The sequence below is a fragment of the Helianthus annuus genome, chromosome 11 (assembly GCF_002127325.2).
Source record: "Helianthus annuus cultivar XRQ/B chromosome 11, HanXRQr2.0-SUNRISE, whole genome shotgun sequence".
NCBI lineage: Eukaryota > Viridiplantae > Streptophyta > Magnoliopsida > Asterales > Asteraceae > Helianthus > Helianthus annuus.
In genome coordinates this window covers 172829654-172901742 of record NC_035443.2, presented here as the reverse complement: position 1 = coordinate 172901742, position 72089 = coordinate 172829654, and the positions used below count along the sequence as shown (strand labels likewise).

The following is a 72089-nucleotide window of genomic DNA, read 5'->3' as shown; positions in this document are numbered from 1 at the left end:
TCATGTAATTATGCGATTTACATACTTGTCGACTAGTTGATGTGTCGGAAATTGTTTGATTGAATAAAGAAGTCGTTGAAATTGATTTTGTAAAAGAAAATGATACGCTTGAAAGCGTGGCCACCTCCAGTTACAGAGGAAACTCTGGCGAAATTTTTCTAAAAACCTAACACTTAGAATTATTTTCACTACAAGTGTTAGAATTATTTTTGACATGTTTTCAAAATATATTTCGCCACGACTTTGTTTACAAATATTCGGAGGTGGGATTTTCACAAAAATTAAACGCGATTAAAATATATTTGGTAAGTATATATTTTCACAACATTGTTTATGATTATTTTGTGAAAATACACAAATATTATTTTTAGAGTAAAAATAATATTTACGAACGTTAACGGATCCAAAATAATACGAACGCCTCTACGATAACTATATGAGTTACACCGGTAATTACTATTACCACTTGAACGCTAAACCGTAACTTACACATTATACGGAAATATTTATGAACGCGTATTTTATCGACGTATTATTTTTGGGGAAAATTGTGTGAAATGAAAATATAATATTTTTGAGAAAAATATTTATATTTTGGAATTAGAAATAAATATATATTAAGTGAGACTTAATAATATATTTCGAGCACACATGTATTAAATCCCCCATCCTTGGGAAGGAGATTAACTACCAAGTATATACGAAAAGTAAACCCGAAATAGTTGTCTAACTATTTCCCAAAAACTTAAACTATAAAGCTAAGGCACGACCGTCCGTCTAATAGAGTTAGCACATGTAGGTCGCTGCACAACTGCCTGATTTGGAGTACTTGGTAGAGACGCACCGACTGTGAGTTCATGTCCCCCTTTTCTCTTAACTGTTTTCAGTTTTCTAAACTGCGGGGGTGAAATACATGTTACTATGACTACGAATATTTCTTACATGGTATGGTCAGCTACAGAAGGAACTGTTAGGTTATGTGATTGGGTAGGCGAAATCTTAAGAACATTAGTCCTCGTAGTACGATCGAGGGATAGAAGTGATAGGCCTATTTGAGCATAACAAACCCCACCCATGAGCCCTAAGGTTGGACCATGTGGTGACCATGTCTTAACACCACCCATGCGCCCGCAGGTTGGACCATGTGGTGATCTTGTCTTAACACCACCCATGCGCCCGCAGGTTGGACCATGTGGTGACCTTGTCGTAACACCACCCATGCGCCCGCAGGTTGGACCATGTGGTGACCTTGTCCTATCCCCTCCCATGCGCCCGCAGGTTGGACCATGTGGTTACACATTAACTGATATGTTTCCTTATTTGCTTTCATACCAGAGTTTACAAAATATTCACACTTACAATGGTTATAAAGGTTTATTCGCGCGCACATACTAAACACATGAACTCGCTCAACATTATTGTTGATTTTTCAACTTACATGTATTTCAGGGAATTAAAGGATCTGGCACGGTATGGCACGTTTTCCCGCTGCACTAGTTTCCAAGGTCATCCGGGGTTTAGGGAATGTGACTCTTTCCTGGACAAGTCACAGTCCTTAAACTGTGTTTATGTTTTGTTTGTTTGTTGAACAAGATTATGGTTGTTAGGGTGTATTCCCGTTAAAACAATGGTATTGTATTTGGTTTTCAAAACTTAATGGATGATCTTGCATGTTTTTAATTCATATAGCTTTGTTATGATTAAGCTATGGTATTAAGAAGTCACACCAAATTAACCACGCTTCCGCAAAGCCAGGGTGTGACAGTTATGGGCATAATGGAAGGTATCCTACTGATATCACAACCTCTTTAGAGCATATTGACTTAGGAAACCTGTGTAGGACTCTTACGGTTACCCGTTACGCTATTTACGCGTTCGGTTCGGTTTATGTGACTAGCTTACATAAATTAGCCGAGATGGGTCAAACCTTGTCGTTTTTATCTCAAAATCCAGAATGTGAATGGATTACCCGTATTAAACAAGTCTTCAAACTTGTCGGGTCTAAATCACATTTTATTCCGGTCTTCGCTTAAACAGTATCTTTCGTTAAAACTAACCGGTCTAAGCCTAAGCTTAATCAAAGACCCGTTAGGATTCTAATAGGTTATTATAAACCTTCGTTCCAGAATAGGAGACCTGGTAAAAGCTACTTGCATTAGCTGTTTGTGAATTATACTTGCAAAGGTAAATACTTTTAACTTATTTCCCTATACGGGCTTGGAGTACGGTATATAGAATACCGCTTGGTCGGGCATTTGACCTTAATCGATTAGTGGTTAAGTATTGTCAAGATGACCCATTAAAAATTTGATTTGTTTGCTTAAAGCCTTTGGGGGGTTAATGACCATGCCCCGGATATCCCTGGCATCATCTTACGAGGTGGCCACGACCTAAGCACGGGGTGTAGGCGTACACCTGACAGCTGCATATGAAAAATGGTATCTCACTTAAGAATTAACCTTGTGGGCAGTGTCTATTAGTCTTTAACCCGGTCTACGGAACGGGCTACTGAACGCAAAGAAACATGTAATTCGTTTACAAGCATTATATTAAAATAATTATCCCAAGTTATAAAAGTTTGTTCCATGTGCATTCAAATCAATTTTATTAAACCCTTTACAAAAGTGTCGGTTGAATGTATTTACCAGTGTAAACTGACGTATTTTCCCAAAGAGGTTAACTGCAGGTACTAAACGAACTAGGCTAGTTTTCTCCTAGCGTCCACAATAAGTCTCGCAAGCTTGGACGTCAACCTGTTGAACAATATTTCCTATTTATTTTTGGATCCCCTGTGGATTATTTTCAACTACTTGTGATACATGATATTACAATAACATTCCGTTGAAATATTACAATAACATTCCGTTGAAATATATATCTATCTTTTGCTTCCGCTGTGCATTTAAATATTGTGTTGTTTGACTATATTGTTGCCAACTACGTCACTGTAATCCCCCACCGGGCCCACCGGTGAAACGTGTGGAAATCGGGGTGTGACAAATTTATATGTTGCATTTTGTGCACATCACACCCCAACGAAGCTCCACTACCTTACTTAGCTCCATTGCGAGTGGAGCTCTTGCATTTCAAGCGATCCGCACACATCATACTGAGCAACAACTTCTTAGGGTTTGTGAATATAAACCTTTGGGGTGTTTTATTTTTCTCATATACCACCACAAAAGCTTCTAGTGTGGCATTTGAGCCGCTGGAACTTGCTTTCATGGACTAGGGACGTAAGGGTGAAGATCGGAATCCATTACTGGTTGATTTTAGTAACGGATTTGCTTGTTTTTTAGGTTTAGATCTTGTATGACTTTGAAAAAATCTTGAACTTTGATAGATCATATTGTATTTTGTTCATGTTTGCCATGCTTAGCTAGATTTTATGAGATTGCGTATATATGTGATGACTATTGAATGATTTCCACTCACTTTTAGGAATTGTTGATTGTTTGGATAAATTTTATGTAAAGATTATATTTTTATTGATTTGTGTTACAAGTTGGTGCCATTATTATGTTTGATATGTCTTTCCTATTACACGTGTGATCTTGATTTGATTACCTAGTGTTTTTTAGCTTGAAATTACATGTTTTCACCATTTTGCTTTGTGTTGATGGTTTTATGAGTTTACTTGTTGACTTAAGAATTAGGGTGTTGCATGTTAGACTATATCTTGGTTCAATGTCTTCTTTGAGACTTATGAGTTTACTTGTTGACTTAAGAATTAGTGTGTTGCATGCTAGACTATATCTTGGTACATTGTCTTCCTTGAGACCAAGAGGTGAAAGGTTGTGGGTTTATTTTGGTTATTTAGGTTTTGACTAAAAAATTGCATAATAGGGAATTACTTTCCCAATTACCACTTGATCCTTGTATTTCCGAGCACTTACGAATTGAATAGGATTCCTCCTTTTTACGATTAGGTATCTTGTAACTACTGAGACTGATAAGATAGCTAGTTATGTGGACATAGACTTTACTTAGTATGGTGAGACCGATAAAAGATTCATACCTTATTTTGGTGTGCTTTACAGGATCCTTAGGGTTATTTTCGTAATTCTAGTAAGACCAAAAGAGATTTGTGATGCCTTTATGATTCCCGAGCTAGTCTTACCTATAGATTCGGTAGCCTTTTAACTACCCATTTTCCGAAAGCATTTAATTTCTTCAATAGGAATCCTTGTCTATGCAATCGCCTTCTCTATTACGATTTTCTCTCTATACACAACAATTTCATGGTTATTCTTTCCTTTTTTATCGTCTTGCTTTCCTTATTTATTTGTTTACCACGTTCACTAGTTGTTTGCTGAAAGTTCCTTGCTTTACATGGATTAGGACTCGATAGAGGATTAGTATTGAGGATTGCCTATAATGTCCACTGATTGATATCCGGTCTTACCTACTTGATCCGTTTTTAGGCTCAAAACATCGTATTTTATATTATACGTTGAAAAGATCCGCCAAGAAGCTTGTTTTTTTTCCTAAAAAGGCTCAAAATGTTTGTTAAAAACTCAATATATGACCCCAAATGAACTCCGATTAAACTTATCCTAGCAACGTTAGAAAGAGCTCGTTGAACCATAAGCCCTGCATCTAATTTTGAGTCTATGAAAACTAAATAATTGTTATTAATTTTGAGTTTATAATACTATTTAAGACACAAGAATAAATGTGATTTATTCTTATGGTGCGCCCTCCTAGAAAAATAAGTATTTCACGAGGTGGAATGCATTTGTCATTTTGTCTATCTTCTCATAAAAGTAAACATTTCTCCATATATACCAATGGCAGAAAGGCAATACATATAATATCTTAAATCCAACAACATAATAATAATACTCACTTGTGAAATGTCACACTTACACATTATGTATAAACACATTTTCTAAAGTCGATGAAACACAAGAATTTCACTATTCATTTGTTACAACATCTATATCATATTGTACTAGTCTTTATAGCATAATCGTGGTTGTTAATGCAGCATAACACTCGTCAACACATAGAGAACCACATACACTAAAGGGGGACCACCAAATTAACGATAATGTGATTAGTAGAACATAGGGAACAAAGCAACAACCGCGTTGCCTTCTTATAGTCTGCAACAAATCACATGAATCTGAGACCGGTATTCCGGCGAATCCAAATGCAAGCCCTGTGGTCCATTAGATTAACTACGCTCTCAACATAGTTCGACTTTTGTTTTGTCCATCTAGATAACATTGTGCACTTATTATTATCAGCTAGATACAAAAATAACATTGGGTAGTTGGGTTCGGAAATCGTATGGCGGTAACATTGAGCAAAAGATTTGAAGAAACCCCTATAAGAAAAGAACATGTTCCCTAATGCTTGGAAATCGTATGAAGGCAATTGTGGGCAAAAGACTTGGAGGAAAATCCTAAAAGAAAAGAGTATGTTCCACAATGCTTGCATAGATCGTGGTTTAGATTTATGATTATAGGCGATACAACAAGAAGAAGAAGTGATGACGATAGTTGATAATCGATTTTCTTGAATATAATCATCACTTAGGGTTTCAAATGATTTCATTTAAAAAAATGTATTTGATAATCACAAGTTTTTAATTCATATAGTATTTAGTCCTTCAATTTTTTATATTTTATTTTTTAAATGATACATGTATTTTAATATGCTAATGTTAAGATTTACAATCACTGTGTTGACAAATTAGGTGATATTTGGGATAACAAATTGAGAGAAACAAGATAATTAAAAAGGTAGAAAAAGAACCAAATTTTCAAATTTGATACTATAGGCTTGTTGCCATTCCCTTTATTCACATGAAAGCAATGTTTTCAAAACTGGACCGGACATTAAGTCGGTCGTTTTACTAGTTCAGTAGTCGCATCGGTTTTAGCGGATTTAAGAACCAGATGAAGTCATAATTAATTTAGAAATTCATATTTAAATCATACATATACATGTGTGTATGATTTATCAAGTTTGGTTTTTATACATATACATGTATGTACATGTATAATACAAGTATTGTAATATACGTGTATATATAACTTAATAATAAATATAAGTAATCTTATTTAAGTGCCATATATATATATATGTGTGTGTGTGTGTATGTGTGCAAATTAGTAATAGTATTATATAGTTAGCAAGAGTACATGTTACTTTCATCCAAACCTTGTAGACCAAATTTTAGGATAGTTGGTAAGCTCATGTTACTGGTTCAAGTGGTTAAACCGATTCCCGGTTCATCTCGTCTTGATTAAGAACTGTGAGGTTGTTAGGACATTGGTTGAGTTGCCAAAAATGCACCTATAACATACCGTTTTAATCGGTCGGTCTGGACCAAGTTTAAATACACTATGTGAAAGAGTTATTCATGATAAAGGAGTTGATATCTGAGATTACCGATTCCCAAGCCTCCTTTTTAATATTTTCAGTGTTGGTTTGGTGGTGATTAAAATGTTAGTATTATTGGTCTTGGAATTAATTTGTTTCTTATTTGTAGTGGTTTTGGTGTTTATACATGACAAACATTTGTGGAAACGAGGACGAAGTTTTAAGGGGGTCTTAGAATCTTCGAGTTTTGTATGTGGTTTACCCACAATGGTAAGAAGTCCCCATACTAACCAAGTTAAACGGTCCATAAGTGAATGCCTTATTCTTCTTTGTCTTAGCATACTCCAAAGACAATTGTTGAGTCATCTATCTAAAAAATTTATGGTAATTTACCAACTTAGTTAACAATTTATGGTGATCTACCAATTAAATGTAATTTATTTGTAAGTTTTCAATATTGAAAATGTTATACCTTGTCATACTTAGAAAATGTATCTGGTTTTGGAGTACGGCCCGTTAATACAATGTGTATATGTGAACATGTAATATGTTCGTATTAGTTTGTTTAATAACTATATTATAAAACAAATAAAACTAAAAAGATAAATATTATGTAGCCAAAATTAACTTTATGATATCTTCACCATTAGAAGAAATTGATAGTACCTTTAAAATCTTAAAATTCATAGCCCCGTCAGTTCAGCTTGCCAAAAAATTGCATTTCCAGCAAACTAATTTATTGAAAACATTGTACTTAAAAAAACATACACAGTCTCTTACAGGCCTGACCAGACTTTCCAGGTGATTGTTGGTGGAGCCCTTCACCGACGGACAAGTTTGCAGAAAATTAGTAGTCATTTTAGTTGGCTGTTAAGCACCTTGTTCTTCTTTAGTGGCAACGCAAGATCAATAAAACTAGAAATATCGATGATAGTATGTTATCATGTTCATCTTGCTGCCAACCCGCTTGATTCTATATGCTAGGTGTTTGATGAAGATGTTGGGATTGGTCTTCTCATAATTAAAACTCAATGGAAAGCAACAATGAATGTTCCAATTGTGTGTGGGGGTGTCACTCATTAAATAAAACCATACACGCTTGCAAATGCATCAACAAAGAGAAACAAGTTCATCTCAAATAGATGTAGGTACATATGTGTAATTTGTTGTATTTGAAAATGTAGTATAATCGATTTGTAAGAAACCAGATGTATGTGTTTTTATTACCTTTGAACTTACACCCCCTAATTTATATAATATATGTATGTATTTGTTTGTGTATTTATGTGAATGATATGTGTATGTATTTGAACGATATTTGTATATGTATGAAATGTATGTGAATGATGTGTATATGTATGACATGTGTGTATGCGAATGATATGTGTATATGTGTGTATACATGTGTATAGATGTGTTTATGTATGTAAGTGTATGCCACTGAGGCTTTGGCCTAGTGCTAGAGGGAATCCCTCTAGGTATTTAAATAGGAAGATGTCATGGGTTCAATAACTGGGGAGTGTAATATATGTATGTATATATGTGTGTATGTCTATGATATGCGGTTTATTTTCGATGGCTCTATTCGTTGACAATACTAGGGTTTATAATCTAACCAAAACTTCATATTTTTGTTTTCCATTTTATTTAACTGCTTGATTTTTTTTGAAAGGTGTGAATTATTCGCGAATGTCGGGAGGTCTAGCATACGTTGTCTTAACCGGGTCCGCGCTAGAGAGCCCCCTCGCACAATAGATCCCCAATTTAAACCCCTTAATGAGAAACCCCTATCACCCAGACTCGAACTTGAGACCTAGAGGGGAAAACTCACCCGGGTCTACCATAGGTGGAACTTAAATACCCCTCGTGGCCACCACTAAAGCACTAGTAATGGTTAACTGCTTGATTTAATCATTAACTTTTTGAACAACAAACTTGTAAAGGGCAAAAAAATATACCACTAGGTCATGAGTTTATCCAATTAACTAATTGTATTTTTTTACTAGAATATGAACGATACATGCTAATCCAATGTGAATAGTAGGAAAACATGAGTAATTATTGAAAATATGTGTGGTACGTTGTGCAATTTAAAAAAAAAAAAATCTCTTCCCACTAGTGAAGCTCATAAACTTTACTTTGGTAATTAAAGGCACAAAGAGGTAAAAGAACCTCACAACGTTGATTGTAATTTGTAAGCTTGATTCCATGGGAGACTTTGATGGTGTGCGGGGAGGACCTCTGCACAAGGCTCGCGATTTCGAGGGGCATGTGATTTAAAAAAAAAATCCGATACGTATATGTTATGTTTTCTAAATAGTAAACACATTCCACTTCCAATATAGACCCATTTATAAATCATTTTTTATGGTTTAGAATTTAGCCCACTTGGAATTAGGTTTATTGAACCCAATACTAATTTGATTTTTTTTTTTAAATAATAACAAATCATAACGGAAGGGCACATTTTTACAAGCTCGAACAAGGTATGTGAATTCTCAGAGACGCCTCTGCTTGATTCACATACTTGGGATCAATAAACCACATATTAATGCATGGTATATAATGCTTAAAGGACGAAGTATGTTTAGAATTTAGATGCTTTAGCGTCACGCACACTAGGTTAAAGTTGGCTCTTGTTGTACGCTGTATTTACTTTAAAAAAAATTAAAGTCAGTGTAGTTATGCTACGGATAAGCAGATGTGCAAACAAACCCTGAAGCAACTATGAGAAATTATTCTTAAATAACGCTTTTAACGGCATACGTTTTGGATCTAAACCATATGTGGTCTCTTATCAATAGCTAATGGTTTACAGACCAAACATTTTAAAGAAAATACCTCATGAGCCATGAGGAAAGGAAAGAGTGATCGAACCTCGAGATGAGATTGAAATTTTACTTTCATTTGTATAAATTTGTTTGCATATACACAAACTTAACAGGTTTTCACAAACTACGTTATGGTTTAAATTTATACCCTACTTTGAAAAAAAATATATATATAAATATGTGTTATCAAAATGTGGATGTCCATTATAGTTGGATCTAACGTACGTTGTTTAAGAAACATGTCAGAGAATGGATGCAACATATCATGTGCCGAAAATCAAGTTTCTCCACAACAATCAGTCTTGTTTCATACAAAGCAATATCCAATTCAACCAGAGTCTCATCATGAAAGTTAGGGAAGTTATAAGGGTGAAGGGAGTGGTTATCTATTTGGAATATGTAAACTCCTTATTCACTAATCAGACAGTGTCACGTCATTTCACTTAAATTGTTTACCTAATGCTCAAAAACGTTGGTGGTGGTTTACCTAATGGGGTTTAGGTAAACTATTTATATAAAAAAGAAGGAAAAATGTGTGATTGGTTGAGAAGGAATGAACCCCACCACACACTCATCCCCCCCCCCTTCCCTCCCTCTCCCCGACTCGGTAAAGCTTCACCCCCCCCCCCCCCCTGATGGAGGGTGTGAAACCCGAGTGTTAACGTGCGTATTTTGTGTGAATTATTGTAGTTTAAATGATAATGTACTTTGAATATGTTAACTACGGGTATTTGTAATTTCACAGGTTAAACGCGTAAAACGACAAAGTTAGAGAGGTTAGTGATGAAAAGAGGCAACGCATCTGGACTTGTTTGGAAAGAGTTATGAATTTTGGTTTTAAAAACCTTAAAGGCAAAAAGCACCAAGGACTTTTGAGAGGCACAAAAGACAAATGGAAGCAACATTACGTGATCATAGTGGCTGCTAACATTGGTGGGTTTTTGTAATTCAACAACATCATCATTACATAATATAAAAACCTACGAATATAAAGAAAAAAAAAGGAGCATCACGTGAGATTGGAGGAAAACTCAACAAGATCATCAACTCACGTGACAAGAGAGACTTTGATGGGCTGATATCTTGAAAGGCACGAGAGGGACAAAATGCAAAACAACAATTGCACGTGGATTTCTTTTTGGGCCGCTTTTGGGAGCAACAACACATATGGTAGCTGGCTTCTTTGAGCAGAACATGTGGGCTTGTGAACTATTTTTGACGGTAGGTTAGGGGGCCCACGAATTTGGAGGTAAAGAAAAAAGACATGCATGTGCAGATCATTGGGCCATTCTAAAGATAATCATCATCATATCAAGTGTTTGGAGATTTTGGAAGGGGTGCACATAGGATTGTTCAAGAACAACAAAGTATCAACATCACAAATGAAACATCACGTGGCTTTAATTGGCAGAATCATTAATTGGCAGCCAACACAAAACATCATTAATATGCATGTGGACTTCCTAATTGGGCCGAATAGGGGGTGGACTTTTGGGCCGAGATATTGGACTTTAGTTGTGAGAGAGGAGACGAATTTGAAGACAAGGGGGCCCACGATTTGAAGATAGCAGCATACACGCATACAAATTAGCGGCCGACATATGTAGAAAGGGTCTATTTGGATGCATTAATTGAGGTCAACAACATTATCAAAAACAGTTATCATCACATCACGTGCAACTTGAATTATGTGGGCCGAAATCATCATTAATTAAAAGAGGAGACTTTTGCATTTACATTGGGCCGCACATGGGCTGACAATATGGCGTGAATATTGAGAGGAAAAAGGATATCAATAAAACATCATCTTCGACGGCAGTAAAAAAAGAAGAAAAAGGCAGTAGACGGCAGACTCTGGAGGTTGGATCGGTTCGGGATGACAACCGATGCTGTGAAGACAATCATGAGCGGCTAGTCGTTTTATGGTTTCCTCCGGATGGAGGGTTTGTAAGTTGGATAATTTTATGTGTTTGTGACAATCGTATAAGTCGGTGATCTAAGCATTCGATGCTTTTCACCTTTGATTTGATTAATCAATTGTAACCGGTTGCATTTTATTTAACTTTAATCTCTGATCATTCAGTTCCCGAGAGTTCTAGTAATTGGGATATATTTGCTATGGGATTAGGGTTGGTAATTGTAACTGATAATTATTTGATAACCTCCCCTTATGTATTGACCGGAGTACTTAGTCGTTGATTATCACAATTGATGAATTAGGTTTAAACACTTATGTCTATGTGAGTGTTTCGATTAAACACATAATTGAATCTACCTATAAAACCTGAAATCTGGAGGAACCATTGTTCTTTCTATTGATTTAAATCTCACTTTTAGTTCGTAAGTTTTAGATAACCAATCAAATCCAAAAACTGAGTTTTATTTTTTCAATAGTAGTTAATAAATACTGAGCATTATACACTTTCCACAATCCTCCTCTGGTTCGATATCCGACTTACCCTATATACTGGTTTAGTTGGTTTTTGCATGTCCTTAACGACAGACATCAAAATGGCGCCGTTGCCGGGGAGGCGTGCGCAAAGTGCTTAGTGTTAAGTTCTAGTTTAGTTAAATATACAAAAATCCAAAAAAATAGTGTCTTTTTAGTTTGTTTTGTTTTGTTCGGATTTACGCGAGGTTTTCTTGTTTTTGTTTGTGCAGGTGATCTAGGAAGTGTATGCATCATACTCGGAATTCCGGGAAGTCATCACCATTAGTGTTCGACCCAGAAATCGAGAAAACAGTAAAGCATACAAAACGAGTACTACATCGTGAGAACAAGATTCTACAATCACCTATACCAACATCTAAAGCAATGGAGAACTTAGCAACACCGGAGAAACAACCCGCAACTTCACAACCACAACAATTCTCGCCAACACCTACCCAACCTTCACCAAACACTACCATACCACCACCACATTCTACACAGCCTACTTCTACATCTCCAGTACCATCATTCTCAACCTTTTTCCCAAACTTTGATAACAATCAACCAACTTCCACCCAAACAACATCTCTTCAACACCCAATTACAACCTAGACTGTCAATTTACAGCAGTCGTCTCCTTACGTTAGAATCATTCCTGATGACACTCCATTACCGAGTCAAACTCAAGCACCTAATGCAACATCAATTCCGCCAGCCGTTCGACCAGTTATTTCACAGCAAAGTCAGCCAATGCCAAATCTTCATCGATCAACCATCTATGATCAAGGAAATAACTCAGGTGATTTTGATGATGGCTATGAGGAATATGATAACTACATGGGTCAAAACGAGAGACAAGTGGTTAACACGGGTAGCTATGAGAGGCAAACAGTCGGATTGGGTGCGGCCGAGATAGTCAATCAAGGGAACGTAGGGTATCAACAATATGTGCAACCAATGCCTATACAACAGATGCCACAACAATATCATCAACCTGACCCACTCAATCAGCAGCCTGCTCCGAGAAGGCCGGTAGTGGACATTCCATTACCACCGCCGGCACCTCAGATGCAGGGTCAGGCAAGACCGCTGCCACGAAATTTACACCGACCGGTGATTTTACCGGAAGGAATTCCACGTCGAAATAATCAAGGTCCAGTTCGAGGTATAGAGAGCCACTTCAGGCCTGCTATAGTTAACAACCCATCACCGGTTGTGATCCCGCAATTACAAGGAGGGCGGTCATTCGAAGTACGAACGCAATCAATATCCAGCCTGCCTAAGTTTCATGGTCACGCACATGAAGAACCATATTTACACATTGCTGCATATGATGCACGTTGCAACACAATCAGCAGCCAAGGTTTCTCAGTTGATGATGTGAAATTGGTACTTTTCCAATTCACACTTGAAGACAAAGCACAGCAATGGTTTCATTCGCTACCGTCAGCTTCGATCTTCACATGGGGCGAAATGCAGCAACAATTCTTAGACGAATTTTATACTCATCTGCGTACTAACAATGCAAGGAAGGATATTCGAGGGTTTCGACAACAGCCCGGTGAGTTATTTCACGAAGCGTTCAATCGTTTCAAAATGATGCTCAAGAATTGTCCACATCATGAGATATATTTGTGGGAGCTTATCAATACATTCCACGAAGGTCTAACAGATGAAGATGCCAGGGATGTAAATTCAATATCCAATGGTACTTTTGGAATGAATTACGAAGAGGATGATTGGGAATATTTGGAAAGAACCGCAAGGGCGTCAAAGCGCAAGGCTCAATCTTCTAGAAGTACACGACAATCGGTAGTGAGAGCGGTGGACAATCCATCAGATTTTAGTGGACAATACCCGTTGTGCGGTCATTGTGGGGATATAGGGCACATCGCTGATCAGTGCCCTAATATAATTGGCAAGCAGGATGATGTGAATATGCTGCAAAGTAGTGGGAACAGGTATTCGGGTTCCCAAGGCAACAATCAGTATTACCAGCCCCGAAATCAAAATAACTATCAGAGGGAAAATAACGTCGGTTATCAAAGGAACTACCAACAAGGTAATGGTCAGGTGAATAATGATATGATGGAGATGTTGAAAGCAATTCAGCTTGACTTACAAAATCAAAGGCTTGAATTGAAAAATCTTGCTCAAAAGGAGGAGATGCGAGATAAAGCCGTTCAATCATTAACCATACAAATGGCCCAACTTGCAACCGATGTGAAGGAGCTGAAGCAGCAACAAGGGAAGCTGCCAAGTGATACTCAACCAAACCCCAAGAATCCACGGAGCACATTGATCAGTGGGGTAAATCCAGTTCCTAATAATACTTGTTATGATAATGGTTTGTCTGCTTCGAATGTGATTGCAGGTCTAAATGAAGCGGTTGTGGAAGAAAGTGGAATCGATTTGGGGGAGCCGGTTGTCTCCATCAGAGTTGGGAAGTTCAAAATCCACAAGGCATTGCTGGACTATGGAGCAGGAGTGAGCGTGTTACCTGGTAGCTTGTATGACCAGTATGACTTCGGTCCGCTACAAGCGTGTGATAGCATGGCCATGTTCGCAGATGCAAGTTTGAAACGACCACGGGGGGTTGTGAAGAATGTGGTCATCCAACTTGGCGATTTTTACTACCCGGTTGATTTTATGGTAGTCGATTATGCACCATCGCTTACATACGAGCAGCCGCAGGTAGTTTTGGGTCGCCCATTCCTATATACCACGAATGCCCAAATTGATTGTCGAAGCGGAATGGTCACCATGAGCTATAAGAATCGTAAGTTGTACTTTAATGTGTTTTTAAAAACTATTTCTTACGATCCTGTTAATGATGCTTGTCACACAGTTGCTACTAATGAACATGATTCAAGTGTGACAAAGGATAGGTTAGAGGCGAGTGGATATCGGGTGAAGAAGTCAAGTGTGAGAAGGCCATTTGGCGGAGGAAAACCACCTGATGGTGGGTCTGGATGGGGTAATGAAACTGTAGTTAACCCCAATCGAAGTGAAACGGTGACCCTCCCTAAAAAATGGATGGATATGTACGGAGAGACATGCGAGGGAAAACGTGCAGCTGAACCACCCTGAGTACATCAGGTACGGTCTGGCTGAAGACCTAAAACTTAGCGCTCTCGGGAGGCAGCCCGAGGATGTAGAGTATTGTATTTCGTTTTGGTTCGTTTGGTGTGTTATGTTTTGACAGGTTTCTACGCATTTATCTTCGCGGAGGCAATGATTCAAGTGTGGGGATGTTTTGCAACATCCCCGATGAGACATCATAAAATCCTATATTGAATGCGTATTTTCCGGTCTTGATCGCAGCAGTTACACCGCTACAGACACTCACTTGTTTCTGATCAGGTGCATGTGTTTCTCTATCCTGTTTTGGTTTGTTTTTGTTTTTGTTTTTGGTGGGTGTTAAAACTTTAGTGTGTTTAGTTATTTGTTTTAAGAGTTAGCCGTTTGGTTTGTTTGGTTGGATTTCCGGGTACATTTTAAAAGCACCATACATTGGGGACAATGTATCCCAAGTGTGGGGATGTGGGAGCCCAGGAAGGGATTTGTGAATAAAGCTTTGAAACGATTGAAAGTGGTTGAAATCGATGAAAATGAAAAAATTGAAAATTTTGAGAATTTTGAAAATTTTTCATCGCCTTAAACAAGCTAATTGGATACGAAAACCTGAAGTTTCAACCACTAATAGGCTTCTTATCGGTAGTAGACTAGATTAGTCCCTTGTCATGGTTGTCCCTTTAAGTTTCATGAGAGTAGGTTTGACAAGTGTTTTTATAGAAAATGAGTGAAAAGAGATGTCTATCTAGGGGTAACATGTTTTAATTGCATATGCTACATGTCGTCAACCTTTTTACCTTTTCTTGGTGAGATCTTGAGCCTGTAGACGGATATGATACATTATATGATGAATTCGTTTGTTGAGTGCAGGCTACGTGTTATTTTGTGTTAGAACTTGTATGATTCGATGCATGCTGAGACTGTGGATTTGACATATGCACATAGATGATAAAGGCATTAGGATTTCCTGTTACACCTTTTGTGTTTGTGCTTCTTTTGCGTTATTCGCCAATTTCCCTTAGTAGCCCTGTTGAGCCTAACTACCTTTCGTTTGTTCCCCCATTATCTATTGTGAAAAACCGACCGTGATTATTTTGCTATGAAAAAGAAAAATATGAAAAAAAATGAGAAAAAAGAACAAAAGAACAAAAATATAAGTGTTGTGAATATCGTCTATGTTCTTGGGTAGAAACCAACCCAATAGTATAAGTTGTGTTTGAATAAAGTATCACGGTTTGGTTATTGTTTGTGAGCCAATTAGAAAGGAAAAGGAACCTAAAAATATTCTCCTACCTTTACCTCAAGCCCAAAACCCGGAAGTCCTTTTGATATGTGCTATGTTAGACAATACGGTGGAGGTGTGATTGTCATACAAGCCTATGATGACAAGATTTCATGTTGGCTTATTGAGTGTTTATATACTAGCACATTATACGCTAGTCCAGATATTAACCCGAGAGGAGAGTATATTGTGAGGGGTGTGTAGCATGTGTTAATTGTAAACATGTTAGTTTTAGATAGACAAGTCTTGAGTTTTGAAATTGCATCATTTACTTGTCAGACTGTCAATCTCGATTGTGTCAGTCTATGGGATAGGTATGACTTGGGACTGAATAGGTTGAACCGGTTAAGGGAGTTTAGAGGTGTTGTTGCTATGGTGACTAGTTCTAGTTGGTTTGCTTGGGGACAATCAAGGATAAGTGTGGGGATGTGATGGAGGGTGTGAAACCCGAGTGTTAACGTGCGTATTTTGTGTGAATTATTGTAGTTTAAATGATAATGTACTTTGAATATGTTAACTACGGGTATTTGTAATTTCACAGGTTAAACGCGTAAAACGACAAAGTTAGAGAGGTTAGTGATGAAAAGAGGCAACGCATCTGGACTTGTTTGGAAAGAGTTATGAATTTTGGTTTTAAAAACCTTAAAGGCAAAAAGCACCAAGGACTTTTGAGAGGCACAAAAGACAAATGGAAGCAACATTACGTGATCATAGTGGCTGCTAACATTGGTGGGTTTTTGTAATTCAACAACATCATCATTACATAATATAAAAACCTACGAATATAAAGAAAAAAAAAGGAGCATCACGTGAGATTGGAGGAAAACTCAACAAGATCATCAACTCACGTGACAAGAGAGACTTTGATGGGCTGATATCTTGAAAGGCACGAGAGGGACAAAATGCAAAACAACAATTGCACGTGGATTTCTTTTTGGGCCGCTTTTGGGAGCAACAACACATATGGTAGCTGGCTTCTTTGAGCAGAACATGTGGGCTTGTGAACTATTTTTGACGGTAGGTTAGGGGGCCCACGAATTTGGAGGTAAAGAAAAAAGACATGCATGTGCAGATCATTGGGCCATTCTAAAGATAATCATCATCATATCAAGTGTTTGGAGATTTTGGAAGGGGTGCACATAGGATTGTTCAAGAACAACAAAGTATCAACATCACAAATGAAACATCACGTGGCTTTAATTGGCAGAATCATTAATTGGCAGCCAACACAAAACATCATTAATATGCATGTGGACTTCCTAATTGGGCCGAATAGGGGGTGGACTTTTGGGCCGAGATATTGGACTTTAGTTGTGAGAGAGGAGACGAATTTGAAGACAAGGGGGCCCACGATTTGAAGATAGCAGCATACACGCATACAAATTAGCGGCCGACATATGTAGAAAGGGTCTATTTGGATGCATTAATTGAGGTCAACAACATTATCAAAAACAGTTATCATCACATCACGTGCAACTTGAATTATGTGGGCCGAAATCATCATTAATTAAAAGAGGAGACTTTTGCATTTACATTGGGCCGCACATGGGCTGACAATATGGCGTGAATATTGAGAGGAAAAAGGATATCAATAAAACATCATCTTCGACGGCAGTAAAAAAAGAAGAAAAAGGCAGTAGACGGCAGACTCTGGAGGTTGGATCGGTTCGGGATGACAACCGATGCTGTGAAGACAATCATGAGCGGCTAGTCGTTTTATGGTTTCCTCCGGATGGAGGGTTTGTAAGTTGGATAATTTTATGTGTTTGTGACAATCGTATAAGTCGGTGATCTAAGCATTCGATGCTTTTCACCTTTGATTTGATTAATCAATTGTAACCGGTTGCATTTTATTTAACTTTAATCTCTGATCATTCAGTTCCCGAGAGTTCTAGTAATTGGGATATATTTGCTATGGGATTAGGGTTGGTAATTGTAACTGATAATTATTTGATAACCTCCCCTTATGTATTGACCGGAGTACTTAGTCGTTGATTATCACAATTGATGAATTAGGTTTAAACACTTATGTCTATGTGAGTGTTTCGATTAAACACATAATTGAATCTACCTATAAAACCTGAAATCTGGAGGAACCATTGTTCTTTCTATTGATTTAAATCTCACTTTTAGTTCGTAAGTTTTAGATAACCAATCAAATCCAAAAACTGAGTTTTATTTTTTCAATAGTAGTTAATAAATACTGAGCATTATACACTTTCCACAATCCTCCTCTGGTTCGATATCCGACTTACCCTATATACTGGTTTAGTTGGTTTTTCCATGTCCTTAACGACAGACATCACCCCCCCCCCAGTCGGTAAAGTTGGCTCGGTAACTCCGCTCACCCTAAAGTATTGATTAATGTATAAAATCTACTCAGTAAATCTCACCAATAGAAAAACTAAAGTAGAGTCTCAGGAGGATAAGATATAGACAGGCTTACATGTACCCCGTAGGAATATAGATGCTGCTTCCAGTGAGACCCCCGACTCGATAGTAGTTTTGCATCAAGCCTTGGACATAAGGCACATAACACTTAGCAATAAAACAAAGGCCAATTAGTGCATGTACTCCCTTGTCTTTTGGCCATCAACGTCACCACATGATGCATGCTTAATCATCCCCCCCCCCCTCTCTCTAACGTTATTTTCAGTAAAATAACGTTAAAATTAGTGCAGTTTCACTTTTGCCCCCCGAGCATCCACACATATATATATTATATGCGCATACCTCAAGCGGGACGTAATAAAACATAAGTACAAGTACATTACATTATAAAAACATACATAAAGAGACATGTAGATATATGAACATTATATCGTCGGATATTTAACAAATAGGCTTACATAATTTTTATTTTGAAAACAAAATAACTAGATATAGACATATCTCTTACGATTTCGTTTACGCATACGTATACACCTGATTCTTTTGGCCCTACTTATCGATTTAAGATTTTTTTTATAACAAGTAACGTCTTATATTTGATTACCTTTATGTTAATACTGACAAATAGTAGTTTACTCTAAAATAAATGGGCCTTTTTTGTGACGTTATATTTCTTAAGTTGGGAGTCTTGGATGATCGTAATTTTGTGACGTTATATTTCTTAAGTTGCCGCCCATACATAAAATAAAAGGATATCTTATTGTTTTGGTGTTTGGGTTATGTTTGTCAATTGGGCCTCTTTCATTTATATTATACTTAATTTGGGTTAACTCTATCATTTAAACCTAATTATTATACAAGTTTAGTGTTGTAAAAGGTTTGCGTTTATAAAAGTTTGGAGTTTTAATAAATTAAAGTATCCTATTTTTTTAGGGGTATCTCCGTATTTATTCAGGGATATTCTTTATATAAAACCGAAAAATAAAATAAAAATTACACTAAGAATACGAGGTTAAGCCGTAGCCGGTGATACCTCTCCATATACTATACCTCCGCCACTGATTCACACAGTGGCGGAGCCAGAAATTTTTTCTTATGGTGTCATTTTGTATGGATACCCCGGTTTATGGTAACCCGGAGTCGAACTTTTTGGATCGGTTCAGATTTAGTCAGGTCAAATCACATAATAAAAGCAAATATCACAGTAAAAGTACAATGTCATTGAATAAAAACACATAATAAAATTACAAAGTCATTTGGAATATATAAAAAATGCATTTAATAGTTGCTCTGCACGTATTTTCATGTTTTGAAAACGATTCATAATGTTTTCAATGGCAACTTGCAAAAAGTACCTCTTTTTCATTATAACAAACAAGTGCACGCATCATTCTAATGATCATCAAACATCATGTTAGGTTGAACATTGAAACAAAACCAATTAGATATGTGGCTATAATGCTTACTGGATTAGAAAAAATAAAAATTAAGCATTAACCTTTAATGATTTAAAGTATACTAATTAAATTCAAGTAACTAGGCTTAATTTTTGAAATATAAATTTGTTTATTATGTAATTCTTTTAGAAGAAAACAATACAATGGTGTCGTTTGTAAAAGGACAATGGTGTCGCTCGAATTTTTCCTATTATACGTTGTATTTGTTACACAAAATTCAATGGTGTCGGACGACACCGTTGTTCAAAGTGTGGCTCCGCCACTGGATTCACAAGCATTGTTATTTCAATGCAAGTCTCCTACAGATCATCAATAATAACGTTAGAGAATTAGACAAGGCCTACTAAGTAATCCAACGGTCAAAATTGAAGGTTGTAAATGATAAATCGACCCGATTATCAGATTCAAGGTGGTTGTAGAACTGAGCAATGTCAACCTCCACGATCTTCCGTTGATTTAAATATTTGATCAAACCCTCCAATGCTCCCTCAGTGAATTCATTGATTCATCAGATAGATATTTAAACACATGAAATGAAAGAATAGTTTAAATATGAAATTTCAGATCAAAAAACAGCCAAAGTTGGCGCCTGTAGCTCAGTGGATAGAGCGTCTGTTTCCTAAGCAGAAGGTCGTAGGTTCGACCCCTACCTGGCGCGCTTTATGGTAAAATCAAATGTTGAGATATCTTTTTTTTAATAGCTACAGGCCTGTAGCTAGTACTTTTATGAGCAGGTTAAACCGAACTAGCATCAACTCGTGTTGAACTTTGCACCAAGCACAAGCGATTAACCACCAGGATGTTCCTTTTGCTCAACGCCTCGAAAGTGGGAAGGCGATTCATTTTCCATAGGTTGAAATTTTCTACCTTGCATCTCCAGGCACATTTAGCTAAAAAAGATTGGTTTATGATTTTCAACTTTGTTAAACTGAGGCCGTCCTTTTGTTTTGGTAGAGCTACTCTATCCTATGCCACCCAATGTGTTTTTCTAACTTCATTTGTCCCCAATTGCTGATTTTATTCATGTTGGCCCCGACTTTTAGACCAAGATATGTGAATGGAACACTACCAACTTTACATCCCAGAACCGAGGCCATAGACCCTACCTCGAATAAGTCTACCCCACATACATACAAATTAGAATTGTGTATGCTGATTTTAAGACCCGAGCACAAATGAAAATGGAAGCACTTTAGAAGTTTTGCCACCTTTAGAGGTGTAAACAAACCCACAAGCAACTATGAGAAATTACTCTTAAATAAAGCTTCTAACGTTCTCGACATACGTTTTGGATCTAAACCATATGTGATCTCTTATCAAAAGCTAACAGTTTACAAATCAAACATTTTAAAGAAAATACCTCATGAGGAAAGGAAATACCTAACGGGTTTTCATGAACGACGTTATGGTTTAAATTTACACCCTACTTTGAAAAAAAAAATATAAATTTTTGTTATGACCATGTGGATGTCCATTATGGTTGGATCTTGTTAAAGATACATGTCACAGAATGGATGCAACATTTCATGTGCTAGAAATCAAGTTTCTCAACAATAACACTCACACTTTCATCTAAAGCAATATCCACTTCAACAAGAGCATCATCAATTCATCATGAAAGTGGAAGAAAATCCCATAACTATAAATAAAGTATTGATCAATGTATAACTAGATACAATGTTAAAACACAAGTACAACTAAGTACCTTGTACTATAATACATAAAGAGGCATTTATTTAACAAACAGTCTTATTATTATTATTATTATTATCATCATTTTTAAACTTTGAAGAAAAAATAACTAGAGATGATATCATTTACGATGTTGTTTATGCACCTCTACACGTATACTCCTCATTCTTTTGGCTCTACTTTTCAATTTAAGATTCGTTTTATAACAACTAACGTCTTATATTTCATTATCTCTATGTCAATACTGACAAAGGGTGGTCATCTAACTCTCTAAGTCATTTGTTGTAAATTATAACGCTAATTTTGATTCATTTACAAGCATTGCTTTTTCAATGTAAGGCTCTTTCGTATCACCATTAATATAAATATTAGAGAATTAAAGGAAGCCTACGTAATCCAGTGATCAAAATCATGGGCTATAAATGAAATGTCGACTCGATTAGAAGATTCAAGGTGGATGTAGCACTGAACTACACCGATGTTGAACCCCGTAATGTAAACCGCAATGATTTTTCGCCGATTTGATCCAAATCCCCCAATTTTGCCCCAATGAGTTCACACACTCATTTGAATCTAAAAACAAGAAAGACTACTTTATTTATGAGCTTATCAAATATCAGACAAACAAAGCGCCTGTAGCTCAGTGGATAGAGCGTCTGTTTCCTAAGCAGAAAGTCGTAGGTTCGACCCCTACCTGGCGCGTTTTATAAATTTTATTTACATTTTGTTTGTTATAGCTATATTTATCAACAAGCAAGTTGAACCTTAGCTCTGTTTTGAGTTTATAAGTCATAATAAAACAAATATAGCTTGAGATTTGGTTTGTTATAGCTATATTTATCAACAAGCAAGTTGAACCTTAGCTCTGTTTTGAGTTTATAAGTCATAATAAAACAAATATAGCTTGAGATTTGGTAGGATTTTTTTTTGTGTTCGTTCATTTATTAAACAATAAAACACGAACAAGAAAATTTTGTTCGTTTAGTTAAACGAACTAAAATGACTAGAGGTCACGTTCGTTCATTTTTTGTCCGTGAACATTCGGTAAAGTGTTTGTTTATGTTCGATAGTTTAATAATGTTTTTAGTTTTTAAAAGACTTAATCGGTGTCGGTGTAAATATATTCTGTTGATGAACGTTTGTTTGTGTTCGTTTGTTTCCATATGTGTTCATGAACATTAGTTTGTGCCCATTTGTGTTTATCAACGTTCGTTGCCTAAAATTAAGAAATATTCATAAACGAACACGAACAAGTTCATTTTCTTAACAAACGAACACGAACATAAAATCTCGTTCAGTAACTGTTCATAAACACATATTTCTCAACAAACGAATACGAACAAGATCTTGTTCGTATTTGTTCGGTTTGTTTGCAAATATTCTTTGAACCTAAGCTCGTACTTGCATCATAATAACTTGTCAAATTTATAAACTAAGATCAAACTTAGAATTTTAAACAAAAAAGATTCCTTCTTATTGAGTTTTCGGGCTTGCTTCTACAAAATAAAGAAAGTACTAATGCCAAATTTTGGACCATCAAGTTTATTACATTATAGACTTGAAGTTGTTTCTACGCACCGGTTAGAGTTTCTTGTTGAACTAGTGCCGGAGTGGTTAAAAAACTTGATTTATATCGAGTTGAACTCAAGCTTGTAAGAATAAAAGATTGCTTAAAGAAAAAGTTGAGCCGAACTAACGTTACTCAATCTTGAGTTCATAAATTACAAGAATAGGAGTCTAACGGGGTAGGCTAGGAGTATCTCATCCGAGTCAAAAGTTGACATTAAATTTAAGCCAGTTTTTTTTTTTTTTTTAATCTAAAGCTTGTACCGTCATAAAAAAACATAAGTTTAGCTTAGGGGCTGTTTCTTTAGCTTTTAATAAGACTTTTAATGGTTTAGACATCTTACTGGTTCAACACTTAATGGTTCAGACTGTTTGTTTCGCGAGCAGATGTCTGAATGGTTAAGATCTCTAATCTGAATTGGTCAGACATTTGCCTCTGAACGATCAAGCATCATACTGGCTCTTAATAGTTCAGATATCTTATTGGTTTAACACTTAAAGTTTGCCAAACAACCACTTAGTATCTTGACTGAGCTTTGTTTATATCTTAATCTTATTATTATGGCTTTTGACCAACGTTATATTTTTAGGTATTTGACTGAGCTTTGTTTATAATCTTATTATTATGGCTTCTGACCAACGATATATTTTAGGGTGAGGGGGGCACCCTCGGTGACCCCATGCGGGGACTAAGTTCGCCGAAAAGGGGTGGTGCCGCCATCAAGGCGGGAGGCCAAATCGGGGAGCCGGCACCGAAGAGGGGAGGAGAGAGAAGGTGGGCCCCTCATTCAATCAACCAATGAAATTTTTTTTTTAATAAAAAAACAAGTCACCTAAGAGGGGAGTGCCGCCATCAAATTGAGAGTGCCCCGCTCACTCTTAGAAAATGAGAAAAATGCTAAGTAAGGCTATAAACTGACTTTTATTGGCGTACTAATTATGACCTACACTAATTAATAAATAATAAATAATATTATTTTGGATAATGACACCTTGATTAGGCTGCGTAGATGAATGAAATGGTCGTCTGTAAAATTCATGATCATGTGTTCTCGTTTCGTTTGAAAATGACGTTTTATCTAGAATGTTTATATTAATTTACTATTTCGTTATTTATGGTTTCTTTAATTTATATAACGTTTTATCTATTCTAGAACTAGGTTAGAACCTCGTGTATTACACGGGTTTAATAAATATAATTTTATATATCAAATAAAAACAATATATTTTTAAAAACCTCATTTATTACATGTATTGAGTAAATATAGTTTTATATATTAAATAATAAAAAATTATATCTTTAAGAACCTCGTGTATTGTGCGGGTTGAATAAAAGTACTTTTATATACCAAACAATAAAAAAATTATATTTAAAAAACCCCCTGTGTATTCACGGGTGGAAGAAATATAATTTTATAAACTAATTTGGCAGTTTGGGCGGTTTGAGGATTAGAGCCTTAAGTTCGGAAGTTTGTTTTGAGGAATCAGATCAAATAACATGCATACGCCAACAGTTGAACACAAGAGAGTTGGGACGATTTGGTCCTCAAAAGGAGTCGGACCGATAATTATTAAGTGGCAATTGGGCTAGGAAATTAAGTTTTTTTTTTCTAACTCAATATACATGCACATGCATACGTAGAGGATGAGATGAAAGGAATTATTATCATAAATATTATTATTATTTTGGAATTCGTATGAATTCTTATTAGATTTGATTAAATATGATTGATAATAAAAATTTGTATTAGATTAGATTTTAGATTTGATTAAATATTATTAATAATAAAAATTTGTATTAATTTAGATTAAATATTATTATTATTAGTATTATTAATAATTTTAATCAATTAAATGAGAGAATGATAAGTGTCTCAAAACAGGTTTCTTTTATTATATAGTATAGATTTAATGAATTTTGGGTTTTTTTTTTAATTTTCATATTACCTAACCAATTCGGTTTTTCCCTCTCATATAAACCGGTTTCTAATCCCAATCAGTTTGAGCCAATCCAATTTCTTTGATTGATTCTATCCGAAGCAGTTTAAGTCCGATCCAGTTTGATCCAAAATACAGTATCACCACCTCTAATTCAAAGCTTTAAGTTTATACGATATATTGAAAAGCTTAAAGTTAATATAATATATTAAAAAAATTTTAGAATTCGTATGAATTCTTATTAGATTTGATTAAATATTATTGATAATAAAGATTAGATTTTAGATTTGATTAAATATTATTAATAATAAAAATTTGTATTAATTTAGATTAAATATTATTATTATTAGTATTATTAATAATTTTAATTAATTAAATGAGAGAATGACAAGTGTCTCAAAAGAGGTTTCTTTTATTATATAGTATAGATGTTTACATTATCTTATTTTTAATCAAGTAATCCAGTTTTTGCTTTATAGAGGACCACCCTTTGTTAGAATGTTTACCATTTCATTATTTATGGCTTCTTTTATTTTATAAAAATAACTATAAAACCCGTAATTATATATGGGTTCTTTTATATATCTATATCTATATCTATATATTTAAAAATTTAGTTATATGAACTTTTTTACAACCTTCATTATGAGCCTCTTAAATACATTTTTTAAGGTTCATTAATTTAGTTATATCAACTTTTTTACAACCTTCATTTTTTAAGGTTCATTAATGATACTATATTTAGGTTAGCCACACAACTCTAAAATATGTATTTAAATCAAATTAAAAGAATTAAACTTTTTATAAATCATGTGGTATCCAAAGCCATATAAATGAACCATCACATTCATAATTAATAGTGTACAAGTGGTAGGTTATAAAACATTTCCCAAAGATACTTGCAAAATTAAGTAATTACAATTTATAGTGCTTATGGTACAACACTTAATTACCTTAGTCAGGGGGCATAATTGTCCTTCTCATTATCGTCTTTAAGGGCCATAAGTCCAAGTAATTCAAATAATTCACATAATAGTAGTTCATTAATAATTCAATTAATAAAGAATGATTTATCTAATCCAAGTAATAAAGACAGTGACATCAACCATCGTAACCGAACCTTCAAACAATACTTCATTATCCAAATAATAAAGACAGTGACATCAATCATCTTCTTCATCGTAACCGAACCATTTCATCTTTTAAACATCTTCCAATAAATCGAATCATATAACATTAATGGTAATCGATACTTAAAGGGTTGATTAATGGCTTCAGCTGATAAATCGGTATAAAATGCCACTCCGTAACAAACACGGGAACCTTTTCACACTCATACCCGCTCACGAGTTCGCTTCTTGACTCGCATGTTTTTCATCAGAATCTAATCGGACTTCGGAAGTTACGACTGAATTCAAACAGTCCATTCTTTTTTCTAAAGCAGGTACCATTTTTTTCCCTTAGATCGTTCCATGTTCAATTTTTAGTGCTTTTGATTTATACTATATTATAAAGCATTTCATAAGGATAACGGTAAAATTTAAGTAATTGCAAGTTTTTATGCTTATAGTACAATACTAATGAGGTTAATTTTTTTGGTAAAATGGTCATTTAACGTGAATACTATTTTAATTTTTTACAATTTATTATAAATTTAAGTTAACATAAATGAGTTAATTAAAATAATAGAATTAAAAGAGTTAATTGAATTAAGACGCCAGAGAGTCACACCTTTGAACTTCATTCCTCTTCATCTTCCTCCATGGTTTACGAAGCCAATTAAACCAAAATTGATTACAATCATCCTACATATAAAAACCAATTCAAGAAACTCTAACTACAAGCTAGGATACCAAAAGTCGCTTTAAAATTAATTAAATTGCATTGTTTTATTGTGCCTTTTTGAATATCCATGTTATTTAATATCATTCATTAGGATATGATTAATTTGTAGACAGTTGAACGGTCTTTGGTTATGCTATAAGATTGCCGGCTTTGTTATGTTTGTAGGTTCATAGTTTCCTTTCCTCATCTATTGCCATGGCCAGCCCCCTTAGTTTGCAAACGTCCGACGGTGGTACAAGCAGTCATATGTTCCTTAGTGAACTCCGTGAAGGGTGCACCGAACCTATCATGATAATGGTTTGTAGAAAATGGGACGTGACGCGTGTTAACGACAAGTACATGAGCACCGACTATATTGTCACTGACATAAAGGTAGGTTTTTACGCTCCGCTATCCCACATTCTTGCGCTTTTCTACTTTTGATTCTGAAACAAAAATCTACGCCTTTATTTACGCAGGGAGGTGTGATGCATTGCACCGCAAGGAATAACATTGCCCACTATTTCTTTGACAAACTCAAAGAGGGCGGTGTATATTTGGTCAACGGTTTCGCCGTGTAATGGTGCATATTTATTTTTGGATAACCGTCTACATAAATGTTTCGTGCTTTTCCTTCGCAGGCTTGCTTATGCAGATTCGGATTCAGAAGAAATAGTTGACAGTGACCCACATGAAAGGTATACCGTCTGCATTTAGTGTTAGTAATGAAAACCCGTACTACTTTTCGATGCATATATACGTAAACATAGTATACCATTTTTAATTGTTTTCTTTAAGTTATTTCACTGCGGTCAGTTGGCTGGTGATGGGATTGGGGATGACGGTGGCATGCGTTAGCTAAAGTTTGGTCTATGTGTTATCCAATAAGATAGGAAGGCGTGCGAGAGTTTATGCGTTTTTCCTTTTTCTGTTTCATGTTTTTTTTCTTGGAAGACATCTTTTTTCACTTCTCTTTGGCCGGCAAGTTTTGCCAAGGAAACAACTTATGGTCCATGGTTTAATAAAGTTTAAGCACGCCCCTCTGTAGGCGTATTGTCTTACATGTTATGCACCGGCCGTGTCAGACGTCTTACCACGAACAAACATAGTCATTATGCATGCCGTGCATCGCACGGGCTTTCTCCCTAGTAAAAATAACAATAAAACCCGTATTTAAGTTATCATAATATTTGTGCAAACTTACTTTTCGGATTTATATAAGATAGTTATTATTAAAAGTTATATCTATAAGGTATACCTTTTGGCCCACAATCGTTATTCGATTTGGTGAAAATTTCACAATTCACATTCTCCTCCTTCCAAAATATCCATCCATAACACAATACATATTCTAAGATATGGATAAGTTTATATATTCCTTTTTTAAGGTTGGTATATTTCATATTATATTTCATAATATGAAATATTCTTTTTTTTCCATTACTTTATAACATTTATACTTTTTTTAAGTTTTAAGAGTTTAGAATGTAAGAGGGATATAGTGTTCAAATTGGAAGGTTACTGAAATTACCAAATAGCATTTAGTCTAAGGCTTGGTAGTGTGGCCTCACGCCATGTAGGCGACACACAAGGGGGACTTTATCATTAACTTGCACGGTGTAGAATAACGTCATATATAAAGCCCATTTTAACTATATTAAAAAAGAAAAAAAAAACTCAAATCTAACTAGTTCAAGCAGTGGGCCCCATCTCCTTCTTCATTTTTACGCCCGCTATAGCTTTGGCAGAAGCCAAAGATAACACCCTCTTTGACGTAGGCGGGGTAGTGTAGGGGCGTCATAGGACGCCAAAATGGTTGAGGTGACAAAAGACGTGAAACCACATCACCCAGCCTAAGGCCATCCGTAGTCATAAAGCCCCTTTGTGGGCGTTATGCGACACGTGTCGTGCCACGTCACACAGAGGCTTTATGGGGCGTTATATCATTAGAGCCCGTAGTCATAAAGCCCCTACCCATCATTACCTAATTATTAATTTTCAATTTTATTAATTAATTATAAAAACTCTATACTCTTTTTTGATTGGCCAAAGGTTGTAACCAAACAAATATACCGCCGCGATATTTATAGCGCCACCCACCAAAAAAAACCCCATAACGCCGCCCGTAGTGGTGTTCGGGGCGTTATGGGGGCGTTATGAGAGAAAATGGCGCCATATAAAGCCCCACTAGTCCACTACACACTACCTAATGGTATATTAGATGTATTACTGTTACATTACATATGATGTCCTCTCCCCTACAAGAGAGTTGAGAGTTTGAGTAGAAATTAAAAGTATATTACATACGTGTGAGTTCTTGTTATATAAAAAAAAACAAGGTTTTCAAAATTAGACCAAGAAAACATATACTTATTCAGATGAAAATATTTATATCCCATTTTATAAAATATAAAAAAATGACTACTAGACAAATAATAAAAGCTAAACAAATATGAAGAAACAAAGAGAAATATAAATCTAGGGTTCAAATTGTTCTACCTGAACCCCCAAAAATTCCTAATTTCCCTCCCTTTGCACAACAATTCCCTCAAGAACCCCCACTTTCCCCTCTTTATTGTTACCTACTTTCGTCCCAAAATTTCACATCAAATCTTCATTTCAATTCATCCTCATTAACGAGCTGACAATTCCTTGTTTTCGACGGTAAATTTCATCCACCTAACATCGATTTTGATTGATATTATCAAACACTTTGTTATCGAACGTGTTCATATTGATTTGTAATTGTAATTAGATGCTTTTGTGATTGATGTGTTCATATTGATTTGTATAATTGTATTTGTAATTAGCTGCTCGTGAATGATGCGTTCGTATTGATTTGTATTTGTAATTAGATACTTGTGTGAATGATGTGTTCATTTTAATGTGTAATTGTAGTTAGATATTTGCAAATGACGTGTTCATATTAATTTTTGTTATCGAAGTAACCTAATTCAGATATTTGCGAATATGTAGGTTCATTTTGATTTGTATTTGTATTTGTAATTAGATACTTGTGAGTAATGTGTTCATATTGACAGTGGCGTAGCCATACATTGAACAACGGTGTCGTCCGACACCATTGAATTTTGTGTAACAAATACAACGTATATTAGGAAAAATTCGAGTGACACCATTGTTTTTTACAAACGACACCACTGGTTTGTTTTCTTCTAAAACAATTACATAATAAACAAATTTATATTTCAAAAATTAAGCCCAGTTACTTGAATTTAATTAGTATACTTTAAATCATTAAAGGTCCATGCTTAATTTTTATTTTTTCTAATCCAGTAAGCATTATAGTCCCATGTCTAATTGGTTTTGTTTCAATTGTTTAACCTAACAAGCTGTTTGAGGATCATTTGAATGATGCGTGCACTTGTTTATTATAATGAAAAGGAGTTTTTCTTTTCAAGTTGCCATAAAAAACATTATGAATCGTTTTCAAAACATGAAAATGCGTACAAAACAACTATTAAATGCATTTTATTATATATTTCAAATGACTTTGTAATTTTATTATGTGTTTTAATTCAATGACATTGTACCGTTACTGTGATATTTGCTTTTATTATGTGATTTGACCCGACTAGATCGGAACCGATCCAAAAAAGTTCGACTCCGGGTTACTATAAACCGGGGTATCCATAAAAAATGACACTATAAGAAAAAATTTCTGGCTCCGCCACTGCATATTGATTTGTATTTGTAATTAGATACTTGTGAATGATGTGTTCATATTAATTTGTTATTGTAATTAGATACTTGTGAATGATGTGTAACGTGTTCATGTTGATTTGTATTTGTAATTAGATATTTGCGAATGACGTGTTCATATTGATTTGAAATTGTAATTGTAACTGTAAAGTGGTAATCGTAATCTGTGCTGAGTAATCATTGAGGATACCGCTTTATTGCAGGGTCCTTTTGGTGTTTTGTTTAGTGGAGGGCTGATGATATTTACGGGGGATTAATCCGAGGGGAAAATTAGGTTATAGAAGCTGGTTTTGCATATGTTATTGTTATTGTTTTGACTGGATTTCATGTACGGTGGTGGAAATATGGAGTCGGAAAGCACGAGTATGGTCAAATGTTGTGATTGCGGTTGTAGCAATCATGATCCTGGAAACGGATCTTATTCCGGCACTACATGGTTACGATCCGTGAAACGAAAAGTCGACGGGTCTGAAGAAGATGGTGATAAGTTCGTCATACCTGGTCTTGTAATCCCGTCTGTAGCGCGTGTGGAGATTGAAAACGAGTGTAATGCGTTGCGTGAAATGGTTAGCAACCAACAACTCACGATTCAAGATCTTATTTCCGATTTAGAAGAAGAAAGGTACGCGTCATCGTCTGCCGCAAACGAAGCCATGTCGATGATCTTGAAGTTACAGCGTGAAAAGGCTGAAGTTCAAATGGAAGCGCGGCAGTTTAAACGGTTTTCCGAAGAGAAAATGGCGCATGATCAACAAGAGTTGATGGCGTTAGAGGATTTGTTGTACCGACGGGAGCAATCGATACAATCGTTGACTTGTGAAGTGCAAGCGTATAAACACCGAATGATTAGTTACGGGCTCACTGAATCAGAAGCAGACGGTGAGCAAAATTTCATGACCCGTGAGAATAGTATTGCTAAAAATTTAGAAAGCCAATTCGATTTCGCGTCGTACGACTACCCTCCGTTGAAATGCAACAACTTGAACGAAAATCGTGCGTACCCGGATAACGATAACGAAACAGTTGATATAGAAAAGTACGCGTTTGGTGAAACTCCACATTCTTTAAAAGATATAGAAGAAAGAATTAACGAGTTGGAAAGTCAAAGAAGTCCTGGTCAAAGTCAACCGGTTTTTGAAAAGGTTATCGTTGGTTATTCACCGATGAAGAAACACTCGAGGCGATCTTCTAGTGATAGCGGTGGCTCGTATTTCGCAAACGTGAAAGAAGAATTGGTACCGGATTTGAATCCGGTTCTAAACGATTTTCCGAGTTTTAAAAAAGTGGAACCCGTAACAGAATTTGGAGATGAAAATTATGAAATGAGTGATAGGATTTATACAATCGACTCTATACATAATGTGAACGATTATCAAAAGGCTAATATTGGTACTTATGATGATTTTATGAGCAGTCCTAAAGAATCATCTTCGCGTAATGGAATTGAAGATCCGGAAGTTAAGAAACTATACGCGAGACTTCATGCACTTGAGGCGGATCGGGAATCTATGCGGCAAGCGCTTATTTCGATGCGGACCGATAAGGCGCAACTGGTATTATTGAAGGAAATCGCTCAACAATTGTGTAAAGAAATGCCAGCATCAAACAAAGCTCATGCTAAGAAACCGTATAATGGGGTGGGCTCGTCTTTCTTTTCGGTGTTCAAGGTAAACCTATTTTTTTTTTTGTTTTTTAGCGTTTCAAATTGATTACATTTGAATATAAGATTCAATATCGATAGCGGTTTGTTTGTGATAGATGGTTAATGGTTTCAGGTAGGGCTGCAATCGAACCAAACGAACACGAACAAGACCTTGTTCGTGTTCGTTTGCTAAAGAAATATATGTGTTCACGAACTATTCATGAACACTTACCGAACGGGATTTTTTGTTTGTGTTCGTTCGTTAAGGAAATGAACGTGTTTGTGTTCGTTTGTTGATTTAGGCAACGAACGCTTACGAACATAAACTATTGTTCATGAACACAAATGGAAACAAAAAGCACAAGAACAGAATATATGATACAGACATACAGTGATACTTACTAAATTTTTATTTCTTGTAATTTTGAAGTATTTAAATAAAATATAAAAACTAAAAACACTACTGAACTATCAGAGACAAACAAACATAAACGAACATTCACGAACATAAATGAATGAACGCGGCATCTATTCATGTTCGTTCTTTTAATAAACGAACGGACGCAAACAAACTTCCCGTCGAACAGTTCACGAACTATTTGCTGAACGTTTGGTTCGTTTGCAGCCCCATTTTCAGGTTATCCTTTGTTGGTCTTTTTAGTAGTCTCTTGAGTAGGCATGTACGTGTGCACGGTTCTGATGGCTACTATTGACAACAGCCACTGAATCTATGTTTTGGATGGCTTATTATATGCTAAGCTTTCAATCCATTTGTTTATAAATGTTTAGAAGTTTGTAGATAGTTAACGTGTTAATTAGGGTTACATTAAAACTATATTATTACAATAGTTCTCCAACTCATAGTTATCGACAGCGGCCATAGCGACCGCTATCGCGAATAGCGTTGCGAATCGATGGACCTGCGCTATTTGGATCTTGCGGCTGAAAAGCGTGAAAATAGCGTATAGCGACCTCCGGCGATGAATTTCGGCGCCGGCGCTGCTTTTTGGCCGGAAACATGTGAGAAGAAGATGCGACCAGGAAGAAGATGCAGAGTAGCGGCGTGTTTAACACTCCTAGGGTTAAATAACTTTAGGTATTTTAACATTTAACCCCTCTATCTTTCACCAGTTTATATTTAGCCCCTAAAACTTATAAACTTTTACATAAAAAAGTGTAAAATTAGTTTGTGTATTTAAACATTTAACCCCTCTATCTTCACTAGCTTACATTTGGTCCTTTAACTTCTGAATTTATGCATAAAAAGTATAAAATTAACATTATATACATATATAACTTATAGATATCTATATTTTTTATTTTTAAAATTTTCTACTACCTTAGCGCTATACATGAAATAGCGAGCACTATTTCATCGCTATCGTTACGTAGCATATAGGTACCTTGTCGCTATTTGTCGCTATTCGCTATCGATAACTATGCTCCAACTTATGCTTGACACTTTGTCTCATCTCGTTTTAGTTAAATCTTTCTCAGAGAAAATATAACCAAATAATTGTTTTTTTCTTCCAAGGTTGTCACTTTCTGTTCATATGAGGAGCATTCGATGATTTGGGTGTTATGCTTCCTATAATCTTGCTTAATAATAATATATTTCATGTTTATGTAAATATAATATTGTGAAAAAATGTATTGTTTGATTTAAATTACAAATTAGTTTGTATTGTTAAAAGATGATAATTATCTGTCATCTGTCTCCCTTTGACAGTGGATCGCATCATTCGGTTTCTTGGGAAGGAAAGAACAACGAAACAAGTAAGTATTGATAAATCTTTTATACTTTTTCGGTTCATTTTTTTTTTTTGTTTCTGTCATTCTGATCATCTGACTATATAGGGGTCAAATAATTAGTTTCATACCGCCTGTAACAAAAATATCATTCTATGAAATTAATTACCTATTTACTGATTTTTAAAGCTAATTTGGGAGACTTGTACTTGCATTACAAAAGAAACATTACATTTTTTTCACAATAATGCCAAGTTTGGTCTTTTTATATATTAGGTCCTTTAATATTCTAAAGTTGTCAAACACTAACAACTAATTATATAATTCTTATCCAAACACTACCTCTAACCACCTATTTTATTCAACTCTGATTCCGTTAATTTTAAACATCAGATAATTATTTTCAAAAGGAAAATTGGTTTTTAATAATCCCAATTTTGACGTATTGGCCGGCAACAATCCCAACTAAGGAACTGTCTTGTGACAATCCCAACTTTTAACCTATTTTCCGTCAGCAATCCTTTACTAACTAAAAGTTAACCCAGTTAGTTTTTGTTAACTTTGACTTATTTGCCACATAAGCAGTCCATGTCAGCAAAACTTTGACTTTTTTGCCACATAAGCAGTTCATGTCAGCAAAAACTAACTGGGTTAACTTTTAGTTAGTATGGGATTGCTGAGGGAAAATAAGTTAAAAGTTGGGACTGTCACAAAACATTTCCCTAGTTAGCAAGGTTTAAAAAAACGGAAACGAGTTTCGAGGCGTTTTCGCTTCGCCTCACGAGGCGTAAGCCTCGAGGCGAACCGAGGCGTAAGCCCGAGGCGGAATTAAAAAATAAATATAAATATTATATACCTTATAAAAATAGTAATACTAACTAAATTCATCATCAAAATAATCAAAAACACACATAAAAAAGACATAAATTGCTTGAAATTGACACAAAAACGCAAAAACATCAAAAACAAATATCTAAAACCCCTGAGGCGCACCTGAGGCGCAACCTTTTTAGCGCCTCAGCCCCTCTGAGGCGCACAAACAGTAGAAACCCCCTGAGGTGCGCCTCAGAATCGTTTTTTGGCCGTGAGGCGCACGCCTCAACCGTTTTTTAAAACCATGCTAGTTAGAATTGTTGCCGGCCAATATGTCAAAGTTGGGATTGTTAAAATCTAATTTTCCTATTCAAAACACACATCCAAACACCTAGATATGTTCAAAAGCAAGGGGATTAATGATCTGACTAGTGATGCCGTTACATTTTTTTTAAATAGATTTTTGGTATTTTTTCAGGCACATTTTTATTGCATTGGCGAGCAGTGCGGGCTTGCTTATGCTTCTCGACAAAAGACCTCAAATAGGGCAATGGAGATGCCTTTCAAGTACAAGTTTGAAAAAGTGACGTTACAAGTTACAACTCTCCATATCCATTTCAACAGATTTTTAATTTTTATTTCTTCAAATTAGTATTCACATATATTTCTTGACATCGTGCCTTCGGGTGTCGTGTCTGGTTAGCTTGTGAAGCATTATCATTCATAATGTTGCAAGTGTGGATATGGAGATAACTGTTCCATCTGCTCCTGTATATTGCTTGCATTGCAGAACTACAAATTCTAGTATGATTATTCTGCAAGTGTTACCGATGTGAGATTTTGTTCACCGACAATTTACCTTTCTAGTTTTTTTTCATTTGTTTAATGAAATTATGTATATAGTATATTTTTTGTGGAATCATTTTTCTGTTTGATCATTGATTTTGTGGTTGACTAAAATCAGTATTCCTGCCGCAAGAGCTAAACTTCGTTTTCTGTCATAACGCCTTTACAATAACATGACCATTCAACTTATGTTATTGACCTCTGGACATAGTCTTGATATGGTGAGGTACCTGAAAACCTGGCTGGTTCTCGGACCAAAGTGTGTGTGTTTTAGACTATGGGGTATGGGACGGGGGTTGGGTACAAACGCCCAAGTCATCACCCCGGGTGGGCTTGGGTTTTGGCGTGGCCCCTTGGGCCGGGGTTTCAGCCCGGGTGTTAGGCGGGCCTAGCGGCCTTCCGTGGCCGGCTCTCATTGGCTGGGTCGGCTAGGCTGTAGGTGGCTATGATTTAAATTTATAACACGTGGCCAACCCACGCGGGCTAGCCACGCCCCGCCATACCGACCCAACATGCAACTGATCAGCGGTACCCCTCGAAGTCCACGTGTCAACCCATGCCCCAAACCCCCGCCCCACCATATCCCACGGTTAAGTTTCCCCAACAATTATAGTTTTTCAGTTCACTTGCGGTATATTAAGAGTTGCTCCTTCACCGGTTTTTGTCACTTTTGTCGAACAACTTGTTTTATTGGTTGTTCTGGTTGGCATTACTGGGACTTGTGCTCGTTCTTGGTTGTTGCTATATCTTCTGGAGCTAGAAATTTGATTATTGCACGCCTAATGTAAAAAAATGACAGGAAAACTCAAAACCCGGTACATTTAGATAGGTATTTGGGTAAAAAAAAAGACAGGAATACCCAAAACCCGGTACATTTAGATAGGTATTTGGGTATGAGATAGTTAAAAAAATTGGAGGTTTGGAACGTATTAGGTGATACCCGCATTGAAACTGAACATATTTATCTTATATAATCTTAACATAGTATTTTAATTTTTAGAAATTTAAATCATCAAAGTGTGCTCAAGCATTTGATATTTCAATTCGGTTTTTGAGGCGGTTAATTGGCATCCTAACCGGCAATTTCAACCACATAATATCAAAAGGCTATACCTAGTATTCATGAACCCAGTGAGTAGTAACTAACAAGTTTTATTACACACACATACTCTTACAACATTAAGGAGGGTCAAGGGAGTGGTAACCTATTTGGAATAGGTAAACTCCCTCTCCATCCAATCAGACAGTGTCACGACAATTTATCTAAATTGTTTACCTAATACTCAAAAACGTTGGCGGTGGTTTACCTAATGGGGTTTAGGTAAACTATTTAAAAAAAAAAAGAAAAATGTGTGATTGGTTGAGAAGAAATGGACCCCACCACACACCCTCTCTCTCCCCTTTCCCTCCCTCTCACCGAGTCGGTAAAGGTTCACCGATCATCCATGTTCGTTGAGCGGTAAACACAGACGACGACGGTGTTACCGCTCGGTAAACCGCTTTGCCGCTGTGTTTACCGCACCACTCCGTTCACCCTTAAATCAAAGAACCATCACTAGTGCTCTAGTGGTGGCCACGGGTATTTAAGTTCCACTTATGGTGGACCCGGGTGAGTTTTCCCCTTCAGGTCTCACGTTCGAGTCTGGGTGATAGGGGTTTCTCATTAAGGGGTTAAATTGGGGATCTATTGTGCGAGGGGGCTTTTTAGCGTGGACCCGGTTAAGACAACGTATGGTAGATCTCCCAACATTCACGAATAATTCACATCTTTCAAAAAAAAAAAAAAAGCGTCTAAGTTGCACGACATGTCCACCTTGGCGTACTTTGATATTAAAGTTGTGTATCGTTAAATTGACGCATATACCTCGTCTTATAAAAGTCACGCACGTTTACATGTTTCGTCCTAAAACCTTCGTAAACTTTATATAATTTTTCCCTTTTCCAAACAATTGAGAATGCACAACGGCTTCTAAAAGGTATAATTTGTTGTTTTTATTGATGCATAATACCTCATTGATCAAACCTAATGGTTGATCGCTCTTAAGATCTTGAGAAGCAAAGATGATTACAAGAATATAAAAGCACAAAATAAAAGCTAACAATATCTTATAATAAATGTGATAGATGAAGGTGATGAGCCTAAAGATTCTGAAATATTTCTCACATGAGGACCAACAAAGAACCTAGATGGGCAAATATGAAACTCCGGACATTTAATTGAGTATAAGATTGAGTATGACATTAATCTATAAAAATGTAGATTTGAGACGGGTATAAAACTAGGTGATACTCGACCCCCTTAACTCGAACATTACCCGAATCATAGTCCATAAAACACAGAGAAACCAAAACCTCACCGTACCTTTTGTTTTCACTGTTATTTTTGAGATTTTGCCACTTAAGTAGCGCCCTTTAGGGGTGTAAAACAAGCCAAGTTGAGCACGAGCCCATGCTCGACTCGTTCGACTTAAAAGAGCTAGAACTCGAACTCGGCTCATGTGTAGTTTTTCAAGCTCAAGCTAGTTTAGTAATTGAGTATCAATTAAAGGTTGAAAGTGGGTTCGATTGTGTTGAAAATTTGTTCAATTCTAATATTGCGACACGTGACACTGACTAGACGCCTATTCATTACTTTGCCCACTTGCCCCCCACCCCCCACCCCCACTTGAGCGTGTTGTGGTAATTTCACCAATAACATCCCGAAACACCCCCATTTTTGCCTAACAGCGCCATCCACCACCCTCTGCTCGCGCCCCCGCTGAAGCTTGAGTGTTGTGGTGTGCGCGAGCCAAGGTGGCACTCACTCCACCTGACTAGCGCCCCCTGTACCCCTAAAGGGTTGTTTGTTTACCTCTTAATGTTTGTTTCATGAGCAGATGTCTGAATGGTTCAGACATTTGCCTCTGAATGATTAAGATTTATACAAAGTCTGAATGGTTAAGACCTCTAATCTGAATTGGTCAGACATTTGCCTCTGAACGGTTATGCATTATACAGGCTCTTAATGATTAAGACTTCTTACTGGTTCAGCACTTAATGGTTCAGACCTCTCTTACTGGTTCAGCACTTAACCATTCAGATGTTGCCAAACAGCCCCTAAGTTTTTTAAAGAACTAAAAAATATTCAACTTCATTGAGTTAACTCGGTAACTCGTCCTCTATGATCATTTCCCCCGTTTTCTCTCCCTCCATTTCCGATCCTTCAGTTTCACATTTCCCCCAATTTCCACTCTATTCACCTGCACTATTCCATCGTTCTGTTCTTCAGGAATTAGGGTTTCTGATCGATAGTAACGTCCAAATTCTCATAGAATTACTATATAACTTCCATCAATTTCATCTAAATTTGGGAGATTTGAATACAACTACATGCTCATTTGCTCCATTCGAATTCCACATTCGGAAACAAAAACATCATAATATCGTCTGACTCGTCTCAAAGGTGCATGATCAAATCATCATCACACAGCAACAACAACTGTATCGCGCATTATCAATTCCATCAATCCGACAACAACAAATGCGATCTGGACGATCAAATCCGATAGTGTTAGGGTTAGGGTTTCGGATTTTGAATGGGGAATAATTGTGTGGGTCCCAGTATGGGACGAACTGGCTTCTTACAATCTGTTACAGCGGCTGTGTGGAAAACCAGACCGCCGGAGAACACTCTTCCACCTCCCAACACTGAAGAGTCAGAATCCACCAAAGGCAAGAACACTAAGAATAAGAACAAAGATAATAAGAAAAAAGATAATGAGAAGAAAGATAAACCGGATGATTCGAGTTCGAAGGAGTCTGAGAAACCACGCTCTGTAGAATGTACACCGCCGGAGAGTGTTAAAATGTCGGTACAGGAACCGGATCAACCGGTACAGGAGGCGGATAAACCGGTCGAAACCGTCAAGGTAGTGTTACATAGAATGTATATTATTAGTTACAAGTTAGGGTTTATTGTAGTATATTTGTGATAGTTAAGACTGTTAGAGCATTCACATTGGAGTCTATGTCCCTATCTTTGTCTCTAAATATTTAGAGAAAAATATAAAGAACGGTTAAAAAACAGTACCTGAGTGTTACGGTGAATCTTTAGATATAGAGTGTTACTATTCATTCTGCATATGTATCTCTATAAGTGTTTGTGAGGAAAAAATAGAGAAAACAACAAAAAAACACCATGCTGGAGCCTCTATAATAGAAAGTTTTATAGAAAACTAAAGTGACCCTCTATATTTAGAGGCTTAGTAGTCATCAATCTATATATTATTGTGAGTTTATAAACCAAGAAAAAACCTATGTAGTTAATATCCCGATATATCAGTGATATATCGGATATCGGTCCCCTGCCGAGATAGCAGTACTAAATATTGGTCAGAATATCGTTACCGATAATATCAGCGATATTGTCCGATATAGGACCGATATCTGATCGATAAATCACCGATTTTCCCGATATCAGTACCATTCTTCTTATTTCTACCGTTCATTTTTCTTCTTGCTGTTACTATTAGTGTTTTAAGTCTTAATTGTTAGTTGTTACTGTTAAATGTTAGTGTTTTAAGTCTTAGTCAATTCTTACTTGTTACAATTGTTAGTGTTAAATTGCTATATATATATAAATTTAGCATGATATTAAAATTACCGATATCCCACAGATATCCCACCGCGATAACCGATATCTCAAATATCGGTCCTTGACCGATATCCGATATTTTACCGCATTAACTACTTAGGAAAAAACAATAGAATAAGTGTTTGCGAGTAAGATAAATTTAGAGATGGAGAGTCGGATGTGAGATGTTTTTAAAAATAAACAGAGTTTAGAGAAAATGGTGTTTCTTAGTTAAAATATTTAGATGGAGATAGAGACTCGGATGAGAATGCTCGGATCACATTGGAGTCTTGTCCCTGTCCATGTCCATGTCACTATCCCTGTCTTTAGAATTTAGAGAAAAATATAAAAATATAGAGAACGCTAAGAAAAACTATCTAAATCTTCCTGCATCCCATTCTCTAATATATAGAAAAATTCTAGAGATAGCTACAGTGCATCTCCAAATGTGAGACTCAGTATTCATTCTCCATGTGTATCCCTATAAATGTTTGTGAGTGATTGTGGGTGCAAGAAAAAGAAAAAAATAATATAAAAAAGAATATAGACGTATTATTTTGTCGAAACTAGATGGATATGGAGAATGAGATGGCATGAGCTTTGATAAAGTGAACAGAATTTAGGGATGAAGATAGAGAAGCCATTGTGCATGCTCTTACGAGATATGATTTATTCAGCTTTACTTTGTAGTTATGTTAGTACCTCATGGGGTTTTCATTATTCTTTTATATGGTATCTAATAGGTACCGGATGAAAAGCCGAAGCCTGCAAGTAATTTGAAACGCGTGCACAGTATAGGACTTCAAAACTCAGTATTACGAAGAAAAACAAACAATTTAAAGGATATATACAATGTGGGTAAGAAATTAGGTCAAGGTCAATTCGGGACAACGTATTTATGCATAGAAAAGAAAACCGGGAAGGAATTTGCGTGTAAATCGATAGCCAAACGGAAGTTATCAACCAAGGATGACGTAGAAGACGTTAGGCGTGAGATACAAATAATGCACCACTTAGCCGGGCACCCGAACGTAATATCTATTGTGGGTGCGTACGAAGATGCGGTTGACGTTCATGTTATTATGGAGCTTTGTGCGGGCGGGGAGCTGTTCGATCGGATTATACAACGAGGGCATTATACGGAGAAGAAAGCTGCCGAGCTTACGAGGATAATTGTAGGGGTTGTGGAAGCGTGTCATTCGTTAGGGGTTATGCATCGGGATTTGAAGCCTGAGAATTTTTTGTTTATTAATGAGCAGGAAGAAGCTCCGCTTAAAACGATTGATTTTGGGCTTTCTGTGTTCTTTAAGCCAGGTAGCTTTATAATTGTTAGTGCTTTATTTGACTCAATGATCATAAAGAAACATTTGGACTTAGGTCTGTAAACGAACTGAACGAACACGGACGCGGGTATGTTCGTGTTTGTTCATTTAACTAAAACCGAACACGAACATATAACTGAACACATTTTTTTGTTCATGTTTGTTCATTAAGAAAATGGGCATGTTCGTGTTTGTGTTCGTTTAACGTTTAAAGCGTAAACGAACCGTTCATGAACGTAAACGAACAAACCTATACGAACATAATTTAATAAACATAACAAACACAAATGAACAAAATTGATCAAACATAAAAGGACATAAATTAGTTTTGCACTTTTGCTATATGAATTAGTGATTGTTTTTATATAAATCATTGATTAATTACGACAATTTCAATTCGAAAGCCCTATTTCTTATTACTAGGAAGCCTAGTTACTAATTAGTTATTTTTATATAAGTAAGTAGAAATCCCCTTTGATGTTTATATCTATATAAGCATATCTACTTATGTATTTATTAAAATTTAATAAACGAATATAAACGAACGTACACAAACATAAATGAACGAAGAAAACACGTGTTCATGTTTGTTCCTTTATTTAAATAAACGAACTTCCCGCCGAACAGATCAATGAACGTTCGGTTTGTTTACAGGCCTATCTGGACTGATATTACAAGTTTGATCATAGGTAAATAATTGAGTTGATTAGTTATGAATCGTATAAGAATATGTAAATTCTCTAAATTCTATAATGTAAATCAGTAATATTTGGGGTGCTTATTACAGGTGAGATGTTCACTGATATGGTCGGGAGCCCTTATTACGTGGCTCCAGAGGTGTTAAGAAAATTCTACAGTCAAGAATGTGATATATGGAGTGCGGGTGTAATCATATACATTTTACTATGTGGGGTCCCACCGTTCTGGGATGGTGAGGACGTTATCTTTTTTTTTGCTTTGTTGTGTTTATAGGTTTTGTGATGATATGGTTATAAGGTTGCGTTTAACTTATTGTTGTTGAATTGTGATCGGAATCAGAAACGGAATCGGGAATATTCGACCAGGTTTTGAAAGGTGATATTGACTTTGATTCGGAACCTTGGCCAGGCATATCTGAAAGTGCGAAAGATCTCGTAAGAAAAATGCTTGTTAAAGATCCGAAAACACGGTTGACGGCACCTGAAGTTCTTCGTGAGTATAAATCCCTTTCTATAATGACAATATGAGTAAAGTACACGGATGGTCCCTGTTGTTAACTAAAATTTTGGATTTGGTCCCTATGTTTTCAAAAGTACACGGATGGTCCCTGTGGTTTGCACTTTGTAATGCATTTAGTCTCCAGCTAACAAATCTAAAGGTTTCAGCATGTCGAAGTTAGGGACTAATTGCGTTACAAAGTGCAAACTATAGGGACCATCCGTGTACTTTTGGCAAAAGTTGGGGAGTAAATGCGTTACAAAGTGCAAATGATAGGGACCATCCGTGCACTTTTGGAAAGCTAGGGACCAAATCCAAAATTTTGGTCAACCACAGGGACCATCTGTGTACTTTACTATAACAATATTAGTTTGTTCATCATACTCCTGATTTGTATTTATTCCTTGGTCAATTCATACATGATTTATAAACAATTATCAAGTCCTGACAGCCTCTTGTATGAAAAAGTTGTACACAATGTGATAAGATTATTGCAAAGTACACGGATGGTCCCTGTGGTTTACCAAAATCTTGGATTTGGTCTCTAGCTTTCCAAAAGTACACAGATTGTCCCTGTGCTTTGCACTTTGTAACGCATTTAGTCCCCAACTTTTTCCAAAAGTACCAGGATGGTCCTTGTGGTTTGCACTTTGTAAAGCATTTAGTCCCCAACTTTTTCCAATGTACAAGGATGATCCCTGTGGTTTGCACTTTGTAACGAATATAGTCCCTAACTTAGACATGCTAAAACCTTTAGATTTGTTGGTTTGGGGACTAAATGCGTTACAAAGTGCAAACCACAGGAACCATCGTTGTACTTTTGGAAAGCTAGGGACCAAATCCAAAATTTTGGTAAACCAAAGGGGCCATCTTTGTGCTTTACTCTAATAATAATGCTGAAACTTTTAAATACATTGTCAGTTGTGTTTAGTTCTTCACATGGGCATATCTGAAAATTTCATAAGTTGGAAATTGGAACTACCTGTGTAAATTTTTATGCACGGTTAGCGTACTTAATAATAAATTCATAATATTGGTTATAGTTATAATATTGATTATCTTTATTGATATAATGGGATGCATATGTTACCTTACTAATAGATGAACTCATAAAGTTAGTTATAGTTATAATTATCTTCGTTGATGGTAGTCGTAAGTAATGAATACTTACATACGTATGGAATTGGAGTAAATACAAGTCGTTCAAAAATAAATATGAGATTCACTAAAAGCCAGTGGCGAAGCTTGACAATGAAGACGGGGGGTCGAAAACGTATATACCCAAAAATTTCTATACAAAACTACATATATAACACTACTGAGCGAAAAGTTCGGGGGGTCGGGCGCCCCCCCGGACCCCTCTTAAGCTGCGCCCCTGCTAAAAGCATTCTTCTAGCTTCATATAACTCTCAAAGTACCGTTTGCTTTAATATTTATCGAGTTTTAATATTTTTTAACCATCATAATCTGCTCTAGGTCACCCTTGGGTTCAAGCTAACGGTGTGGCTCCGGATAAGCCTCTCGATTCTGCCGTTCTTTCCCGTCTCAAGCAATTCTCCGCCATGAACAAAATCAAGAAGATAGCTATCAGAGTAAGGGTTTTTTTTAACTTTTCTCTGTCAACCCTTTTTAACCATAAATCATATTGTTTATTATAACACTCTTGTTTAATTACATATTAATTGTCACTTCTTTTTAGAGTAAAATGTCATTTTCGTCCCTGAGGTTTGGTCATTTTTGCGACTATCGTCCAAAGGTTTGTTTTTCCGCATCTAGATCCAAAAGGTTTGAAATCTTGCTATTTTCATCCATCTCGTTAACTCCATCCATTTTTCTCTGTTAAGTCAGGAGTATTTTCATCGTTTTTTAAAGTTAACAAAAAGACGGAAATACCCCTGACTTTATAGAGAAAAATGGATGGAGTTAACGAGCCGGATAAAAATGGAAAAATTTCAAACCTTTTGGATCCAGATGCGGAAAAACAAACCTTTGGATGAAAGTCGCAAAACTGACCAAACCTCAGGGACGAAAATGGCATATTACTCCTTTTTACATTATAACCAAACACCGTGTTGCCTGATATCAGGTTATTGCTGAGACTCTATCCGAAGAAGAAATCGCCGGACTTACACAAATGTTCAAAATGATTGATTCCGATGGCAGTGGCCAGATCACATTAGAAGAATTAAAAAAAGGCTTAGAGAAAGTTGGCGCCAATTTAAAAGAGTCCGAAATCACTCGCCTTATGGAAGCGGTAAATTTCTTATAATGTCTTGTTCACTCGCCGGACTTACACATGTTTGATGACACATATTTACTAACGTTTCAGGCGGACATTGACAACAGTGGTACCATAGATTACGGAGAATTTGTTGCGGCAATGCTTCACATAAATAAAGTCTATAAAGAGGATCATATGTATGCTGCCTTTTCATACTTCGATAAAGATGGTAGTGGATACATCACTCCAGATGAACTCCAACTGGCGTTTGAAAAATTCGGTTTGGACGATATACATCTTGATGAAGTTATGAGTGAAATCGATAAAGATAATGTACGTCTTTCCCTCTTTACTCTCATCATTTCCAAATCCGGTCAACACAATTTGGGTTGACCCGCCAACATCTTTTTCCATTCCTCTTAAATTTTACAAAAAAGAGTAAAGTACACGGATGGTCCCTGTACTTTACCAAAATCTCGGATTTAGTCTCTAGCTTTCCAAAAGTAGACAGATGATTCCTATGGTTTGCGTTTTGTAACGCATTTAGTCCCCAACTTTTTCCAAAAGTGCATGGATGGTTCATGTGGTTTGCATTTTGTAACGCACTTAGTCCCTAACTTGGACATGCTAAAACCTTTAGATTTGTTGGTTGGGGACTAAATGCGTTACAAAATGCAAACCACATGGACCATCTGTGTACTTTTGAGAAGCTAGGGACCAAATCCTAAATATTGGTAAACCACAAGGACCATCTGTGTACTTTACTAATAGTGTATAAATTCATTTCGTGTCACTTTCAAGTTTCAACACGTTTCATATCCAACCAGGTTTTTAAAATTTACCCATTTGATCCATTAGAGGTAAAATACAACGAGAATCAACTCAAATCTCGGTAAATGTCAATTCTCTTACAAACTTTTTTTGTATCTATGATTACAGGACGGTCGGATAGATTACAGTGAATTTGTGGCAATGATGAAAGAGGGTGACTTCGGGAGGAACATAAGCCCGCATTTAAGATAAAACAGTAATTGTTGATTATTCATAGTTTTCTTTCTCTGCTTACCGACCTGTTTAATATATTCAAACAATTAGCAAGTCGTCATCTTTGTAAAGATACCCGTCAATCCGTCATCCACTACGCTTCATGTCAGTTTTAGGTAGTTATTTCGATCTTACGGGTTCTCACAATTGTTTACAAGTTTCGCCAAAATGTAGATAAGTGGCACAGATTATCAGATCTTTTGGTGTTTTTTACAATGGCAGAAGTCTTTTCTTAGTTTTTGATGAATTGAAAGTGCGGATATCGGCTTTTTCTTCAAAACGCGTTTATCAGAACAGAACAGGACGTAACGTATCATAATCGCTACCACGTATCACGAGTCGTAACAGTGGAGCACACACTTGTATGAGCTACATTTGATAAGCATATGTCTATCAATGTGTGCATTGTTTTGGTCACATGAAAAGTGTTAAGTTGATTTGATTTGATTCACGTGATGTACATGTCATCTTTCCATGAAAAGAATGAAGATAGGAAGCAAGTAAAAGTTCCAAATTATGTTTAGAAATGTGAAGTGTATTGGCTTATTAAATATTATAATCTTGATGAAACAAAATCATATATCTATTCACATGAAAAATAGAATGAGATGAAGAATGTCATTGTAAAACTATAATCACATTATTATTGTTATGATTATGATTATTATTGCCATTATTAATTAATAAATATTAAAAAGCAACTTCTTTTGTGTTGCCATTCATCTTAGCCATTCACAAGGTGCCATATGACAGGTTTGTTTGTTTGTTTGTTTTACGGAACTCTTTTGTCACTTTAATCCCTCCGATTATGAATGGGTCCTAATATTAACACATGGCAAATCCTTATTTACACATGGTGTATACGGGCCGTATACAGTTATACGGCCAGTATATAATAAAATAAAACTAGCAAAGTCTGTGCCTTCAAACTTTGTCAGTTTTTTTCATTCCATACGGGCCGTATAACTGTATACGGCCCGTATACACCATGTGTAAAGAATTTGGCTGGTCGTATACAATGGATACGAACAATGTATACGGGCCGTATAACTGTATACGGCCCGTATGAAAAGAAAAATAGATTTTACCCAAAGTATTTAATGGATTTAAGGTGTCAATCACACGAGACATTTTACAGTCGTTAGGTGGTCAAATCTTTCTAAAAGCAGAAAAAAATAAAACTTTAACAAGTAACAAAGATTGAAAAACAAAAAAACGTGTCGTGTGACTGTAATAAAAAGGAAGGGTGAGGCATTTGATGAGAGTTGTAAGGAGAAGCGTTTTAATCACTTGTTTTCAACGGGGATGTAATGCAATGATTCTGCTAGTGGTCGGGCTTCCAATGCTTACACAGGGTGATAAACAACGCTGATATGAACCCAAACCAACTGCTTTGTCTTGAGTCGTCGGGAAAACTTTTCCTCAGGGGAGGGTGAGTAGTATTAGTCTGAGTCCATTGTGGTTTGTGAATGTTCCGAATCATCATAGAAGACGTGTCGGGTTCTGCTAAAAGAGTATAAGGATTTTGTTGGTTTGTTTCAAACTCTTCTGAAAGATAAGAATACAACGTTCATGTATCACAAGTAATGACCGATCTAAGGCAGAGAACCTGATTTAGATACACAAATTCTTCACCGGTTTCTACAGCACAAGCACATACACAGTTTGTTGGAAGAACCCTACACGTCTTCTGCTACTTACTCTTTTCTTCGATTTCAACAAATCTTTCAAGGTCTTAAGTGATGGACAATTGGTTAAAAGATGTAGAAGAGTTTGTGTAGAGATCTTTACGTACAAATTTGCATCATCCTTACGGTTACAAATGAAGTATTAAAAGATGTTAGTTTCTTGACAATATGGTTTCTCGACAAATGAAGTATTATCTGTCATTGCTGCCTCTTCGGTTGGTAAAAGGCATAGGATGGTTTCTAATACAGACTCTTTTAGAGAAGCGTTGGGATTCAAGGGTTTATGAGTAAAAGATGTTAGTTTCTTGACAATATGGTTTCTCGACAAATGAAGTATTATCTGTCCTTGCTTTATTCTCTTTAATCTATTAGAACGATCATTGTTTTGTCACGTACATGCGTTTAATTCCCAACATCATCTGTTCTGTCACACCCTGGCTTTGCGGAAGCGTGGTTAATTTGGTGTGACTTCTTAATACCATAGCTTAATCATAACAAGCTATATGAAAATAAAACCATGCAAGATCATCCATTGATTTACGTTTTAAAACATAAGTAACACCACATTGTCTTAAGGCGTTGACTCATGCAACAGACACTACAACCTGATAACATAAAACGTTGTTTGAAAGTCACAACACCAACATGAAATAAACGCAGTTTAAGGACTGTGTCTCGTCCAGGTAAGAGTCACATCCCCTAAACTTGGATGACCTCGATACTCTTATGCAGCGGAAAACATAGCATACCGTGCCAGAATCCTTAGCTCCCTGAAATACATGTAAGTTGGAAAAATCAACAAAAATTGTTGAGCGAGTTCATGTGTAGTGAGTAAGTAAAACCTTTGTAAAATGTCTGTATGTATGAAAATTCCTGGTATGTAGCAATAAGGAAAAAGAGATCAATTAATGTGTAGCTAATACATTAATAAGTGAAATGGCCTAGGAAGCACTCAAACCTGTAACGCGTATTTCATACCGGTCCTTCCGGCGGAACGACATAGTCACCACATGCAGCCACACGCTGGCTCATGCGTGGGGCTCGCAACACCCGATAGATCTATCACTCATGCCTCTCGGTCCTTATACAAGGATTAATGGTCTTACGATAATAGCCTACCCATTCACATGATCTAGGCAATAACCCTCCTTACGCTATCCATACCATGTAAAAAGTACTTGTAATCATAGTAACATGTATTCCACCCCCGCAGTTTAGAAAACTGAAAACAGTTAAGAGAAAAGGGGGACATGAACTCACAGTGGTGCGTCTCTACCAAGTATACCTCCAAATCAAGCAGCTGTGCGACGACCTACATGTACTAACTCTATTAGACGGACGGCCGTGCTTTAGCTTTATGGTTTAATTCTTTGGGAAATAGTTAGACAACTATTTCGTGTTTACTTTCTGTATATACTTGGTAGTTATTTTCCTTCCCAAGGATGGGGGATTTAATACATGTGCGTTCGTATATCTTTGAAATATATTATTAAGTCTCACTTAATATATATTTATTCCTAACTCCAAAATATAATTATTTTTCTCAAAAATATTATATTTTTATTTCACATAATTTTCCCAAAATAATACTTTAACAAAAATACGCGTTCATAAATATTTCCGTAAAATGCGTAAGTTACGTTTTAACGATCGAGTGGTAATAATAATTACCGGTGTAACTTATATATTTATCGTGAAAGCGTTCGTATTATTTTGGATTCGTTAACGTTCGATAATATTATTTTTACCCTAAAAATAATATTTATACACTTCACAAAATAGTTGACAAGTGACGTTGTGAAAAATATATTTACCAAATATATATTTATCACGTTTAATTTTGTGAAAATCCCACCTCCGATATTTGTAAATAAAGTCGTGGCGAAACTTATATTTTGAAAACATGTCGAAAAGTATTTCTAACACTTGTAGTGAAAATAATTCTAAGTGTTATGTTTTTAGAAAAATTTCGCCAGAGTTTCCTCTGTAACTGGAGGTGGCCATGCTTTCAAGCGTATCATTTTCTTTTACAAATCAATTCAACAATTTTCTTATTCAATCAAAACAACGTCCAACACAACAAACTAGTTAATAAATATGTAAATCGTATAAATCACATGAACTTGTAGTTTTCTAAGATTATGAAGTAAATCCCATTACTTTTAGCGGATCTTTATACAAAGCAATCCGATCTCGTAAAAACCTTGCTTTTAAAGAAATCCCGTCTTTACATCTTCTTGCAAATCTTACAAAGATTGTTATTTTGTCGAAACTTTGTGCTACACAAGTGTTTACACACTTGTGTTTTCTAAAAATCATTCTAGTTAACTTAAGATCCGTCTTTAGAAAACATAATTTCCTTGACACTCGGTCCTTTGAAAATACCACTTGTAGATCCGTAGATCTACTAGTTTTAAACACTATTTTGTAATAAAAATCACTTTTACACAAGTTCATGATTCGTGTGTGGTAGAGTTTCATCCTTTAACCCTTGTTACTACCAAAACAACCTTATGTCATGATCCATGATCATGACCAACCCGGGTTAAATGATGATCCGAGCTACCACAACATAGATCGGGTCCAAATAGCCACACAAAACAAATACTACAAGTTTTACACAACTTATAAGCTTTTAACCATCAATATTAGTGTTTTTAGTAGACTTTAATGCATCAACTTGTAGGATTACGAGTTTTAACCATTACAAATCGTTTTAACCACTTCAAAATAGTTCGAGAAGGTGATTTAAGTAACATACCACTAGCTCGAGGCTAGGGAAGAATCTAGACGCGAAAAGGGTGGATAAAAACAAGAGAGTGAGGTCCTTCGTCTCCCGAATGCACCAAGCCTCCTTATACGGGATCCTTAATGTTTGTATGAACTTGAAATGTGATGATCAAAACCGAAAATATGATGGATGGATATGGGGAGGTTCGGCCGAAGCTTATAGAGGGCAAGAGAGAGAGAGTTTTGAGTGGTGTTGTGAAATGTGTAAGATCATATGTGCAACTCTAGTTACTTATAGGCAAAGATGAGATTATGGTCCAAAGGTTCTCATGTTGCTTGGATATGGGACACAAGGTAATAAAATAATGAAAAATGGTACATGGTATGGTCACAATGTGACCGAAATCGGCCAGGGGGGGGGTTCTAGTTCATTTCTAACCAATAGTTAGTTAATAGTTAGGTTAACTTAGTTAAGTTTAGGGATTAACTCGGTTAGTTGTGTGTTGCGCTTTATGGCGGGTGTTAGGGTATTCAGGAACCCTAACTGGCTCAGAAAAAGTCAAATAGTGTTAATGGTAATATTTTCATGTTCTGGGTATAGTCCGGTTGTTCGGTTGGATAGTAATTCGTTAAAGCGCTTAACAAAGCTTTAAAGTGTCGTTAATACCATTTTTAGTGACACAACTTATTCCTGACACTTTGGAAAGTGTCTAGTAATATTTTTCTCATGTTTTGGCACTTTATTAGTTAGCTAGAAGCTGAATTGTTTATTAAAGTGCTGAGTTTTGTGCTTAGTGTACGTTTTAGGCACATCCAGTCATTGTAACTTATCCCTAGAGACGCAGTTCTACAACCCTTGTATCCCTACACTCACTATGGGTGTAGTGAAATATTTCTGGCTCATACAGGCCTTAGAGGCAATATCTGCCTGATGCTGGCTTTATCAGCATGTTCAATAGGTTATCCGTTCATAGTGCTACTGTGCTTTTGTGCATCATGTTTGTCACTAGAGTTCAGTGTGTAATTAATGTAGTGACAGTAATTAAAGTATGATGCAGATATGTACAAGTATCAATATTCAAGTAGTAATTTATCCATAAGTTCAAGTAAGCACAGTAATTAAGCAGTAATTAGTTATTAATCAAGTCGTACGGATACCTGGTTTAGTGAGGGTTGTCACATTCTCCCCCCGTTAGAAAAATTTCGTCCCGAAATTTTAAGTTCTGCTTCTAGTCGCAGGGTTCTTGGGAAATAAGTGGGGGTATTTCTCTTTCATCCGGTCCTCACGTTCCCAGGTGTATTCAGGACCATGTCTGGCATTCCAACGAACCTTGACGAGCTTGACACTGCTCCGGCGGGTCTTGTTCACTTTCCAATCCGTAACCTCAACAGGTTCTTCAACGAAGTGGAGCGTGTCGTCAACATGAACTTCGTTGGTATGAATGACAACGGTATCTTGAGTTGGACTCTTCCTTAAATTTGATACGTGGTACGTATCGTGAACACCTTTCAGTTCGGCAGGTAGATCCAACTTGTATGCTACAGACCCAATTCTTTCCAGAATTCTGAACGGGCCAATATACCGTGGATTCAACTTCCCACGCTTCCCGAAGCGTGCCACACCCTTCCAGGGTGATACCTTCAACAAAACCATATCTCCTACCTCAAACTCCAGAGGCTTCCTTTTTCGATCCGCGTAGGCTTTCTGATGGTCACGAGCCGCACTGATGCGATCTCGGATCTGTGCAATCTTATCTGTGGTTTCCTGGACCACATCAGGACCAACCAACCAACTGTCTGTCACCTGCGTCAGAGCAACAAAGCGGTGATCTGCACTTGCGGCCATATAAAGCTTCGAATGGCGCGGCACCAATACTGGTGTGGTAGCTGTTGTTGTATGAAAATTCGACCAAAGGCAAATGCTTATCCCAGCTACCGCCCAAATCCATAACACACGCTCTCAGCATGTCTTCCAAAGTCTGTATCGTCCGTTTGCTTTGCCCGTCGGTCTGCGGGTGAAACGCGGTGCTCATATTCAATTGCGAGCCAAAAGCTTCTTGGAAGGACTGCCAAATCCTCGCTACGAACCTTCCGTCTCTATCAGAGATGATCGAAGGAGGTACTCCATGGCGTGTAACAATTTCTCTCATGTAAATTTCGGCCAACTTGCTCGTATTATCCTTCTCTCTGATAGGTAAGAAGTGTGCAGATTTCGTTAATTGGTCCGCTATTACCCAAATAGTGTCATGGCCTCTTGGCGTTCTTGGCAACTTCGTAATAAAATCCATGGAGATTTGTTCCCACTTCCACTGGGGAATTTCCGGTTGTTGCAGAAGTCCCGAGGGCTTCTGTATTCCGCTTTCACTTTAGCGCATGTTAAACACTTGCTCACATAAACAGCCACATCGCCTTTCATCCTAGGCCACCAGTAATAATCCTTAAGGTCCTGGTACATCTTATCCGCTCCAGGGTGGATAGAGTACCACGATTTTTGAGCTTCATTGAAAATAACCTTCCTTAAACCTCCAAACAAAGGAACCCAAATCCTTTTCTCAAAACATAACGTTCCTTCCTTGTTTGGTACCAAGAGCTTCTCCATCCCACAGAGATATTTTTCTTCAAGGTTCTCTTCATTGAGAGCTTCTTTCTGCGCGGCACGAATGCGCAAGGAAAGATCGGTCTGAATTATCATTTCTAAAGCCCTAACCCTTATGGGCTTGATCCTCTCCTTTCGACTTAGGGCGTCGGTGACCACATTCGCCTTCCCTGGGTGATACTTAATCTCGCAGTCGTAGTCATTCAACAACTCAACCCATCGTCTTTGTCTCATATTCAACTCCTTCTGGTTTAATGTGTGCTGTAGGCTCTTGTGGTCTGTAAAAATTGTACACTTTGTACCATAAAGGTAGTGTCTCCAGATCTTTAAAGCAAAGACCCCTGCGCCTAGTTCCAAATCATGTGTGGTATAGTTCTTTTCATGCACTTTCAGCTGGCGTGGCGCGTAAGCAATAACCTTTTGGCGTTGCATCAACACGCAACCCAATCCTTGACGTGAGGCGTCACAGTATACCACAAAATCATCTGTACCTTCCGGTAGTGCTAAGATTGGCGCGTTGCAGAGCTTATCCTTCAATCTCAGGAACGCTTCTTCCTGTTTGATTCCCCAATCAAACTTCTTATCTTTCTGCGTGAGGAGCGTCAATGGTTGAGCGATTTTTGAAAAATCCTCAATAAACCTTCGATAATAGCCAGCCAAACCCAAGAATTGCCGAATCTCAGTTGGCGTCTTTGGCGTTTCCCAATTCTTGATCGCTTCGATCTTGGTTGGATCCACGTGGATTCCATCTCCATTTACCACGTGCCCAAGGAATTGCACTTCTCGTAGCCAAAACTCGCACTTAGAGAACTTGGCATACAACTGTTCCTTCTTTAGCAACTCCAGAATAGCTCTAAGATGCTGTTCATGTTCAGCCTTCGTCTTTGAATAGATCAAGATATCATCGATGAACACTATCACGAACTTGTCCAAATACGGCTTGCAAACTCTATTCATCAAATCCATAAAGACTGCAGGTGCGTTTGTCAACCCAAACGGCATAACTAGGAACTCGTAGTGCCCATAACGAGTTCTGAAGGCTGTCTTTGGGATACTCTCCTCTTGTATCCTTAACTGATGGTATCCAGATCGAAGATCGATCTTTGAATAAAAGCTCGAACCTTGCAGTTGGTCAAACAGATCATCAATCCTTGGCAGAGGGTATCTATTCTTGATCGTCAGCTTATTCAACTCCCGGTAGTCGATACACATTCGAAGACTACCGTCCTTCTTCTTGCCAAACAAAACTGGAGCTCCCCAAGGCGAGAAGCTTGGTTGGATAAATCCCTTGTCTAACAACTCTTGAAGTTGTGTCGACAGTTCCTGCATCTCAGACGGAGCAAGTCTATAGGGTGCCTTAGCCACAGGCGCGACGCCTGGAACTAAGTAAATGCAGAACTCTACTTGCCTCAGAGGCGGTAGTCCGGGCAAGTCTTCTGGGAAGACTTCCGGGTATTCCCTCACGACAGGGATGTCTTCGATCTTCGGTTCTTCAGCTTTCTTGTCTACATTGTGTGCCAAAAAGGCAGCGCATCCCTTCTGCAGACACTTTCGCGCTTTCAAGCAACTGATAATTCTTAACGGCGTATCACGCTTCTCTTCGTGAACCACAATGGTCTCACCATCATCAGTTGGGATACGAACTACCTTTTCGTGACAAACTATCTCAGCCTTGTTGCCTGATAACCAATCCATTCCTACCACCACGTCGAAGCTTTCCAACTGGACTGGTAGTAGATCCAGAGCAAACTCATGCTCTCCCAATTCGATCACACAACCTCTGATAACTTTGTTGGCTTCTACTATCTTTCCATTAGCCAATTCAATTGAGTACGGAATATCTAACTTACTAGCGGCTAACCCAAGCATATTCTTAAACTCTAATGATACGAAGCTATAATCGGCACCAGTATCAAATAAAACGGATGCATAGCGTTGAGTAATATGGGACGTACCGATATCCATGCTTGGATTCATGGCGTGCTTCCTTAGCCCGGTGTTAGACATCTTTCCCATAATTTTGTCTAATCTCCTTTGGGCAATCTTTCCTATAGTGCCTCATATCCCGCAGTTGTAACATCCCTTATCTTTTCCTTTTCCTTTCTTTCCACGCTTCGTCTCACGCCAACACGTTTCCCTGTTGTGTCCCACTTTGCCACAGTTGTCACACTTCCCATTTTTACATCGCCCGGTATGATGACGTCGGCACCTGTCGCATTTAGGTAGCTTACCCATGTACTCTTTTCTCTTTTTGGCCTTGTTGTTGCTACTCGACTGGGTACCCTGTTTGAAATTCGCCAACTTTATCTTGTTGTCCCCAGATGACTCTACATGAGTCTCCTTCTTCTCCTCAGAGGTTGAAAATTTGTTCATCCTGATTGCCTCTTCAGTCAAGGCTACACTTAGATTGATGGCCTCAGTGATCGTTGCAGGCTTTGATGTCGTCACCATGCTCATGTTTTGGGGTGCCAATCCCCAAATGAAACGCTCAATCCTCTTAAACTCCGGATCTACCATGTAAGGAACAATACGCGACAGAACTTGGAACTTCTCCACATACTCAACTATTTTTGGACCTTCCATCTTCAAGTTCCAGAACTCAGTCTCCACCTTCTGGCTTTCTGTTCTCGAACAATACTTTTTATACATTAGCTCTTTTAGCTCGTCCCATGATAAAGCATACGCAACAGCCTCGCCCATTGTCTGAACCTGTAGTTTCCACCATGACAGAGCCCCATCTCGGAACAGCCCGGAAATGTACGTGACCTGATCCTCTGGGGCGCATTTGCTCGCACGCAAAACAGTGTCTGTCTTCTCAACCCAGCACACGAAGGCTACGGCACCTCCAGTGCCGTCGAAATGTAGGGGCTGGCAGCCTAAGAACTGCTTGTAGGTGCAGCCGTTGGGTGGTTTGTTTCCGGGGCGAAAGGCCTCGTACTGTGCGATGAACTGTAAGAGGCATTCTTGAAATTCTGCCTCTGTCGTCGGCAAAGGGTTGTTGGTATCGGTGTTCCCTCGAGTCGACATCTTCCTAGAAGGAAGTCGGTTAGGTCGGGTCTTAGTAAGGACACGAGCACATAAGTCTCTTTTTAACGAATAAGACCTCAGAGGTATATTACATTTACGTAAATACGCAGTTGTTTAACAATTAATCACATATCATCACGGTTATAGCACAACTTGCAAATAGGAACGTAGCAAGTAAACATGTGGTATTATAGTTATAGCACAGATATGTAAATCATCAACGTGCTTAGTGAGAGCATAGCGACGATATTTTTCGTCAGTCATTAGTCATAAGTATTGTCGCATGTTTAAAGATGATCGGGCTTTCATTATCCTCCGGCCACAATCACTGTGTCTTACCAAAATGCATCACATCAGAAGGGACATGGGGTCACCCTACCCTTGTCCAACAAGTATATCGGTGCATCACAATTACGTGGTCAGAAGTGATCCTCAAAAGTCTCTGAAATCCCCGCTTATCATTAGTATCTTTTCCCAAGAGTAATGCAATCCGCTTAATCCAGAAAGCAACTATACTGGTGACTGAGGTGGGGGAGGAAAGAAAAGTATACTGTTAACGTGCGTGAGTCCCTCCTCGAGCTTGAATATACGTTGAAGTATTTATTTGCTCTATCGCTTGTTAGTTTAGACATGAACATCAGAATCCCGGGAATGGTGAAAGAACAAAGGTCAAGAGCACAAAGGAGTCTTGATGTATGCGGCGGATCAAAGCATGCTGGTGGAGGACGTGGTGTTTTACTTAAAGTCTTCAGACAATATGCTGTCTTGTGATGTAGACACTTAACTCATGTCTTCGGTTATGTAATGTTTTGTATTTGAAGTTGCCCTTTGTGGTGTCAGCTCAAGCTTCAACGTTCCGCGACTCATATCCTCAACTGCAGTTGATGTTATAGGAGCAACTTATCCTGTGTGTGTTTTTCATAATGCGAGGAATGGTAAGGGTTTATAGTTAGCATAGTGCGTTTATGGGGACCATCAAATCGGCTTATCGAGCGTTGTAGAGAAGAATGTAGCAAGCGGTGCGGTCAGTTGGGGGGGGGGGTTATTTCCAGTAGTGCCATCGCTGTGCTTAGAGCGGAGTGCTTCATGTCATGCAATTGCCTGTGAGTTGCGTTTTCGCAGCTCGGCTTCTATCCTTGGCAACATACTGGTGTTTGTGTCACGCCTGGGTGGCATTCTCTTCTGCCGAAATAGCATGAAGTGGGTTAGACAACTTTCCAATTGTCTATGAGGTACATAGCACCATAAGCCATCATGTACTCACCTAATTTTACACGTAAATATACTCAATGTATGGGTGGGGAAATAAATTTCTGAGCCTTCACATAGGCTTGCCAATTTGGCTTATTGCTTGAAATAGAATGAACTCGAGGATTCATCGCCTTGGTCATTCGTGTTCGAGTTATTTCCTGCCACATTGGTTTTCATTAGCTTGACCCACAGAGTCCACCAGGATTTCTGTGCACTACAAGTCGTTATTACGTGGGCCCCCGTAATAATAAATTGTCTTGCACAGTTACCCCAAATTTTCTCTCGTCCAAGCAGATGATCAATCAAGGAGCAACAACAGGTGCATCGGCATGAACAGGGTCATGCTCCAATGCGGTGTTAGGAGCAATGCCTGGCTCAGGGGCCACGGCTGGCTCCGGATCAACAAACTCCATCTCAAAATCAGTTGGATCAACCATCACAGGGGGTTACAGGATCCTCCAAGGGCTGGTCTAAGTGTATGAACTCAAGGTCATGGTCCGGATCAAAACCAGATGGAAGAACAGGATCACCCTCAATACTGTGATCAAACTCAAAGCTGTGTGCGGGAACCGGTGCAGCCGATGATGCCGTATCAGGGTCGGCGTTGTGTGAATGGTGTTGCACTCCCTGTATATGCGAAAATGCGGATGTCCAAAACTCAAATGAGTCTGGGACAGGGGAATGGGCATGAGTTTCCCCTGCAGGAGCGTCCGCAAGCAGTAGGCTAGTACCAGCAGCAATAGGGCCTCGCCCTCGAATGGGTCCTCCTCTAGTAGATCGTTATCGTTGTCAGAGGCCACGTCGGGGGGGGGGGGGCATATCAACAACAGGATGAGCGGCAAGGGGCACAGGAGCAGGGATCACCGCGAGTGGCAAATTCCCAACAAGATGGCCATCAGTAGGCTCTACTATGACTTCAGGCAGCGCAAAAGGGCTGAAAGTCGTCATTGTCTGTGCCGGTAGTATCGGAAATGTACACCTCGTGCTCCAATGAAACTATGTCGTCTGATCCTATGGCCATGGGATTCGTATTGTCCATCTTTCTAGTACATGATGAAAGCATGACGTTTGTAACACCAACACATATACGTATAATAATCAATCATATAATCATATAAACATGTTAGTCAATAAGCAATCAAATAATTCTCCTAGTCCCACTAGCCTTCCAGTCTCCTAGACTGATACTCCTAGTCCCACTAGCCAAATTCTCCCAGCCTCTAAGACTGCTCTATCATCTACCTCGATCTCTTAGATCGAGCCTCGGCCTCCAAGACCGAGCCTCAGCCTCCAAGACTGAGCCTACTCTTCCTAGTCTCACTAGCCATCTACCTCGATCTCTTAGATCGAGCCTCGGTCTCCAAGACCGAGCCTCAGCCTCCAAGACTGAGCCTAAAAATAAATAAATAAAATGTGCTCAACATTTGTTTGTAAAAACGTTTTGGATCTGGACTTAAGTGGTATGCAGTAAAAATGTTTTCGTGAGAGCCCTAGTGATCATAGTCTAGACTCGAGAAGGAATCCTAGTTCGCTATAATCAGAGCTCTGATACCAAGCTGTCACACCCTGGCTTTGCGGAAGCGCGGTTAATTTGGTGTGACTTCTTAATACCATAGCTTAATCATAACAAGCTATATGAAAATAAAACGATGCACGATCATCCATTGATTTACGTTTTAAAACATAAGTAACACCATATTGTCTTAAGGCGTTGACTCATGCAACGGACACTACAACCTGATAACATAAAACATTGTTTGAAAGTCACAACACCAACATTTAATAAACGCAGTTTAAGGACTGTGTCTCGTCCAGGTAAGAGTCACATCCCCTAAACTTGGATGACCTCGATACTCTTATGCAGCGGAAAACATAGCATACCGTGCCAGAATCCTTAGCTCCCTGAAATACATGTAAGTTGGAAAAATCAACAAAAATTGTTGAGCGAGTTCATGTGTAGTGAGTAAGTAAAACCTTTGTAAAATGTCTGTATGTATGAAAATTCCTGGTATGTAGCAATAAGGAAAAAGAGATCAATTAATGTGTAGCTAATACATTAATAAGTGAAATGGCCTAGGAAGCACTCAAACCTGTAACGCGTATTTCATACCGGTCCTTCCGGCGGAACGACATAGTCACCACATGCAGCCACACGCTGGCTCATGCGTGGGGCTCGCAACACCCGATAGATCTATCACTCATGCCTCTCGGTCCTTATACAAGGATTAATGGTCTTACGATAATAGCCTACCCATTCACATGATCTAGGCAATAACCCTCCTTACGCTATCCATACCATGTAAAAAGTACTTGTAATCATAGTAACATGTATTCCACCCCCGCAGTTTAGAAAACTGAAAACAGTTAAGAGAAAAGGGGGACATGAACTCACAGTGGTGCGTCTCTACCAAGTATACCTCCAAATCAAGCAGCTGTGCGACGACCTACATGTACTAACTCTATTAGACGGACGGCCGTGCTTTAGCTTTATGGTTTAATTCTTTGGGAAATAGTTAGACAACTATTTCGTGTTTACTTTCTGTATATACTTGGTAGTTATTTTCCTTCCCAAGGATGGGGGATTTAATACATGTGCGTTCGTATATCTTTGAAATATATTATTAAGTCTCACTTAATATATATTTATTCCTAACTCCAAAATATAATTATTTTTCTCAAAAATATTATATTTTTATTTCACATAATTTTCCCAAAATAATACTTTAACAAAAATACGCGTTCATAAATATTTCCGTAAAATGCGTAAGTTACGTTTTAACGATCGAGTGGTAATAATAATTACCGGTGTAACTTATATATTTATCGTGAAAGCGTTCGTATTATTTTGGATTCGTCAACGTTCGATAATATTATTTTTACCCTAAAAATAATATTTATACACTTCACAAAATAGTTGACAAGTGACGTTGTGAAAAATATATTTACCAAATATATATTTATCACGTTTAATTTTGTGAAAATCCCACCTTCGATATTTGTAAATAAAGTCGTGGCGAAACTTATATTTTGAAAACATGTCGAAAAGTATTTCTAACACTTGTAGTGAAAATAATTCTAAGTGTTATGTTTTTAGAAAAATTTCGCCAGAGTTTCCTCTGTAACTGGAGGTGGCCACGCTTTCAAGCGTATCATTTTCTTTTACAAATCAATTCAACAATTTTCTTATTCAATCAAAACAACGTCCAACACAACAAACTAGTTAATAAATATGTAAATCGCATAAATCACATGAACTTGTAGTTTTCTAAGATTATGAAGTAAATCCCATTACTTTTAGCGGATCTTTATACAAAGCAATCCGATCTCGTAAAAACCTTGCTTTTAAAGAAATCCCGTCTTTACATCTTCTTGCAAATCTTACAAAGATTGTTATTTTGTCGAAACTTTGTGCTACACAAGTGTTTACACACTTGTGTTTTCTAAAAATCATTCTAGTTAACTTAAGATCCGTCTTTAGAAAACATAATTTCCTTGACACTCGGTCCTTTGAAAATACCACTTGTAGATCCGTAGATCTACTAGTTTTAAACACTATTTTGTAATAAAAATCACTTTTACACAAGTTCATGATTCGTGTGTGGTAGAGTTTCATCCTTTAACCCTTGTTACTACCAAAACAACCTTATGTCATGATCCATGATCATGACCAACCCGGGTTAAATGATGATCCGAGCTACCACAACATAGATCGGGTCCAAATAGCCACACAAAACAAATACTACAAGTTTTACACAACTTATAAGCTTTTAACCATCAATATTAGTGTTTTTAGTAGACTTTAATGCATCAACTTGTAGGATTACGAGTTTTAACCATTACAAATCGTTTTAACCACTTCAAAATAGTTCGAGAAGGTGATTTAAGTAACATACCACTAGCTCGAGGCTAGGGAAGAATCTAGACGCGAAAAGGGTGGATAAAAACAAGAGAGTGAGGTCCTTCGTCTCCCGAATGCACCAAGCCTCCTTATACGGGATCCTTAATGTTTGTATGAACTTGAAATGTGATGATCAAAACCGAAAATATGATGGATGGATATGGGGAGGTTCGGCCGAAGCTTATAGAGGGCAAGAGAGAGAGTTTTGAGTGGTGTTGTGAAATGTGTAAGATCATATGTGCAACTCTAGTTACTTATAGGCAAAGATGAGATTATGGTCCAAAGGTTCTCATGTTGCTTGGATATGGGACACAAGGTAATAAAATAATGAAAAATGGTACATGGTATGGTCACAATGTGACCGAAATCGGCCAGGGGGGGGGGGTTCTAGTTCATTTCTAACCAATAGTTAGTTAATAGTTAGGTTAACTTAGTTAAGTTTAGGGATTAACTCGGTTAGTTGTGTGTTGCGCTTTATGGCGGGTGTTAGGGTATTCAGGAACCCTAACTGGCTCAGAAAAAGTCAAATAATGTTAATGGTAATATTTTCATGTTCTGGGTATAGTCCGGTTGTTCGGTTGGATAGTAATTCGTTAAAGCGCTTAACAAAGCTTTAAAGTGTCGTTAATACCATTTTTAGTGACACAACTTATTCCTGACACTTTGGAAAGTGTCTAGTAATATTTTTCTCATGTTTTGGCACTTTATTAGTTAGCTAGAAGCTGAATTGTTTATTAAAGTGCTGAGTTTTGTGCTTAGTGTACGTTTTAGGCACATCCAGTCATTGTAACTTATCCCTAGAGACGCAGTTCTACAACCCTTGTATCCCTACACTCACTATGGGTGTAGTGAAATATTTCTGGCTCATACAGGCCTTAGAGGCAATATCTGCCTGATGCTGGCTTTATCAGCATGTTCAATAGGTTATCCGTTCATAGTGCTACTGTGCTTTTGTGCATCATGTTTGTCACTAGAGTTCAGTGTGTAATTAATGTAGTGACAGTAATTAAAGTATGATGCAGATATGTACAAGTATCAATATTCAAGTAGCAATTTATCCATAAGTTCAAGTAAGCACAGTAATTAAGCAGTAATTAGTTATTAATCAAGTCGTACGGATACCTGGTTTAGTGAGGGTTGTCACATGTTCATCATTGTTCTTGAAGATGAAGATGTAGATGAAGACACTAGGGTTTATTCTCATTAATCTATTAGAACGATCCTTGACTTGAATTGGTTCAATACCAACTCTTCTGAAAGACAAGAATACAACGTTCATGTATCACAAGGAATTACCGATCTAAGGCAGGGAACCTGATTTAGATACACAAATTCATCACCGGTTTCTACAGCACAAGCACATACACTGTTTGTTGCCCTACACGTCTTCTGCTAGTTACTCTTTTCTTCGATTTCAACAAATCTTTCAAGGTCTTAAGTGATGGATAATTGGTTAAAAGATGTAGAAGAGTTTGTGTAGATCATTGTCACGTACATGCGTTTAATTCCCAACATCATCTGTTGATCATTGTTCTTGAAGATGAAGATGGAGATGAAGAAACGAGGGTTTATTCTCATTAATCTATTAGAACGATCCTTGACTTGAATTTGTGGATTTCGGTTGGATCAGAAAAACTTAACAAGAGAATCAACTAAAAAAATGTAACATCCCAAAACCCGAATGTTTATAATTGCCATGTGTTCTTATATGACTTAGCACGAAATGAATAACTAGGTTATTTAACCTAGTTAAGTGTGTGTGTGGTTAGAAGTACTAAATGACTAAAGTTGTACCCATTTATGCTTTAGTGGCTAACACAAGGGACTAAAGGTGGGTTAATAAGAAAGTTATATGTAAAATAAACACACAAATACACACACACGTACGTGTGTTCGAGAAGGAGCCAGGAACTCCTTGAAGGTTCATAAACCCTAATCATGAAGATCACCAAATTGAGGGGTTAATTGTAGCTCAAATTCAAGAAGGAACATGGACTAATGATCACCTAAGTATTTCCTACATCAAGTAAGTCGAATTTTGCAATTTGGTGATGTTTGATTTAGTGGGTTTAGGATAATTCGTGAATGTAATGATGAATCTAGTATGAATGATGGTTGCCATAGTTGTGTAGACATCAAGATATGTTGAATTTTGAATATGAACATGGATTTAAGCAAAACCCACTTGCATGTCAAGGAATGACTAGAAATTTTGAGGTTTCTACTTGTTAATTGGTTGTTGTTGATGATCTTGTTATGACTAATTGATGTCACAATCATATGTTCCTAGTTAGGACGAAATATTGTTATGAACTTGATTGATTGTGAATAAGTTATGTGAAGAATTAGTAGGAATCACGCTTTAAAAGCTTGTACATAATGTTTTGTTAGTAGTACACCCGCCAAGTGTTCGATGAAATGCCTAAGAGAGCAAAATTGTGAAATTGTATGAAGGTTATGGGTAATTATGTATAGAAGGTGCTTATGGTGTGGCCGTTAGCAAAATAATAAGTTAAGTATGCTTAAGGTGGAGTCATTATGAGAATTCGGATTTGAATGTATGGTTTGGTAAAATTATGCATTAGGAACTTGTACCTTATGTTCCAATGATGTGATGCTCGCCATGTACTTATGCGCTTGATTTATGGTGATTAAGAGCAAATGTGTACGAATGTGAGATGCGTAGTTTATTGATAAGTGATAATGTTGGAATTATGTCGTGTACATATGTAAGATGATAATTTGATTGTGTGAATGTTGAACAATGCGGTTGTCGAATGTAGAGTTATGAAAGCATAAGTATGTGTAAATTGGTTGTGTATATTGTGTATATGACTAGGTGATCATGTAGTTGTATGTGTTATACAACATTATGTATGAAATTAATATGATGTCATTAATATGATCTAAGTGGTTGACAAATCATGTCGTATGCGTGCTAGTGAAAGTCAATGTAGATAAGAGTTGGAAAAATGTATGTTAATATGAATGAGTATGAATACTAACATTATTATGGCATGACGGCATGAAAGAATAGGAACCACACTAGCATGGACCAAGCATGGAAGGCTAACGGGTCAAGATGAGGCAAGGAAGCGGTTATGAACACGGATGCACAAGGTAAGTGACTTCGACTCACTTCTTAGTATACATAAGGATTTTCTTGTTTGTAAATGAGGAGAAGCTATGTACGGTATGAAATGATTGAAAGTATTAAGATAAGTATTGATATAGATAGTCGAAGGTAGTTTGTGGGACCAAACGGGTCAAGTAAATAAGAATAAGTAAGGTATCGGTAATAATACGGGTAATGATTAAGGACCCGGGGAAGGATTCTTAGTCTAATATGTAAGGAATTTGTAGGTCCCCCGGAGGTCGAGGTTAAACCTTATCCTTGTTATGTTTAACACACTAGCAAGTGCGGAATCCAAGCTAGAGTGCAAACCGGTAGTTTATATGAGAACACAAGCTACAAAGAGAAAGATAGACACACGAGACATCAAAGTTTTCTCTTGTATTTCAGTGGACACGGTTACAGCCCTTGACCAAACTGAAAATGCTCTCTACAAGACTTAGTTCACTCACACACACACTTTCTATCTTTCTGTCTAACTGTCTAACTGTGAAGTGAACCCATTACAAGACTATATATACTCATAACAGATTGTCTGGTCGAAGGATCAGAAAGACTGATCGAAGGATCATCTATCGACCAGACACCTACCGAAGGATCCACATATACCTCGAAGGATGGTATATCCTTCGAGGTCCATCTACATCCATCGAAGGTTATCCTTCGAGCTCATCGAAGGATATAAACAATCCTTCGATGACTCATCCTTCGACACAAACAACTTACAAACCATGTGTTAACTGTTTGGCCAAGTCAAACCAGGAGGATGGTTGACTTGGTAAAACTTACATCAAAACACATATACAAACCAACAAAAGACGTAAACAAGACTAACAAAAGACATCGTTTTATATCATTACAAAATACAGACAAAGTACAGACACAAGTGCACCAACAAACTCCCCCTTGGCTGTAGCTTTGTCTCGATCTTCGTGTCTTCAAGTCTCTGACGTCCTTTCAACCATTAAGTGATGCGTTGACCATGCACTTCCCGCATTCACAAGTAGGTTGAAGCAATACAAAGCCATCTTCTGAAACTTCATTGCTTGTTCCCGATCCCTAACCAAGTAGTTGATCTCGTGATCCTTAAGGACAATAATATCCGACCTGGACATGTTAGTAATCCACATCGGATCTATCATTCGAAAGTTCTCCTGACTGTCTTGGAATAAGATCACCGCTTCTCCAGTATCTGCATCATAAACCCAGCAACGAAAGTTACCCAGAAAATCTGTCTTCATCTTCAACAACGGTATCTTCTTCATCAACTTTGGAGGATCATAAACCAAACGATAACGAGCAGTATTTGTGTCTGGATCAAGCGTAAACCTGATCTGCTCGTATCGAGGAAACTGCGGCTTGTATAGCGGATCCTTCCAACCCCTTCTTCGTTCCAACCTGATCTTCTTGGCGAACAGATCCACCATGTTGTCTTCGACTCGATTAATAACCTTCAGCTGAGCCAAAACAACAACATCATAATAAGGAAGTGAAAGAATGCTGAGAAGAGTCCTGAAGTACTGAAGGCCGCATTCTCGCTTCACAACCATGCAGTGAAGCTCCTTGATGAACATCCAGCTGATAATACGACCCCGAGCCGGATTCTTTTCCAGATTCATGTAGTTGACTTGATCCAACGGAGGGAGCGGAGGAGGATTCCTAGCTAGGAAATCCGCTCGCCATTCGTTCACGGTCTTCTCAAGGTTTTCTTGAGCTGTAGGAGAATCTGAAGAAAGATTAGCAAATTCTGCTGTCTTTGCTCCCACAAACTCATCATCAAGAGCATTAAACTCCGCATTATCTTGACCAACATAAACAGGACGTTCCGGATCCGAACCGATGAAGATTTCTTCAATCGTAGAGAAATCGGTTTCGTCTGGAACTAACGGAGTAGCATCGATCATATTCAAATCAACTTCATCCAATTCCTTCAGAGCTAATACACGTTCATCAGACATCTCTGTAACATGTTCTCCCTCTTCTAATAGTTCACCCGTGACTGGATGATACTGTTGAACAATTGAGGATTCAGGGAGATCGGCAAAAGCTTCCGGTTCAAGACTAACATGTTCAAGCCCTGCCGAAGCTTCCAACGATTCAGTCTGCTCAGACGGACCAGTAGTAGCTGTTGGAGGAGCAGTAGGAGCATCTTGAGATGTACCAGACCCACCTGCAGCACCGGATGCAGTTACACCGGAACCTGAGGCAGCTGGTTGATCAGGATTTGCTGCATCATCGTCTTTGTCATCGCCACGCTTTGAGGGAACGATGCCTAATGCTTTGCACCTTTCATTCCAAAGCGTACCTACTTTGTGATCAATTTTCTTGAAGTTTGCATGAACAGGCTTGAAGGCTTCTATTAAGCGATCATCACGATTTTTATAGCGCTCCGACAGCTCTTCATGCTTCTGCTTTAACACTTTTGCCTCATGCTCTAACACATCACTCCGCCCTTTCATTATCTCAGCTTCCCTATCACGAGCCCTGTTTGCTTCTTTTAGCCTTTCAATCTCTAGAGCTTGTTCTTTTATCTTAAGATTCTGTGCACTAACAATTGAGACTAACTTGTTGTGTGCCTCCACATCCTGAGTTCGCTGTACACGATACTCTTCAATCTTTCTAGTATTCCGAACGACTAAGTTACCCAATTCACTGATTTGTTCGATCAGGAAGTGAATTTTCTCAGCTTCAGACAAACTAGACAATGTTTCTGCTAGAGTCGGCCGTGAAGGCTCAGGTCCTGAGGAGCCAGACTGAACAGATGGACCGGAAGTACCTGTTGGACCAATAATAACAAGAGGAGGACGTACGTGTGTACCTGAGACGGGAGTTGCAGGCGGCTGTTGATCAACAGTCGCCGTGCGTGTCCCAGAAGACGTCTGAGGAGAAGAGACCAGCGCCAGCATCTCTGATGTAGTTAATTGATCACTGACAGGTGGTAGCTGATGCTCTGGAGGCGTTGAATGCTGGATCGAATCAGGTATAGGGGCATCACCAGCAGTTTCACCCATTGACCCTGACCCGTCCTTTAATTTCTTTGAAGTACGAGTACCCTGTCTTCTTGCTTTCCTCTTTCTAATCAAACCAGGAGCAGCAGGAATATAATCCTCGTCTTTGTCAGATTCTGTGGTTCTAACCGGTTTCTCTATACGTTCAAAGCCACGAAAATTCCCGCGCTGATCATAAACCTTTTGCATCCCTGGTGGAGGAGGATTATCATCTTCAGAAGACGAATCATCATTACCAGAACCTCCTTCATCATCAGAAGATGAACTGCTTTCATCCACCAACTTCCTCGGCTCGTCCACCTTACCTTTACCTTTGTCGGTCGCATCATCGCCTGACCGACTTGCAGTACCACCATCTCCACCTGCACTACCACGAACATCAGAATCGACGAACACTCCTTGAACTTCTTCTGCTACAACATTCACATCAATTTCAGCATGTGTTGTAGCAATGGAACTTCCAGCAGACTTCTTGCTCGATGCTTTAATTCCGTGCTTAGCCCTGAGTTGTGTGTTAGCCAACGCGATTAACCTGGGCTCTTCGTCATCAGAATCACTTGCATCTCGACGCCACTTGTTGTTCTGAGGTGCCTCGTAGGTCGGAACATCGAGGTGACCAATAAGCTTTCTGACTGGATCGGATTCCTTATACTTAGACATAGACTTGAAGATCAGCAATGTACGCTCGTTCATCGGATTAACTGGTAGAACATCTGCTTCAACCTTGGGAAGATCTGGAATCTGATCATCTATCATCATTTGCAAGAATCTTGGATATAACCAAAACTTGGTTGACGTCCGTTGATTTGCTGATGGAAGTGGCCTGCGGGCATTCTCTTTCAGATTGTCAAAGATGTAACGTGATATGTTGAACGGCTTGTTCAGAATTAAAGCCGTAAACAATCCCGTCAATTCAATAGGTGACAAATCGTATCCAGACCGTTTGTTGCTCAGACAGTGAATAAGAATATGCAATAAAAACTTGTATCGTAACGGCATGAACCCTTTGTTTATCTGATTTGCTAGCACATTGTCGCTGTAACGTAGCCTCATCAATAAACCACGCTGACACTGTAAATCAATAGAAGTCGAATCTTCTGGTTGATCTCCAAATTGCAAACGCGCTCTGATGGTGTTCTCGGTGATCACCACGGGTTTCTCAGTAACGAAGCCTCTAACCACTTCCTAGTTATTCACTGTCTCAACCACAGCAGAATTCCAGAATTCCTTGATCTGGGACTGGTAAGCGGTGTGTTGTGTAGTAATTGCATAGTTGATTCGTGCTCGATGAAGATACCCCATTATCCCCTTGTATTCCGGACTAACTTTGTCTTCCGGTTGCAGATACGCGGCCATGTTTGTCTTGGCTCGGACATAGATTCAACTTCAGACTTTTCTTTCTTAGTTGGTTTTGCCCGTTCCTTCTTCCCTTTCGGTGCCATTTCTGTTCATGAAAAACAAAGACACGTAATGAGAAAATTGTCAAACAGTCAACAAGGATTTCACACTTAGAAAAATTTCAATTTCTTGAAAAATTTCTAAGTGTTAATTCCTCGAAGGATTCCATTTAGACATCGAAGGATTGACACTTGACTCGAAAGATGACAAGTTGATCGAAAGATGGTATTTTCCTCGAAGGATGAAATGCCTTATCGAAAGATCAACTTACGAAAGATCATAAATTTGAAAGATATTTTGGTCAATCGAAAGATTTGACCAATCGAAGGATGATCCTTCGAAAAGTTTAGTATCATTCGAGTCTCAGTTCGAAGGATAATTTGCAGTCCATCTATCGAGGTTAAGAACATCATCTTTCGAGATCGGCGCGTTTTCCGGAGACACTGTTCATCGGAGTGTTTTCCGGTGACAGTTTTAAGTGTGTTTTCCGGTGACAGTTTTAAGTGTGTTTTAATCCATTTAAATCAAACATCAAAATCAGTTTATAACATCAACATCAAAACCAGTTTATAACATCAACATCAAAACCAACCCCGAACACTAATCTTAACCCGGAAACTAACACATACACATTTACCGATCAACCCCAAGAACACACTAACATCAGTCAAGATAAAAATCTCATATTACATATATATCACATTTGGTGTCCGATTTAAACAAAACCCCAAAACAGTAATCCAAACCCAAAACCCTTGACATCATGAACTACCATCCCATCATTATCATAAATATGAGAACAAGAAAAAATAAAACAAATGATCAGATGAGGAGTTCATTTTGTTGTTTGTTAAAGTATTAGGATTATCCTACCGTGAACTTTTGTTTTGATTTTGGCAGAGTTTCGGTAGGATCAGAGGGTTTTTGAGTGATGAAATTTGACTGTTATGTTGAAATGAAGAAGATGACCACTTTTATACTCTGACCTCGAAATTCGAACCGCCTCGAAGGATCGATAACCTTTCGAAAGATGAAAAGGTGTTTCGAAAGATAAGACTTTGGGTCGAAGGATCCAGATCTGGATCGAAAGATACCAGATATTTGTGGATCTGGATCGAAAGATACCAGATATTTGTGGGGACCCTCAACAACTTCGAAAGACGATCCTCGAAGGATAACTTTCGATCTGATCCATCTTTCGAAAAGTCTGATCAGCTCGAAGGATCCAATTGGTCAAATCCTTCGTTGACCAATTCATCTTTCGAGCATCAAGATTGACTTTCATTGACCATCTGATCTTTCGAGGGCCATTGCTTCCTCGAAGGATCAGATTTTCACCAACACTTTGGATTTTGGGAATTTGCAATTCAAACCCTTCAAATTCTTAAAAGTTTTCAGAAACGACCATTTTGAAAAATTGCCCGTTATGAAGTTCTGCAAAGGTCAGTTTTATGAAGTATTTCAGCTTGCCAGGTATCGGATCGAGCACCAACATCAGTTAATCAAAAATAAGATTAAATTGAAAATCTTTTTGGATTTTGATAAAATAAATAAAAAAAACAACAATTTTAATATCCTTTGAATGTTATCAAACGACATCACCGCTAATGTCATGCTGATATGCACCAAACGACAAAACTGTTTAAAATAAGACAATAAAAGTTAAGCAGTAAATAAATATGCACAAACACAACAATATTTTTGCGAGTTTCTGGCGAAGAGAATCATATCAGTTCGCGGTCTTTTGTCAAAACACATTTCCTTTTAAGATTCTTTTACAGAAGCGGATAAGTATTCTACCACAATTACCGATATTGTTATCCACTTAAACTCAACGATCAAGTGTAATCATAATACATTGAGATACATTTAAGGTATGATTTATACTTACCGACCGGTGTTCATCCACTCACGACACATTCCCGTATCAAGGTATGCACGAGAGTTCATCTTACTGGGAAGTATACCATTTATCATCCGTTTTCAACGTATATAAAATGTGAGCAAGTCACTTATTTGAATTTGAAAACCAAGCCCTATGTGATGAAATCACTTATTGATGAGGAACTTGATTTTCATATGCATGAGGGCACAGGAGCAAGTCCGTGAACAGGTCAGTACTTTCGTACAGCAGAGAGACGAACTTGACTCCCGGAAAGATGTGATATATTATCACTTATTTTGTTTGGACATGTGATTGTTTATCACTTATTGAGGTCGTATGCAGTATGTACACGTATGTATGGTATCATGGAAGAACTAGACTTTGTCTTTTATAGAAACAACCATGATACCCAGATGATAAACAACATAAACCCCGAATATCTCAGAACCTCGGCAATCTATCAAACGAAATTTCGGTACCAAGACCATATGCCAATGAACGGTTCCCACGCGGTTTTCAGTTCGTTATATTTATATCTCCTGCATACTTTAAAATGATCGTGAGTCTACCGGTACATCATTAGTAGAGCTACTTATCATTTTCTTTTCTTTTGATTTCTAGAAACATGTTTCGACCGACCTCTGATGTAATATCATTTTCTCTTATATTACCAAGAAACTCATTTTTGTTTTTCTATTGTTTTTGTGTTTTTCTGAATTTTCTCCCCCTTAAATGCAGAAAGTAAATAAGTAAAGACATATTTTTGTATTTTTGTGCTTTTTCAATGTTTTTGTATTTTTCTTGAAACTTTCTCCCCCTAAAATTCAAAAATAAAATAAAGTAAAAACATATTTTTGGATTTTTGGCTTTTAGAAAAATATTTACAAAAACGATTTCCCGATGTCGGTTACTCTTGCTTCACCTTTATGCCGTTTACCAAAAGTAAATAATCGAATCTTGATTTATCAAATACTTTGGTAAAAAGGTCGGCACGTTGGTGATCGGTATGAATGTGAACCACATCGATAAGTTTCTTTTCAAAGCAATCACGTATGAAGTGATATTTAGTATCGATGTGCTTCGTTTTTGAGTGCTGTACAGGATTTCTAGTGATCTTTAAAGCAGCTTCATTATTAACATAAATAGGAGTAGTTAGGAATTCAAAACCGTAGTCCCGCATCTGTTGTTGGATCCATAGAACCTGGGAGCAGTACCTAGACGCAGCAATGTATTCCGCTTCACATGTAGAAGTAGCCACACATGTCTGCTTCTTGCACTGCCAAGTGAGTAGGCGATTGCCTAAAAACTGACATCCTGCTGTAGTTGATTTGCCATCTTTCTTGCAGCCGCCGAAATCAGAATCACTGTAAGCCTTGAGATCGAAGTTATCATCCTTAGGGTACCATAACCCGGTGTCAGGGCAACCCTTCAGATAACGAAAAATCCTTTTGACAGCAGCATAGTGAGAGACCTTCGGATTTGCTTGGTA

The 72089-nt window shown here is 37.5% G+C and overlaps 2 protein-coding genes and 2 non-coding genes across 4 annotated transcripts; all 4 read left to right on the top strand.

The window, feature by feature from the left end:
- The first annotated feature begins 20385 nt into the window (after window positions 1-20385).
- On the top strand, window positions 20386-20458 carry TRNAR-CCU. The gene has a single exon. It is a non-coding gene; the product is annotated as a tRNA-Arg (tRNA).
- A 1663-nt stretch (window positions 20459-22121) lies between these two features.
- Window positions 22122-22194, top strand: TRNAR-CCU. The gene has a single exon. It is a non-coding gene; the product is annotated as a tRNA-Arg (tRNA).
- A 7049-nt stretch (window positions 22195-29243) lies between these two features.
- Window positions 29244-35682, top strand: LOC110891097 (myosin-binding protein 7). The gene is made up of 4 exons (XM_022138755.2): window positions 29244-29484; window positions 30744-32207; window positions 33912-33958; window positions 35223-35682. The coding sequence occupies exons 2-4, from the start codon at window positions 30867-30869 to the stop codon at window positions 35329-35331; spliced, it is 1497 nt and encodes a 498-aa protein (XP_021994447.1). The 5' UTR covers window positions 29244-29484; window positions 30744-30866; the 3' UTR covers window positions 35332-35682.
- Window positions 35683-38699: 3017 nt separating this feature from the next.
- On the top strand, window positions 38700-46233 carry LOC110891098 (calcium-dependent protein kinase 20). Its single transcript, XM_022138756.2, has 8 exons — window positions 38700-39498; window positions 40946-41516; window positions 42312-42455; window positions 42563-42715; window positions 44198-44313; window positions 44808-44975; window positions 45051-45275; window positions 45882-46233. Exons 1-8 carry the CDS (start codon window positions 39166-39168, stop codon window positions 45963-45965), a joined length of 1794 nt encoding a protein of 597 aa, XP_021994448.1. The 5' UTR covers window positions 38700-39165; the 3' UTR covers window positions 45966-46233.
- The last annotated feature ends 25856 nt before the right edge of the window (window positions 46234-72089 follow it).

Coding starts and splice junctions, on each gene's coding strand:
- LOC110891097 (XM_022138755.2), top strand. CDS start 30,867: ATGTACGGTGGTGGAAATATGGAGTCGGAAAGCACGAGTATGGTCAAA. Junction 32,208..33,911: donor CTTTCTTTTCGGTGTTCAAG/GTAAACCTATTT, acceptor TCCCTTTGACAG/TGGATCGCATCATTCGGTTT. Junction 33,959..35,222: donor AGGAAAGAACAACGAAACAA/GTAAGTATTGAT, acceptor GTATTTTTTCAG/GCACATTTTTATTGCATTGG.
- LOC110891098 (XM_022138756.2), top strand. CDS start 39,166: ATGGGGAATAATTGTGTGGGTCCCAGTATGGGACGAACTGGCTTCTTA. Junction 42,456..42,562: donor GGTCCCACCGTTCTGGGATG/GTGAGGACGTTA, acceptor GATCGGAATCAG/AAACGGAATCGGGAATATTC. Junction 42,716..44,197: donor GACGGCACCTGAAGTTCTTC/GTGAGTATAAAT, acceptor AATCTGCTCTAG/GTCACCCTTGGGTTCAAGCT.